Source organism: Crinia signifera, chromosome 5, assembly GCF_055691185.1.
Source record: "Crinia signifera chromosome 5, ASM5569118v1, whole genome shotgun sequence".
NCBI classification, from domain to species: domain Eukaryota; kingdom Metazoa; phylum Chordata; class Amphibia; order Anura; family Myobatrachidae; genus Crinia; species Crinia signifera.
In genome coordinates this window covers 199,942,554-200,014,642 of record NC_139221.1, presented here as the reverse complement: position 1 = coordinate 200,014,642, position 72,089 = coordinate 199,942,554, and the positions used below count along the sequence as shown (strand labels likewise).

Below are 72,089 nucleotides of genomic sequence, written 5' to 3'. Positions count from 1 at the left end.
TCGACATACAGGAAGGTCGACATGAGTCTAGGTTGACATGGGTTAGTTCTACAGGGTCATTAGGTCGACAGTTAGACGGTCGACATTGGGTTTTTCCAATGTTTTTTGAGCCGACATGTGCCGACAGGCGGTATTTCATGCCCTACCATCCACTAGGGTGTGGTGGGAGAATAAAATAGTGTGTCGAGCATAGCAAGCGCAGCGAGCCATGCGAGGGGACACGTTGCACTTTAACCTGTGTCCATGTCGACATTCGGGTAAAAAAAATGAGTGAAAAACGCCATGTTGACCTTTTGACTGTTGACCTAGACTCATGTCGACCTAGACTCATGTCGACCTAATGGTGTCAACCTAATGACTGTCTAACAACTTGCCACGTGACCGTGACCAACTGATCCACACCCTTTTCTCCAACAGTGAAATCCTGATTTTGACTAAGCAACATCTATGCTTACAGTGCACCAATGACTACCAAAATGTGTTTCTCTTCATTTTTATTTGTTTGGTCAGTTATGAAGTAGAATCTGGCTTCCATTATATAGCGCAGCATTTTGCTCCTGCTTTGTGGGCCTTATTCAGACCTGCTCGCTAGGCTGCATATATTCGCTGCTAGCGAGCAGGTAAATGGCACCTCACCGAATGCACAGCCACCCCGTCATACAAATCCCACACTACGCTGTGAGCAGATGTGCACGCTTACACATTTGCTCGCATAGATGAAAGATCATTTGATGGTTACTCACCATCGAATGATTTTTCCTGTGTTCATTATGAAAAGTAAGCCAGGACTTACTTTTCATTTGAACACTTCTTGACGAATCAGGGGCAGACGCTGATGTCATGTGACGTCAGCTGCCCATCAGAGCAGGCAGGGGCCCACGCATCGTTTCCATGGGTGCACCCACCATTTCTGTGGGCACGCCTATGAAATGCCATGTGCCTACCCCGGAATGCCCCCTGCCTGTCAATCAGGCATTACGTGCTGGACATTCCCATGTAAATGGTGGCATGATGTGGTGTGCTGGTGTCATGTCAGCCGCACACCTTGTCTTCGGCTGGAAGTCCGCAAATACTGTATAAATCAGTCTCTACTGGCTTATATTTGCGAGCCCCAGAGAAATCATTCGATGGTCGCCGACCATCAAATTTCTGGCTGTGTGCAAATGTGAAGGGATGACTCTTGACACATCCCCTTGCATGGTTGTAAGGGGATACGGTGGCAGGGGGAGCAGGGATTTGGCAAGGCGGGCACTCGGGGACTTGGTAAGCAGCGAGCTTTGCAGCTTACCGAGTCAACCAGAATCAGGGCCATAATGTAGAAGGAGGGATGGAGGATTTGGAGAGTGGGGCCAGGAGATGGCGCTGCAGCACTGCACTGTCCTTAATGTCCCATATTCCAGCTAACTCTAGGAACATTACCACTTGTCAATGCAGATGAGCAAGGTTTGAGTTTACAAAGAGCGGTAACACACAGACATCGCTCATTGTTAATACCAAGCCCCCACAGTTTGTTTAGTCATGAGATAAGAGATGAGTCACTAAAATATGACAAACTGCTGTATCTGCAGTAACCCCTTCAGTGGTGGGGGTTTTTTTTAGTTAGCACTCTCCACTGTACTAGTTTTTAGTTGGATCGCTCCCTAAAAACCCCACCACTCTCCCATGGGATGGGCAGCACCGCTGAGCACTATGTCAGCCACTGCCCGGCCCTGCCCCCGGCAATCTGGAGTGATGTTACAGTCATGTCGCAGACTGTCACACAGCCGGGGGGGCGGGGGGAGAAGGTGCAGCCGAGCAGCGATGAAGCCGAGTTCAGCGGTCAGCTCAGCGGCGCTGCCTTGTGCTAAACAGCAGCAATCCCGAGAATTTTCTGGGTTTGCTAGTCTGGGCACTGAAGCATAACCCGGAAAATTCTTGGGATTACCCAAAGGTTTGGTGCCATCGTAGTGCCAAATTAATGGCTGATTATTCTAGAGCAGTGGTGGCCAAACTGGTGCACAGCTGTAGTCATTACTAACTGTCACATTTTCTAACACATTTTTACAAGAAAAGTAAGTATATTGTAGGTGCACTGAAAGTCCCAATGTTTATTTTTAAGATTTAACTTTTATTTTTATTCATTAAAAGGTGAAATATTTAAAATATGAAAAAAGATAAAGAAAGAAATATAGTTTAAAATATCAATGACCCCTGCTCCCCAAACAAAATTATTGTAGGGTTCTCTTATCCCTGTATGCTTCCTATATGCTTTGTCTTAGCACTTTTCTCCCTGTTCAGTTTAAGGAAGAGATATTTTGTGCTTAAATGTTGCGAATTTCTATATTGCAATAGATCTTTATGTATCAGATCTTGTCTTTTCTGATTCTCTCAGATTAATGTGTGTGTTCAGAGTTTAATTTCGTTATATTTAATTAGTACAGCATACTGACATCTCATATTTTCTGCAGACAAATTTTGTCAAATATTTTGCAGAGAGAAGTGCAGTTTTTTTTTATATTTTTATATATCTCTCATACAGCTGTACTATAGTTTATTAATCGTAATAGATTATACCTTGCGGGCCGACAGGGGCTGTGGGTTGGCTGTCAGAAATTGTATTGATGCTGCTATGATATTATTATTAGTATTAGGTAGTGGGTAACCTCTTTTGTTTCTGTTATTGCATCAGATAAGCGCAGATTTCATTATTGCAGATGGCCACTGCGTGTTGTTTAACACCATACACCGTTTGTTAGTATAAACGTTTTGGTTTTAAAGTATATAGATACTGAGCTATATCCGGTTTTAATGCCACATAGCAAGTAGTCATGTAACCCAGCTCGTAGATCAAAAGGATGTCTGTAAGGTGTTCTGCTTGATGCACTGCGGTTCTATACAATATCTTGCCACTGACAGTATTTTACATATCCGCAAATTATGCCCACTGTATTATATATTACAGTACTTGGGGCTTAAGTTTTAATATTACTAATTGCACAGAGGTAATGGATAATTAGTAACCTCTTTATTCCATGCTCATGTATTAGATAGGCACTGATTGCATTATGATTAGCTGTCGCTGTATATTTCTCCAAAGCCAAACATAGTCTATTTAATATACAGATTTTAGTTTTAAGGTGTACAGACACTGAGCTATATCTGGTATTAGTGCTATTCAGTAAGCAATTATGTAACCCAGCTCATAAATCAGAAGGTGTCTGATAGACGTTCTGCTTTACACAATGTGGCTATCTGGAGTATTTTGTAGCTGACAGTAATTTGAATACACGTTGTTTATGCCTACTGCACTAAGTGTTGTGATACTTAGTGCTTAGGTTCCCTTTTCACGGATTGTGCAAGTGTAATATACAATAAATAACCACTTTATTCCATGCTTCTGTATTGAACAAATACAGTTTTTTATTGTGACTAGCAGTTGTTATATATTCTCCAAATTTCAGCACTGTTTATTAATGTGCGGATATTGATTTTCGAGTGTATAGTCACTGAGCTATATCTGGTATAGATGCTATATAAATAATAGTCATATAACCCAGCTCATGAGGTGGAGATGGATGGTTATTATTAAGTTTGATATGCTGCGGTTATGCAAAAATATTGCCGCTGTCAGTTCTTTCATAAATGTTATTATTGCCCACTGCGTTTAATATCGCCGTATTGCGGGCTTATTTAGCAGTTCCCCGGCGGCTATGAGTCGGCTGTAACAAGCCAGAGAGTATGTTCATACCGCCGCTGTCTGTTATGAATGTCCGGGCAGCTCCGTGTCTCACGGGCTGCACGGAGACTGTGAGCCGACTTCTGTCAGCCGGACACGCACCCACGCCGCTTCTGTCACTATATCCCAGCTACTTGTACAAGCTGCTTAACTCTGTATCACATCACATACATATCATTTAGTTTCTACAACATTAAGTGCATTTTTAAAGAAGCATAGGATAGGGAGCTGAGGTCATTGCTAGCCAACGACCGTTTCACCAAGCTTCCTCAGGGCATCAACCCGTCTGCCCTCTGGAAGGAGTTTAAATCCCCCGCCCTGGCTCATGATTGGTTGTTCTTAATTGTCATGTTCGGTATGGGAATAGTGATATTATGTCATTATTTTGTATTATTTCATTACCAGTTGATCTTTTTCAGAATATAACTACAAATATGTTTATCCCAATTGTTGATCTGTGTAATTTATCTATTCTTACTATAATTGCCCACTGACCTGATTTATGGTCATGTAGTTTTTTAAATAAAGATATAGATTTTATTACTTTTTATTTTTCATTCTTTTTTCTTTATTTTAAAATGCCAGTCATATTCCGTTGATACTGCACTACTCTTTTGGCATTTTCTTTGTAATTAACAAATCACAGTGTTTTATGGATTTATGTTTTTCATTAAATTGTAATCTATGACACATATTTCAGAATATTTTATTTCCCTTATATTTGATATATTGTTCATCCGATTCTCATCCTCATGGTGATATTTTGTATCGTCAAATAGGTGTATATCGTGAATAAATTTTTAGAGAAAGAAAGGGGGGGGGGGGGAGTGAAAGAAAGAAAAAGACAAATACTTTTTATTTATTATTATTGTTATATGTGCAGTGTTTATAAATAAATTCTAGTGTATTCCAACCGTGATATTGCAAAATAAATACAAACAGGTGAAAAAAATGTGAACGACTGCTGTGATGATAATATGTCTCATTATCTATTTGTCATATTTTCTGCTATCAGTGTATAGCTGTGTAAAGTGTGCTTATTATTTATTAAATTAACGTGTTTAGTAGTCTGGAGCCTGAGCTCTGTGAAAATTGTGATAATATAGTTTGTGATTTGACTTAAATGTAAGTTCATCATTTTTAGAATAATTCTGTGTTTATTCCTTCTTGTTTAAATATTTTTAAATATTCTTATATATATATATATGTATACTTTTTAATATTCTTAAAAAAAATTTAAAATTTTTTACTTTTTTAAAATGTATGTGGACATGAGATATAATAATATACAGTGATATTTTATAGTATTGTTATTCCTTATATTCTCTTGTCAGAGATCTTTTGATGTCATTATCTATTATGTTCCATCATCCTTTTGTTTTGGATGATTTATGAGGTGCAGTACTACTGACTTATGTATTCATTTCAAAACGTCAAGGTTTCACAATAGGGTAATATGTGTAGGTGTTCCTTGTTCTTATATGAATTATAACTGGTGAGTTTCATTCTTAATGCTATATTGACTAACCTGGATGTCATACAGAGATTACTTATTAGAGCATTTTTTTATTATTATATTTATTTATTTAAAAGGAGAGGATTTCACACCAGAAAGAGATATTCATTTAGGTGTTTTGTGGATACTATCGTAGTATCAGAACTTAATAGAGAGCTAGAACAGCCACATTTAAATACGGAAAGAGAAAAAAGAATCGTAAAAAGAGAGGAGTGTGAAGAAGAGGAGGAGGGAGGAGCCCACTGAGAACAGGAATGATAAGACCTTATGAAGAGATATCGTAGTCATGATCCATAGGGTTAGTGGGATAGATGTTATTTGTACTGATAATTGAGTTATTATTTTGAGGATTCATTTCCTTAAGAAGAGTCTTCACTTTAAGATGTTCAAAGAAATGAGGAAAATTGATTGTACTCATTCATCCCTTGTGGTTCAATACTGTCCATTAAAAAAATCCATCTTGATTCTTTTTTCAAGAGTTCATTTTTCATATCTCCCCCTCTTATGCCCAGACGTACTCTTTCTAAACCATAGATCATCAAATCTGATGGATCCCCACCATGTTTTTTCAAAAAATGTCTGGCTACACTTGTCAGGGTCTTGAAATTTTTACGATCTTTTTCTGCATTCTTTATGCCTCTAATGTGCTCCATAAGTCTTATTCGCATCTGTCTGCTCGTGAGTCCCACGTATTTCATTCCGCAAGGACAGTCTAAGCAATATATGACTCCCTGTGTTTTACAGTTGATGAAGTCATATACCTTGTGTTTTTGGCCAAATCTGTCTTCAACTTCTTTAGTTTGTCTGATGTATTTGCAGGTGCTACAGTCTCCACATTTGTAGCATCCCTGGAACTTATTTTCTCCTGGTTTGTTCTTTACATAATGACTGTGTACTAGGATATCTCGTAGATTTGGGGATTTCCTCCAACTGGTATGTACCCTATTTCCCAGTATCTCAGTAAGGTCTTGGTCTGTTGTAAGGACATTCCAGTGTTTCTGGAGAATGTTTTGTATTTCCTTCCATTCTGCACAGAAAGTGCCCACAAAGCGAATTTTTTCATCTGTTTTTTTATCATTTTTATTCTGAGTTTTGGGGGATATTAAGGATTCTCTTTCTCGATGTTTAGCAGCTCTTTGTCCTTTCTTGATATTTTTATTACTATACCCCCTTGCTTTGAGTCTCTCTGTGAGTTCATTCGCTCTGGTTTCAAATTTGACATTGTTAGAGCAGTTCCTCTTAGTCCGGAGAAATTCTCCTTTCGGTACTCCCCTTATAGTTGATGGGAGATGAGAACTTGTGGCATGTAGGATACTGTTACTGGCTGTTGCCTTCCTATACATATCTGATGTTACATTGCCTGCCTCATCTATCTCTAGGGTGAGGTCTAGGAAGGTTATGGATTTCTTACTCATTTCCATGGTCAATTTCAGATTGAGGGAGTTCTTATTAACCCCTTCCCGACGGGACGTTTTTTGTTAACTTTTTTTTTTTTTTCCTCCTCGCGTTCAAATAAGCGTAACTTTTTTAATTTTCCGGCTATATAGACACATGAGGGCTTTTTTTTTGCGGGACAAGTTGTACTTTTTAATGGTACCATTTACTATACCATATAATATTCTGGGGAATCAGGAAATAATTCAATGTGGGGTAAAAAGGAAAAAAAACGCAATTCCACAATTTTGCGCTGGTTACGTTTTTTTTGGAGTTCATAGTTCGTTTAAAATGATGGGTTATCTTTATTCTATGGGTCGTTACGATTCCGGTGATACCAAACTTATATAGTTTTCGTTACGTTTTACCACTAAAAAAAAAATAGAAAATTTTACGGTTTTTCTAATTTGCGTCGCGTCGCCATGTTCTGCGGCTTATAACTTTTTTATTTTTCCACCTACGGACCTGGGTGAGGGCTCATTTTTTGCGGGCTGAAGTGTACTTTTTAATTAATACCATTATGGGATATGTGCGACTTTCTGATCTCTTTTATTTACATTTTTTTGGGTAGGCGATGCGACCAAAAAACGTAGTATTGGCGTTGGGAATTTTTTTCCGTTTACGCCTTTAACCGTGCGGGATAAATAATGTTATATTTTAATAGATCAGACTTTTAGGAACGCGGCGATACCAAATATGTTTATTTTTTTATTTTTTATTTATTTTTATTTGTGAAATGGGGAAAGGGGGGTGATTTGAACTTTTAATATTTATTTTTTTTTTTTTTTACTTTATTTTTTTATTTTTTTACTTTTACTACAAGGCCCCCTAGTGTACTTGACCACTAGGGGGCGCGATCGCCTGTACTAGGTTCAGCCATAGAGCTCTATGGCTGAACATAGTGATTTTCAGCACTTCCTATTACATCCTGCCTCAGGCAGGATGTAATAGGAATGCTGACATGGCCAGCACAGGGGTCTACATTAGACCCCTGGCTGCCATGGCAACCGATCGGCACCCTCCGATCTCGCCGCAGGGGGCCCCGATCGGCGCCGGAGGGGGGCGCCCCCCCTCCGATCAGCTATTAAAGCACTGCGGGCGCTTTGCCCGCGGTGCTTAAAGGGTTAAACGGCCACGATTGGCGAACTCGCCGCTCGTGGCCGTGAGAGCAGGTACCTGGCTGTAATATACAGCCATTACCTGCTCTCTTTCAAGCCAGCTCACTCCGTGAGCTGGCTTGATTCCCCCGCAACCGTCATATGACGTACATGTACGTCATATGTCGGGAAGGGGTTAAGTTCCTCCACAAATTCTCTTAGAAGTTCTCCTTCGCCCTCCCAGATGATCAGGATATCATCTATGTATCTATACCAGCCATTAATATGGCTGGTATAGTGATCATTTTCGGACGCAAAGACAAGTTCTTTTTCCCACCAGCCGAGGTACAGATTGGCATACGTCGGAGCACACGTACTGCCCATAGCTGTACCCCGGGTCTGTAGGTAGAATCTCTCGTTGAAGACAAAATAGTTATTTGTTAAGACAAACCGTAAAAGAAGGATAATCAGGTCATCAAACTCATTGGTTTCCCTCTGATTGAGGAAATACTTGGCCGCCTCTATGCCATTTTCATGGTCTATGCTTGTGTAGAGAGATTCTACATCACATGTGCATAGCCATGTTTCAGATGTTACTGTTAGGTTTTCAATCTTTTTGAGAATATCCATAGTGTCCCTTGTATATGATGGAAGTTCTATTACAAAGTTTCTCAGTTGTTTATCTACAAACGTGCTGGCCTTCTCCATTAGGCCTCCTATACCTGACACTATGGGTCTTCCCGGGGGTTTGTTCAGATTTTTGTGTATTTTTGGGAGGACATAGATTGTTAGTATTTTGGGGTTTTCCACCCACAGATATTCTTTTTCCTGCTTAGTAATTACTCCTCTTGTTGAGTAGTCAGTTATCATGTCTTGATATTTTTTCAAGAAGTTCTCTGTGGGGTCACATGTTAGTTTTTTATAACATGCCCTGTCATTAAGTTGTCGCATAATTTCCCCTTGGTATGCCTCCTTACTCCATAACACAATATTTCCCCCTTTATCAGATGGTTTTATCTCAAGATCGTCCCATTTTTTTATTTCTTGTAATGCCTGTAATTCTTCTTTGGTCAAGTTGTGTGTCTTTATCCTTCTATCATTTGTATAGAGGTTGTTGAGGTCACGGGATACCAAGTCCAAGTATGTTTTTGCTTGTGGGCATGTTTGGAAACTGGGAAAGAATGTAGATTTTCTCCTTAGTAAGGTATCTCTCGTCCTGTGCTCATTTATTTCATTGCTCCCATTCATTCCTTCATTTTCATTGAGTAGTTCTTGAAGAGCTAGAAGGGCCTCCTCTTCTTGGGGATCTGTTGGTATTATCTGTATTTCTGATCCTATGTCACTATGAGTTTGTTTGTTTGCATAAAACTTCTTCAAGAGAATCTTCCTAACAAATAGGTTTAAGTCCTTCTCAACTGTAAATCTATCCATAGGTTTAATAGGAGAAATGAAAGACCCTTGGATAGGACTTTTATATGATGTTGGTTCAATTCTCTATTTGTTAGGTTTACTACTCGTAGTGAATCTTGTGATTCTACCTCATATTCGGGTTGAATCTCTTGTGAGGGTTGTAGCCCCAATCTCCCCTTTCCCTTTTCTTTCTTCTTCTTGTTATTGCGTCCTCTTCGTGTTCTCTTGTGCGGCCTATTTTGCCTTGTCCAATCCCTAAAAAAGGGGGGCGTTGTTTGTTACTTGGGGTGGCACTACCCACTGATGACTGTTCAGAGGAATCTCCCTCAGATGTCTCTTGCTCCGAGGTAGAGTCATTTTGGTATCTGTCTCTCTCATTTCTTGTTTTGTACTTCTTGGTGTTCCATTTGAAGATGGTATTATTTCTGTAGTCCATTAAATCCCTTTGGAATTTATTTTGTTTCCTTTCAATTAGATTTTTTTCAAAGTTCTCAACTTCTGTTTTATACTTCAGGTAAGTTTTCTGAAAGGCTTCCAGGTTTTCAAATTCTTTAAGTTTGTCGCCTGTTTTGTTTATTTCTTCTGTATAGAATTTCATTCTCATTTCATCATGTTTAGTTAATATTTTGATCAACTCAGTCGAACAGTTCAAAAGTGTCTTTTCCCATTCTTGTTTCAATTTTTCTTCCAATTCAAAGGCTGGAAAGATTTTTGGCCTTAATCCTCTAGGGGTAAGGTTATTTGTTAAATAAGTGTCAAACATCACCTTATTCCAATGGACTTTTGTTTGTTGTAGCAGGAGAGCTCTAAGAGTTAGAAGGTCAGTTGCCCGTGAGACACGGAGCTGCCCGGACATTCATAACAGACAGCGGCGGTATGAGCATACTCTCTGGCTTGTTACAGCCGACTCATAGCCGCCGGGGAACTGCTAAATAAGCCCGCAATACGGCGATATTAAACGCAGTGGGCAATAGTAACATTTATGAAAGAACTGACAGCGGCAATATTTTTGCATAACCGCAGCATATCAAACTTAATAATAACCATCCATCTCCACCTCATGAGCTGGGTTATATGACTATTATTTATATAGCATCTATACCAGATATAGCTAAGTGACTATACACTCGAAAATCAATATCCGCACATTAATAAACAGTGCTGAAATTTGGAGAATATATAACAACTGCTAGTCACAATAAAAAACTGTATTTGTTCAATACAGAAGCATGGAATAAAGTGGTTATTTATTGTATATTACACTTGCACAATCCGTGAAAAGGGAACCTAAGCACTAAGTATCACAACACTTAGTGCAGTAGGCATAAACAACGTGTATTCAAATTACTGTCAGCTACAAAATACTCCAGATAGCCACATTGTGTAAAGCAGAACGTCTATCAGACACCTTCTGATTTATGAGCTGGGTTACATAATTGCTTACTGAATAGCACTAATACCAGATATAGCTCAGTGTCTGTACATCTTAAAACTAAAATCTGTATATTAAATAGACTATGTTTGGCTTTGGAGAAATATACAGCGACAGCTAATCATAATGCAATCAGTGCCTATCTAATACCTGAGCATGGAATAAAGAGGTTACTAATTATCCATTACCTCTGTGCAATTAGTAATATTAAAACTTAAGCCCCAAGTACTGTAATATATAATACAGTGGGCATAATTTGCGGATATGTAAAATACTGTCAGTGGCAAGATATTGTATAGAACCGCAGTGCATCAAGCAGAACACCTAACAGACATCCTTTTGATCTACGAGCTGGGTTACATGACTACTTGCTATGTGGCATTAAAACCGGATATAGCTCAGTATCTATATACTTTAAAACCAAAACGTTTATACTAACAAACGGTGTATGGTGTTAAACAACACGCAGTGGCCATCTGCAATAATGAAATCTGCGCTTATCTGATGCAATAACAGAAACAAAAGAGGTTACCCACTACCTAATACTAATAATAATATCATAGCAGCATCAATACAATTTCTGACAGCCAACCCACAGCCCCTGTCGGCCCGCAAGGTATAATCTATTACGATTAATAAACTATAGTACAGCTGCATGAGAGATATATATAAAAATATAAAAAAACTGCACTTCTCTCTGCAAAATATTTGACAAAATTTGTCTGCAGAAAATATGAGATGTCAGTATGCTGTACTAATTAAATATAACGAAATTAAACTCTGAACACACACATTAATCTGAGAGAATCAGAAAAGACAAGATCTGATACATAAAGATCTATTGCAATATAGAAATTCGCAACATTTAAGCACAAAATATCTCTTCCTTAAACTGAACAGGGAGAAAAGTGCTAAGACAAAGCATATAGGAAGCATACAGGGATAAGAGAACCCTACAATAATTTTATTTGGGGAGCAGGGGTCATTGATATTTTAAACTGTATTTCTTTCTTTATCTTTTTTCATATTTTAAATATTTCACCTTTTAATGAATAAAAATAAAAGTTAAATCTTAAAAATAAACATTGTGACTTTCAGTGCACCTACAATATACTTACTTTTCTTGTAAAAATGTGTGTCTTTGCTTAAGTAGTAGGTGGCACCTCCTTTTTGAAAAAATATAGGGGAATTTCCCCAGAAAATACTCATATTGGAGGAGATAGGACAGTCTCACGAATATAAAAGACTGGTGCGGGAATCATTCTTTGTTTTTGCACATTTTCTAACATACTGCACTCATTCCTACTATATATCCACAGGTTACCTGAGAAACGAGAACTGTTGGTATATCTTCAGGACAGGTTTGGCCACCCGTGTTCTAGAGTGATACCACTGTGCTCCTGACACCCTCAAAATGATATTCACTCAATAAATTCTACATACCAATTTATAATTATTCACTAGGAATTCTCTTTTGTGCGTTGACCAGCATATGCTTCCACCACAGTGTAAAACATCTAGTAGGTTTATGCGACGTGCACAGTATACAGTGCAGGCAAGGCAGGCTGAGAACAAATGATAATGCAGCCACAGTGGACTGGTGTAATAACATAGTTCTGAAAACATCCAGCGGTTGACAGGTTAAAGCAAATGCAGTTGCAGTTTAAAGCAGGTATCAGATGCAGAGTATGAATCAGGATAAATATGGGAGCTACTTGAACACAGTCAGCAGAAATGCAGATTGGACCAGAAGGCAGGTATTCATACAGCAGAGGTTAATTGCAAATGTCCAAATTAGAAATACACTGCACAAATGGTTACTAAACCTTGTAAACTGATGAGGTAAGGCAGATATATAAGTCCTGAATGCAGTGATTTAAGTTCGAGAAAACTTGTGACTGTAGATTAAGGTCACGGTCTCAGACTTGGGATGGTGAATACCCGCCCGGGCATTGGCTTGGCCTGATTCAGGGGTGTGGAGTCTAACCGTACCGGTGGGATTTAGGCTTCGCTGCACGCGGTACGCTGGTCGTGGTCCCCTGGTCAGGTTTCTTACATGGTGCTGGTAAACACTGGGAGTAAGGCAGGGTAAGCTCTGGAATACAAAAACAGGAAGATGGATAACTGCGCTAGATGTACGACAGTGGGTTCAATGATAAAATGGCTAATTTAATAGTACATAAGTAATGACATTTATCTAAAGAACAATGCACATAAAAAATCAATGGTAAAAAGGAATGAATAAAATGTCAATGGTGAGATATAATGGTACAATGACCTGAATGCTTGGATATTCACCCGTTTATCCACCAGTACTGGGGAAGTCCGTCCTAGTTTATGGCTGCTGAGTTGTTGAATTGCCAGTAACCTGCGGAATGGAATTCCTCTCACTTCTTTAGAAATGAAACTGGGTCCTTAGGAGGTGGCGTGCCTCCAGAGAAACTTTGAGCCACGGCGAGTGGAGGAAAGATGGTGCCTCTGGTGTAATGTTGCCGAGGGTAATATCTACTGGGTTGGAGTAGTTGGCAAATAGTTCAGTGCTGTGGGTGCTGTATCCAAGTTGGTTAAAAATGGGGTGCAAGTGTCTACGCGTTTCACCGCTAAATGCGGCTTTTTCAATCCTTGATTGAAGTACGAAAGGATAAGTCAGGAGAATAGCCGGGATCATACACAGTAACTAGGATTCAGTACAAAGTATTTTTGAGGCAGGTTTTGAGCCAATACTGTGGCAGGGATTGACTGCCAGAGACTACTTTATATAGGGAGCTAATTGCTGAAGTTTCACAGGTGCCTCAATCAGTGAGAGCTGAGCATGTCTCACTCAGGTGCTGTAATCAATCAGGAAAGCTCAGGCCACACAGAAATGCCTTGCAGCATGGAGCAGAGCTGAACTGACACATACCTCCCAACATGACCCCCTCCAGGAGGACTATATTAGTATACTATACTTCTGGACTTTCCTTAAAATGTATAATTGCCATCACCTGTGTTGAACAGGTTTACCAATAAGAAAAGTGTTTCACCACAGGTGATGGTAATTATACATTAGGAGGAAAGTCCAGGAACAGAGCATTGTGTCCCTCATGGAGAGGGTCATGTTGGGAGGTATGCTGACAGGAGAAATCACAAACCAGGTAAGAACCAAACAAACTGGAATGTTGTGACAATTAATACTGGATATATAGTAATACTGTCCCAGATAACTTAAGGGCCCCATACATCAGCAATTAAAAGCTCCCCCTTTTGGCAATCCCAATCAAAATCGCCAATCGATTGCTTAATCAGGTTTTTAAACATGCTTAATAATCTGGTATTATCTGCAGATCTTTTTTATATGTGTGGGCATTCCCAATTTGTCTTCTTCATCTATTTACATTATGAACAGCAATCAATTGGGCAATTTCCAGATATGAAGATGCAATCTTTAGATGGAAAAATCTGCCGATCACTGAAATAAAACTGTAATGTGTGGGCAAAGTCAGATAGAATGTAAAATACATTTATCTGGCCAAAAAATCCCTGGATCTGGAAATCCATTAATTGTGATTGCTGATGTATGGGGCCCATTACACAAGAAAACCTGATTGCAGAATATGAGGATTCACATGTAGCAAACAGTCAAAGGATAAACCAGAAGGCTGGAATCTGCAGCACAGTCACAGAGGAACTTCATACAGGAACACACTGGTGAAGTCACAGGGCGGGATTCTCTAACATCCTCCGCCACTCATCGCCGGCATTCGCATTGTTATAATTTCATATGCACTAACATATGCTATTATTAACGCAAAGGACGTTAAGAGCTGTCCTTTGCGTTGTGGCTGGTGATGTGCAGCGGGTCCCGCCTCCATCCCTGGACCCTTACCACAAAGCAGTGCAGGGAGGAGAAGGTTACTGGTCTAGGCAGCACAGCAGGAGGCTGCCCGGACACAGGTGAGGGGGGCAGCGCAGGGGACGCAAAAGGAAGCCCATAGGCTTCTATGGGGTTACGCCATATACAACTGGCTTAACTCCCTTAAAGCCCCAGTGGTGGGGCTTTGCTGCATATGGAAATGCGGTAAAAACCCAAAAACTTTTTTTCTGCCACTTTTTGTTTGGTGCATCTTACCCACAGGGAGAGCAGGATACATGGACCAAAGTATATACAGGGAAACAGTCACAGATTAGACTGTTTTCTGCCATAGCACTACAATTATATCTGATATATATAACTCTGGGACGGTACCAAGGGACTGGTGTATAGCTAACGTAGTACCAATACGGAAGAACATCGCTAGATCGCCCATACACACATCACTATTTGTGGATTGGCGATCTAGACACTGGGAAGCACAAGGGAGATTGGACCTTATTCTTGTTCACATTTCACCTTGTTCCCCACATGGCTGTGAATAAATGTTTTGCATAAACATCCATTCGCAGCCTTGGGTGCCGGGACCAAATCATTTGATGGTCGCCGACCATTGAATAATTTGGTGCGTACACGCCCTCAGGTGCCTTAGCTTTCTGTGCATCCTGGGAACAGGGTGGGCAGCTGACATCTGGTGATGTCAGCTGCCCATCCCCGGCAGCTACTGTACGTCACTGCTGAATTTCCATGGGAACGACCAGCGTTCCATTGGAACACCCACAAAATGGACGGCGTTCCCGTGGACGTGTCCACTCACCGCCGCCCCCCGCCCGCACTTGTGGGTGCAAACGTGACAGCAAGCTTGAAGTTCGCCATGCCTGTTCGGACCCAGCGCAGGGGATCGAGCAAATTATAATCATACTTGCCTACCTGACCCTCTCCATGCGGGAGAAAATGCTCTGTTCCTGGAATTCCCTGGAAATGTATGATTGCCATCACATGTGGGGAGCTAGGTAAAGGTGTTTCACCACAGGTGATAGCAATCATACATTACCAGGGAAGCATAGGAACAGAGCATTTTCTCCCGCATGGAGAGGGTCAGGTAGGCATCACTCAGCATGCAGGTTAGCAGAAACAGCCCCATGTGTACAGGTCTTATTTCTGTCTAGATTGCTTAAAAATTAAGCACATATCACTTAAATCTGTAGTACATACAGTCAAAATCAGATTGCTTAGCATAATTTTTTTTATTTTTACTTAGCACAAAAGGCTTAGCACACATCGTTATGGGGCCGATTGAGCCTTGATGATTTTTGGAGGGCCGCGCAGTCTGCGTGCTGCTTTAAGTTACAAGCCGGATTGCGAAACATTTCGTACAAGAGAAACATAATTTGGCTCATCTTAAATATATCTTGATTGATCACGTCCCCGATGACATCTGTGGTGGAGATAGAAAAAAGAAACTGCTTCGACTTGAAACTGCATGGATCCATAAATCCATAAATGGATTAAATAAGCAGATCTCTTATAACATCTTTCTATAAGTTAGACTCTCTAATACATCTGTATAATATCCCCTTTTGCCCTGCTTGCTTTTACACCTCTGTGCTACAGTATGTAAGTCACCGGATGCTCTTCTTCTTTATTGTTCTTTTCTTTCTTCTATTCCAGCTGTCCCCACTACGTGGATTCCTCCTGTGAGGGAATCCGGATGTGAGACAGTGACGTTTCCATCACGTGACCGGCCTGTTAGCGGAGGCAGAAATGGATGTATAGATATAGAAAGAGCTTGCTCAGTAATAGCCACCACCACAATTTCATAGTGGACAGATATTTAAAAGTATATTAAAACATAAATGGGCAGATGTACTATGCCACCCCTAACGTTTTTAAAATAACGGGTCCCGCTTCTCCTGAATAACGCGGAGAAGAGGGCACCCATAGCGGCCAAATGTATTAAACCTTCCCCCCCCCCAGCCGATAAGGAGAGCCGTTATGCCCAGCGACAATTGGGGACAGGGGCCCCTTTCAATATTTTGCTATGGGGCCCACAAGGATCTAGTTTTTACACCCCTGCCAGGGACCCACTGCAATGCTGCCCGATGTTGATATATCAACCTCATAGGGCGAGATGCAGCAATCATTGCAAAAAATTTGGAATGCTTGCCACCAGCCTCTGCATGCAAACCAGCGTGTACTAACGCCATATGCAGTAAAAATTCTGCTAAGGACGGATCTTGCGGTAAGAGCTGTTCTTTGTGATTATAGGACTTCTGGGTTCTGCGCCCAGAGTCCTATCTGCGCATGTGTCAAGTGACCCACAAGCCACCAGGGATGCTGGGAGGGATCTGGTTGGATCCCTCATAGCAGGGGGAGTGCAAAAGAATCCCATAGGCTTCTATGGGTAGTGCTGATTGCCCATCACATCCATGCCACAGATTGTACCGCATTTCGGGCAAGGAGCATATGGGGGCTGCGGTCAAACCTCCGAAAACAGCATTTTCAGAGGTGTGGCTGCATTTCCAAGTTTGCTGAACTAAACATATACAGTAAAGCCCAACCACCAGGGCGTAACCCCATAGAAGCCTATGGGCTTCCCTCCCACACCGATGTGGATAGTGGGGGTATGAAAAGGTCGGGGGGGGGGGGGACGTGTAGTGCATCTGCTCGCCACACTTAGGGCTGGTGTGGATAATGGGGGTCTGAAATGAAGGCATTTGCCAGTATGTCTCACATGCGCTAAAAGTCCAACAAATGAACAGTATTCCTCCACGTTACTCAAGACTTCAATTCTCTCTCTCTCTCTCCCACGTTTGTGTATATGGAGTGAAAAGAAAAAACACAGAAGGAATCAATAAACAACTGTATGATATTCTCCCTTTAGGTGAGAGGACAAAAGGAAAAAGGTGTTTTCCAAAGTTTCCAAACGGTTTTCTTATAGGGTCACCTCACTCATGCACATATGCAGAAAGTGCTCACATGTATGCTTACATTGGATAGGTGTTTTGTACTCCCATAAAGGTACAGTATCTTTTAGATAGCATTCCAAATTCCGAATGAAAAACAAAACTTCTTTATTCCATTTAAAAGCCACAGTGGGGCAGAAACGGATATCAAACAGTCCTTATACCAATATCAGATGTGACCCAGGTATATATATGGTACTAGACACTGTAGACAAATGTAGACTGTCAAAGCCGGGAAGCACGCGAGAAGGGTTCTGTTCACCAGACGCATATGCTGGGTTGCATTCGGACATATGAGACACATTTCTTGAAAAAGGCACCGCAGTGTGCTGAAACGCGTAGAATTGAATCGAATACAGTGTCTTATCATTGTTACCCAGCGGAACGTGGAGAACTTGTCTACAGTGTCTAGTACCGTATATATATACCCGGGTATATGCTATCTAAAAGATACCTTTATGGGAGTACAAAACACCTATCCTATGTAAGCATACATGTGAGCACTTTCTGCATATGTGCACGAGTGAGGTGACCCTATAAGAAAACCTTGGAACGTTTGGAAACTTTGGAAAACACCTTTTTCCTTTTGTCCTCTCACCTAAAGGGAGAATATCATACAGTTGTTTATTGATTCCTTCTGTGTTTTTTTCTTTTCCCTCCATATACACAAACGTGGGAGAGAGAGAGAATTGAAGTCTTGAGTAACGCGGAGGAATAATGTTCATTTGTTGGACTTTTAGCGCATGTGAGACTATTCCATTTTGTTTTTTGTCTATTACCACAGTGGTCCGGTGACCTCTATTTTAGTTTTATATGCAGCTTTAAGTTGTTTGCAGCGCCTAAGGTGAAATATATTTTTCTGTCCACATTTGCCAGTATGTAACACGGAGCACTGGCAAATGTGTCCTTTATTGCGCATGGGACGCACTTGCACACCGCACCCCCCCCCCCCCCCTTTGTGCAGAAGACACACGCGATACTGAACCCCTAACCCAGTCCGTCTCCCTGAAGCAGACACAGGCAGGGTTGCTGTACCCTGCCACAATAATTACTGAGACCCACACCCCCTCTGTCCATCAGTGTCCAGTCCCAGTCCCTCCTCTGGTCACGTCCGTCCGCCCCCCCACCACGCCCCGCTGAAGCACTTCCCCTTCCCCAATTGTACATACTGCTCAACGGCCCTTATTCAGATTTGATCGCAGTACAATTTTTTTCTCAAAATGGGCAAAACCATGCTGCACTGCAGGTGGGGCAGATGTAACATGTATAGAAAGAGTTAGATTTGCGTGAGGTACAGTATTTTGTTTCTGTGCAGAGTAAATACTGGCTGCTTTATTTTTACACTGCAATTTAGATTTCAGTTTCCACACACTCCACCCAAATGTAACTCTCTCTGCACATGTTACATCTGCCCCACCTGCAGTCCACATGGTTTTGCCCATTTTGCGAACAAATTTGTACTGTGATCAAATCTGAATAAGGGCCTATGTGTATTGCAGAATAACGTGACACAACTTGCTGGGAAGCTTCAGCTTTCAGTGCAGTGGCAGCCACTGCTGAGGAAGGCTGATCCTGGCTGGGCTACACAGTACTGTACAACTACAGTTCGCCCGGTGGCTCAGGTGGGTGTGCGCATGCGCAGAAGAAATTTAAACTAGATTGCGATCTAGGTAAAGTCTCTACTGCACATACGCACACCTCCCGGCTGGGCAGCCATCCCCATTTTTCTGCACATGCGTGGCCAGTGGCGCTGGAACGTTTTTAGGTTGGGGGGGGCAAGATATAATCTCATTTTGGCGCCCCCTAAATTGCTATATGTTACCCCCTGATAGTTAATGAAATATGTTTTCATCAATAGTAATAGAGTAACAGAAAAACACTATAGTTTTATTAGTAACAAAATAACATTTGTCCAGCACATGTCCCCACATCCCTCATATGTCCAGCACATGCCCCCACATCCCTCATATGTCCAGCACATGTCCCTATAACCCTCATATGTCCAGCACATGCCCCCACATCCCTCATATGTCCAGCACATGTCCCTACATCCCTCATATGTCCAGCACATGTCCCCACATCCCTCATATGTTCAGCACATGTCCCTATAACCCTCATTTGCCCAGAACATGTCCCCACACCACTCATATGCCCAGAACATCAATTGTTCACACACTCCCCATAACTTAATACATCCCCAATGTACATTAACTCAAATTGTGAGCAAGTTTAGAGATCTCCTCAACTTCCTTTTTTTGTTTTGCTGCCTGGATCCCTCCCATACACAGCAGGGCAGACATGCTGGCCGCAGCAGGATGGGCTTGGAGCGCGCTGGGGACCTGGATGCTTGATGCCATGCCCATGCGACGCTCGTCGCTGAAGCAGCAGGGGGCGGGCGGCCGCGGCGTCGGACACTGTAAGTGTCAATCAAACACCGCTGGGCAGGGCGACCGGCAGGGAGGGGACTGAGTCTGACAGGGAGGACGGATGGAGAGACCCGGCGCAGCGGCGCCAGCGCGCATAGCACTGCAGGATATGTGAGTGTAGAAAAGACCTCACACATACATCAAGACACAGACGGGCCCCGGCCGGGCTCTGGGGCCCTTCAGATCGCCGGGGCCCGTCACACATGTCCCCCTTGACCCCCCCTGTCGCCGGCCCTGACAGCGCCCCCAGACAACGGTACTTTAGCGCCTCAGTAATTTTGGGGGGGGCAAGCTGCCCCCTCGCCCCCCCCGTTCCGGCGCCCATGTGCGTGGCTGAGTGATGGCGGGAACCATTGATGGCTGGTGATAGAATGTTTTATAGCCATTGATCCATTGATGGTTCCTGCCTTAAATGCCATCAATGGCAACCATCGATGGGGTAGGTGTCGATGGCCATCCCTAGTCGGAATTAGCGGGTCCCATGTTATCCTATGGGGAAAACGTTCCAGATTTGTCCAACGGTATCTTCGGTTCCCGGGGGGCTAGAGATGCAGGGCCAGGCTCGTTGGAAAGCCCCAGCCCTCAGCTACAGAATTGGAGAGGGGGCCAGGAGCTATAGCTCCATCAGGTCAATTGTTAATCCGGCCCTGTTTGCGGCTAACTCCCGGGAAATATTATATGATAAATGGGCCCCAAACGCAGCAGCAAGTCACTGTTAACCAGGGACGGGCTGGGCCGGGGGGCAGGGTGCCAAATGCCCCCCGGGCCGGTATCTACCTGCTGGGGCTGGGCCGGCTGCCGCTGTGCCCAATGCATCTTGTCGTCGCCGCCGCCTCCGGGTCCACCCGCATTCAGCCTTCTGTAAGGCGACCCTCCAAAAATGGCCGCCGACTTGGAGGAGACAGACACTAGAGGTCTTACCATACCTCTAGTGTCTGTCAGTGCTGCCAGCGCTACTCGGAGGTGCGGTTTCGGGTAGCGCTGGCGCGCTGATTAAGGAGGAACCCCTAGCCACAGAGGCGGCTATCATTTCTGTGTGCTTTTTTTTTTTTTTTACTATTAAAGTTCAGTGGCGCGGCTCGGCGCCACCCCCCCTAAAACCGACAGCTGCCCCCAACCCCTCCCGCCTGCCTGCCCGCTCTCCCAGCCCAGTTACAGCCGTCACAACCGCCGTCGCAGTGCGGGCTGTGACGGCTGACTTCTGACCTGTCTGTAATGGTACAGCCTGCGCAGGGCCTGCACAGGCTGCAGGATGGTGAACAAATCCAGCTGACAGCCGCCCGCCGCAGCTAACCTCCTCCTGCCCAGCTCCCACAATGTGGCTACCAGAAGGGACCACGACCAGCAAATATAAAGAAGGTAATGTGTTATATGAAGAAAGGGGGCAAGGAGGGTGTTATGGGATGTGTATAGGAATGTTAGGGACTGCCAGTGGCTATCAGAATGTGTCTGTGGCCAGGGTAGAGTGTTATTATGGGGTGTATATTGGGGGACAGGAACTGAAGTGCAGGATGTGTTGGTATATAGAGTGTTGGTAGGAGATGGGGGGAGTAGGGTATGTTGGGGCTAGAGGGGTATGGGGTGCATGTGGGAAGACATGGGCAGTAGTAGTGTGTGGGTGGTCAGGGGGAGTAATGTAAGGTTATAGGAGTATGGTGATAGCTGTTAGGGGGTGTATGTGTGCTGTGCAGCAATGACAAATGGGGCGAAGTGCAGGGGTAACGTGCATAGAGGTGCAGTGGGATGGAGAGGTTCAGTGGTGACAGAGGCAGGGCCGGCGCAAGGGTTATAGACACCCTAGGCAAAGCTGCAGAATACCGCCCCTGCTCCCCCAAATACCCTCTTCCCAGCACCCCACATATTAATTTATTTAAAGAAACTGCTAATAAATAAATAAAAAATATACAGAGAGGGTCTGTTACGCTGTTGGAAGATGAAATATACTATGCAACAGGCCTGCCCCCCTTTGTATGTGCCCCAGCCTGACCCACTTCATTGTGCCTCCCCAAGTCTGACACCCCCCTTTTACTGTATGTCCCCACATCCATTCACTGCATCTCATACAGTATATACACATTCATACATACATCCACTGCCTCCATACAGTATATACACATTCATACACTACCTTTCTCATATATACATATACTGCATCTGTCATATGTACATAAACTGCCTGGCAATTAGCATGTAACCCATGTCAACGAGCAATATACCTATAAATTATGTTTAATGGGTGTTTGCTTTATGTGTGATGGGCATTACGGTGTGCGGCAATATGTGTAATGGGCATTACGGTGTTGGCATCATGTGTAATGAGCATTACGGTGTGACATTATGTTTGATGGGCATTACGGTGTGTGGCATTATGTGTAATCGGCATTAATTCGGCACGCACTGTCCCCGTTTCTGGTGTATGTGTGTGTGTGTGTGTGTGTGGGGGGGGGGGGGGGGGGGGAATGATTGTTTAATCTTTGCTGCATACTAGAGGGGAGAAGGGAGAGGTTAGGGTGGTGAAACGATGGCGATGGTGGTGGGCCGCTTGCTTGTGTTGCCCCCCAGGCTGAAAGTTGCCAGCCAGCCCCTGCTGTTAACAGCACAGCTGCTTTCATGATGGGACCGTATTACTAGTAAAGGAGGATAACCGGAGGGTTGCAGTGCACGCAGCCTGCAGGAGTGATCAATGATGACGGCCCGGGTCACACAGCAGCACCTGCCCGCTGCCGGCGGCGGCTACATAGTGTCAGTGATAGTACATAATAGACGAATCACAGTATCACACACAGCGCAGCAGCACGCGATGAGGGAGGGAGGGAGGCAGAAGCGTGAACGTAGCTCCGCCCCTATCCGGTGACAGCAGGCCGGGCCCAGCCTGTGTCACTGTGTCTAGGGGGCGTGGCACCGGCTGCCACCACCCGGGATGAGGATGAGGAGGAGAGGGGACTACTGCTGCTGCTGCTGCACGCTTGGCAGGATGCGGCCACTGCTAGCTTTTCTCGTGACCGTCGTTCTCTGGCACCCGAGCACCGGTACCGAGGACGCCATTACCGTCACGCTGCCGCCGCAGGGGGGTGAGGGCTTTAGTCCGAGCAATGGCCAAGTGTCCGCCTTCAGCCCGCTGCCGCCTGCCATAGACCCGGTCCTGGCGGCGCAGACGCAGCGCCACAACCTGCTGCTCCTCTTCCAGCGCTACGGGGAGAATAACCAGAGCCTGACCGTATCCGGCTTCCGGCAGCTACTTCGCAGCCTCGGGGTAGAGAGGCTGAGGAGTATCGCGTCCCGGCACACTCATAGCGGCGGCCACCACCAGCATCACCACCCCCATCATCCTCATCACCATCACCCCGCGCATCACCCCAGCGGCGGCAGCAGCAGCACACCGCACCCCGGCCACAGCGGCGGCGCCTGCGAGGAGAGCAGGAGGAGAAGGCGGCATGTGACGTCTCCAGAGAAGCCAGCAGGTCCCGGGCCCGAGGGAAGCCCTGCCACTGGGACCACAGCGGGCAGCAGCATCCCTCCAGGGGCACAGGTGGAGGTGAGGGTGACATGTGGCAGTGTTACACTATTACTACTAACACACACACACACACACACACACACACACACACACACACACACACACACACACACACGTGTAACTGGGGACAAAGGAAGGCGGCGGCATGTGGGTGAGGAGGAGACCTGGCCAGTGGAAGGTGTGCGTGTCCCACACAGAAGTTTGGGTAACATGTATCTGCTCCCCTAGCTGTGTGCTACACTCTGCATGTCACCTAATAAGATTCTAATGCTAGTTAGGACATACAAATGGCTGAGGAATTAAAATCCAGTGTCTCAAGAAGGCTGCAATGCATGTGATTGGGGCAGTTCTGGTTAATGCAGGGCCGATCTGATTTTGGCAGCCCTTGCCATGTGGGTGGAGCGACCTTTCCTTACTCATAGAGCCAGATCCACAGCAGTGATAGGTGAGATAGAATGTGGGGGATAAAGGGCCCAACTCAGAGAAGGTCACAGAAGTGCAGAAAGACCTGAAACTGTGATCATAGGAGATCACCATTTAAGAGTTGGCTGGGGGTGGTAACACAGGGTTGCGACACACACTGCATTTTGTGGGAGCGTTCCATAAAAAGAGGGATGTCAACACCACTCTGGGGAGGGCCCTGGCAGCTGCATGACATTATGTGCAGCCACTGCGACCCAGAACATGGACAGCCTGTGCCTGGCTTTGTAGCTAGGCTGCGTAAGCAGCCAGTCAGGTGCGTGTGCTTTGCTGTGTAGCAAAGCACTTGCACTTCAGTGATGTGTCCGCACATCGCAGGGAGGGTCCCAGCATGCAGGGCGGCCTTGCCCTGTGCTTGGTGGGCCCTATTGCAGCTTAAGGCTGGCCTTCCTTACTGTTGTGCATAACTCAACCTTCTGGGTTTCTAAATTCCTGCCATTGAAATCTTCCACTGCAATGAAATCAGTGGCGTATCTACAGGGTGATTCAAAAGTTGCAATACACCCATTTTATTTCAAAAACTGTATATTTCAGTCAGGTGAGTTGGGCTATCTTCTCTTTTAGGATATGTACCGAACATACCTAATACCATGTTCTCCTTGCCGCCCCTGCAAAATCCTGGGTTTTTGGCAGGGCACAGATCATCTCCGCTCACCGGGAAAATCCCAGGTCTGCCCCGTTCACATTGGTTCCCGGGTTTACCCTGCCAACAAGTGTGAAGAATCTAAGAACAGCTTTTATTGGCTGTTGAAAGAGCTGCTTTGATTGGCCATTGAAAGAGCATCTATTTGTCCATTCGGTCACCACCACTCTTCCTCCGGTTGAGATCATGCACCTTGGAGTACTGCTTACTAAGTGCTTTAAGTCTGTTCACAACCTGTTTCTGGGTTTTATGGATGCCACGGGCAGACAGTATTTTTGATATGTTGCAGTACACTGAAGAATCCTTGAAAATGCCAGTCACTTGCTTCTTTATTTCCTCCTCCCCTCTCACAGCCAGCAGCTCCAGCACCTCCTTATCCCTCCAGTGCACCATATCTCATCTCCTCTGCAGCATTAAATGGATGTCACCTGATCTCATTCCCCAATCAGCTTGCTTTTTCACGCCTGTGTGAAAAACCCGGGTCACGCCTGTTCACAGTGGCATACACCTGTGTAATTCCCAGGATAACTCTGCAAAAAACCTGGTGTACTACAACTTTTGAGTCACCTTATATGATGGGTGCTGTGCACTTTTGTAATTCTTATCCCCTGGAGACCGGCAGGAGCGCTGCTGAAATCGTCAAAAAAATGGCACAGTGAGCTTTTTTTCCAGTGATCTGCACATGTGCAGTCTGAGCTCTCTACTGCTCAGACTCCACAACACTACACTGCTGCCGGAAGCAGCTGCGCTGGAAAAATGGCCAGCATGCCATTTTTCTGGGGATTCACGCATTCACAGTGGTGTCGGAGAGTTCTATTGCTCAGACTGTTACTGCTCCTGGCAGAGAGGAGGGGGCCCTGAGAATGCTGCACCAGGGCTATCTTAACGCATGGGCTTACTGGCCATCTGCCCTAGCGCCTCACAATTCCAGGTGCCTTCGAGCAGCAGTTTTCTGGTGCTTTTGGAGTTTCTTGTGAGGCTAGTAGAGATTGCTGCATGGCTGCTTTGGTTGTGAGGGGCAGATTTATTAAGCTTGGTAAAGTGATAGTGTCTGGTTATTATCACCGGCCAATCAGCTCCTAATGGTGAAGTTACAGGCTTGGTTTGAAAAAATGACAGGTAGGAGCTGATTCGCCAGTGATTAAAACCAGACACTTTATCGCTTCACCAAGCTTAATAAATCTACCATTGAATTACATAAAATTAGAGCTACCGGGAAACATTCTCTACCGGCCTGCAGCCAATCAGTTACTGGCTGTAAGCATGCTACAGATGGAGCCGACCTCTACCTTGCAGGGGCTGGCAATTCTATCTCGCCAGGGGTGCGGAGCTTTCTCGGCCGCCTCCCCTGGTGCCCCTCGCCGTCCCACCTATCCCTGCCCGTCTCCCTGAAGTGGAAACTGGGCCGCGTTTGAGATGCACGCGCGTCCCAGTCAGATGGAGCGCCTCTGCGCTGCCGATCGCCAGCAGAGACATGCTGGCGATCCACGGCCAAACGCTCCATCTGTAATTGCTGGATAGTTGAAAGCAGGTGGAGACATTGCTGAAAGTTAAGATAATTTTTTTTTTACTCAAGTAGGGGCCCGGTGAATTGCTTTGCCTAGGGCCCACAATGCTGTTAAAAGGACCCTGGGCTGCACACAGGCCTCTTCCTCTGCTAAGATGCCTTTTGAATTAAATATAAACTCCCTCTTTATGATTTGTTAAAATAGCGCCACCACCAGAGGTCTGGCTCACCTTCCCCGGGAGTTTACAGTCTAAAACTGCTGTAACACTCACACACTAGTGTAGATTTTACCTAGCAGCTGATTAATTACTAGTTTGTGTTGTATATGTACTAGCTGGTTGTCATAGTACACTTCTCCACTCTTATCACTGCTTAATACAACTACCCCTATGTTCTATATTGTGGGAGGTAATAGAGCCATCTAGATAAATGTACAAACTCAGCACATATGGGGCCCTGGTCCGGAATTAACCTCTGCCCCAATGCTACCATCAGCTACCTCGAAATTAACTTATAGTTTCCACACTTGGCTTGCATAATTTGCTTTTCATGTCACCGATCCAGACTGAATGCCTATACAAACTCTAAGATTAATAACCAGCAGCATTTAAATAGGGGGTGAGGATTGCTACTGCATACCTTATGCTGCGTTGTGGGTGTCCCTTTTAACTCCTTGAGTAGTGAGTTTTGCTGGGGCAGGACAAACCTACCAGGGCAGGTTTGTCCTGCCCCAGCAAAACCCACCTCATAGTTGTGGGCCACCCCTCCGCGTCTCTTCCACCCCTCTTCTCTTCTCCGGTGCCGTACGCCGGAGCTCCTGTGCCCTGCCGCTGCTCCAGCCGCCGATCATAAGGCATGGGGATGTTCGGGGCGGCTCGGGAGGACTCGGGCGCCTGAAATCCGGAGCCACTCCAAACATCCCCGTGCCTGCCGCCTGCTATTACTAGAACTAATGGCGGCGGAGGCAGGGGAGCTCCGGCGTATAATCGCCAGAGCTGAGGTGAGCGGGATTGATGGGAGGGGAGAGCGGAACGGCCACTGTTAGGTGCCTGGATATGTGATGTGCCAGTGGTGCACACCTGGACACCACTGGCGCACACCTTCATTCCGTAGCTGAGCACGGAATACCACTTAAATCCTGCAATAGAAAAAAATGTGAGATCAAAACCTGTAATAATACTCTCCAGTAACCTGTGTCTGCATCATCATTTGTTTACATTAAAATGAACTGTTTTGTATTTTTCTTTTTATACATACAACAATCTGCAATAACATTAACACCACCTGCCTAATATTGTGTAAGTACCCCTTGTGCTGTTGAGGTCAGGGCATTGACTACACAAGACCTCTGCAGGTGTAATAGCTGGCAGTAGACTCATTGGCATATATTCAATGCCGTGGGCGAGCGGTGACTGCGAGCAGGACTTTTTGCTCGCAGTCACCGCTCACCCTGTCAGTATTCAACTGACCCCCCTCATACGCAAATTCCCCCCCGCTCCGTTTTTTGAGCGAGGGGGAATTTGCGTATGTGCCTCCAAAAGCTGCGAGAATCGAGGCTAATTACAGCGAGTTTGCTGCACTAGCCGCGGCTCTCGCAGTTTAGGGGAATACTCGCAGTTCTGTGACTGCGAGGATTCCCCCGGAACGTTGCATAGTGCGAGCGGCCGGCGCGGGGGATAAACTGCGAGGATCACTGGTTTTCTGCGATCCTCGCAGTTTAACCCCCTCGCCGGCCGCTCGCACCGGCATTGAATACATGCCTTTAAGTCCTGTAAGTTGGGGGGGGGGGGGGGTAGTTTCCATGGCTCAGGCTTGGTTTTGCAGAACCTCCTAATAGATGCTTTATGAGATAAGGGAAATTTGTAGGCAAAAGTCACCTTTAACTACTTGTCATGTTCTTTAAACCATTTCTGTACTAATTTAGTAGGGTGTATTATCCTGCTGTGAGCGGCCACACCATCATGGGAATACTTCTGCCAAAAAAGGGGTGTACTTGGTCTGCAACAGTATTTAGCTGGGTGGTATGTGTCAAATTAACAGCCACATGAATGAATGGCAGAACCTAAGATTTCAGTACTGAGACTGTTGGCCTGGTTTGGAGTATTAAGTAAACCTAATAGTTTGTGTAGAATTCTGATTGGTTGACTGTACATGTGAAGAATGGTTCCTGGGTTATCGGAAGTTTTCCCTGAGCTGCAGTCTGCCAGCTGCATCTGTCTGTTGGAGGGGAGGGGTAGTACCAAGCAACCCCTCTGTTTTCTGGGACTAGTGATGCAGATTTAGTGCCCTTTGCAGTGCAGATTAGGTGGCTAATTGTAGTAGCATTATGCTTATTCAGAAGGCCCAACATGCTTCGTCTTTGGATGTAGCACTCGGATTTGTGATGCTGGCATTAGCTAATAAATGCAACCAGCGCCGTTGTCTGAATCGGCCCCCTTTATTGGGTTTATATTATGTGTTATTTTCTCTCGCAATATCCAAAAGCCAATATCCAAAAGCTATAAATATAGTTGATGATTTTAATTTCCATGTCTACATACTTCCCTGTTTGTAATGTAAATATCATTTGTTATACAATTGCAGTGTTTAAATGCCTCAAGACTGCTGATGTGGCATGGCATGAGCATGCAGATGCATCTAGCTGCAGATGAGTTTGGCTATATATGTCCTGCAATAATTAATCAGATTGACAGGAAGTCATGTGTGATTAATGTTCATGAAGAATCGATGGCAGGAAGTAGCCAGGGTGTATATTCAAAGAAAATCGGTACGTACATATCTTTTTTTTAAGGTCTGTATGCTCGAAAACTTATTTTCTCATTCTGTACATTGACAATGGTGTTCTAACAATTATCTAGACCATTTTTCACATAAAGCAGGGTGTTTATCAAAACATGGAGATTAAGAGGAATAGTCAAATGTCAAAAGAAACCCATAAAATGAGAGCTAGAAGTTGATTGGTTAGTACTAGTGTTCATTCTAGCACCCACAATCTTTGAAAACCCATGCAGTTCCTCTTCCCTGCCTGGGGTGTCGCTGTCTGCTGTAGTGCTTCCAGCAAGTGTGGTCTGTATATCAGCACCGATATGCAAACCAGACCTGTGCTAGAAATACCACAGCAGACAGCGACACCCCAGGCAGGGAAGAGGATTACTTCACTTGTGATTCTGTGAGGAGATCTGGAAAACATTAACTGTTGGTAGCTCTCGAGGACTGGAGTTGGCTACCCCAGCACTAGAGGATATTTCAGAAATTATTGCGCGGGTGCTTTCTGAGTGATATCTGTTAAAATACCATTTGTGTACACTGAAAATTGTTAACGGTGCATGCTTTAGCGCATCGTTAATGACACTTCCTGCCTACTGATCATGTGGGTCTAATTTTGTCTATAAAGCCAACGGCTCGCATGTTCAACAGGTCCCATTGATGTCACTGAAAATCGTTTACCAATATTGTTCAGTGTGTACACGCATTTAAGACACCCGTGGCCAGGATATTCTATCTATATTCTATAGCTTAACTGTTGCTAGTGTGGAAGTGAATGAAATATGGCTTTTTTCAAGATACAACTATCCTCAAATCTGTGGCTCACCAAACAGGGCTATTTGAGGTGCCATAGACTGCAGCTAAACTGGTCCGTGGAAGTTAAAATTGAACATACTCCTTGATGTATTCATATATTCATAATCTGTTACTTTATATTAATATCTTTTGCAATTAAAAAACCCTCCAAACTAATCCTTAGTACTTGGTATGTACACTTTTAGCGCACTAGGGTGCACATTTCAGAATAAAGCATGTGATCTATGTAAAGAAAAATAGAGGTGATTTGTGACATGCATCATTGTGCTTAAGCTTCTATTTTATGCCCCCCCCCCCCCCCCCCTATTGCTGCAGGCTTACCTGTCTGCGCATCCCGGCTCCCCTCCTGGCTTCAACTAATTCTATGCAGACGGACCACGATAAAATGGCCGCCCCCATACCGCTGACAGTTTCAGAGAACTGTCGGCCATTTTATTGTGGTCCATCTCCATAGAATTGATTAAAGCCAGGAGGGGAGCCGGGATGCGCAGACAGGTAAGCCTGCGGGGGATGGGGGGCGGAGGCATTACTATAGCACCGGCGCCCCCACATGCACAGCTTTAATTGGCAGAGACTTATTGCGATCTATGGTATGCACCTCCTGCATTTGCATATCTAAGGAGTGCATGTGATAAACTGCTGTGAGGAGCTTAGCATATATGTTTCATACTGAATGAGGCCTTTATTACACTATTAGCTACTTAGAACACTGAGCAAATGACGAAGCAGAATTTGGTAAAACATACTCAAGCACAGGAATTGCTGCCTGTGGCAGAGCGTCTGTGGCATACTGTATCTCACTCATATGGTTCTAATAGGATAGGTGTATAAGGATGCATCATTGCTGGAATAGTTTTCTTACTGTGGGGCAGATTTATTAAGCCTTAAAAAGAGATAAACACAAGGATGATAAATGTACAGCAAGATTGGCTAGATGCTTATCACTTTGTTATCTTCACGTTTTATCTCTAAGGCTTATTACATCTGCCGCTATGTGATCCACCAATGTGGAGGTATATTTGGCAGAGATGAACTGTTTCTTAAAAAAACTACAGTTACTAATAAAATTATATAATTATATACGCCTACCCTCAGCATCCACTGTCCTGCCAAAGGAGAATTTAGAACCCTTACTCTTTTGACAACCTTTGTGTCAAGTCTGCTGATTCACAGCTGCAGTACCATGCAGTCTGTTTTTGCCGCACGTAAAGATGTCAAATGCTCTTCTATTTAAAAATCCAACCCCAAGTACGCACACATACACGCATACATGCAAACACACACACTTTTATACATTTATTTATGCCATCAAGTTTCTATAACTAATGTGAATATATATTTGCAAAGGGTCTTTTTTTTTTTGTTAATCCAAATATATCAATGATTATCATCCTTTTCTTTACAGCGTGGATTGGTGGATTTATAGCCATCACTATCATAAGTGTGCTCTCGTTGCTTGGTATCGTCTTAGTTCCTCTGATGAACAGAGTTTTCTTCAAATTTTTGTTAAGTTTCCTGGTGGCACTCGCAGTTGGAACTTTAAGTGGTGATGCATTTTTACATCTTCTTCCACATGTGAGTAATTCTTAATTCCTTTATGAAATGTTTGTGCGCTTCCTGATCCAATGAATGCAACAACTGTATTACATCTATAGGTGTATTAGTAACTGCATGAAATGTACTATTGCCTCTCTTTACACCGCAACCTTTCTATCCACTCAAAGAAGTTTATATAACCTGCCCTAGATTTACCTGGTGTCAGTTTGTTTGCAAACTGTAGATCCTGTTGGGTCAGATACCTTTCACAATTCTATATCCTTTTAAACAATTGGAAAATATTATTAGACACTAACAGGTCTATTGAATTGGTAAACCCTGCAGCTAATTGGCAGGAAAAATTCCTGGCGCAGGACAAGGCTGTTCAATTAAATAGTCTTTTTCAGCTCTGATAAATTGTGATATGTGTGTGACATATAACCTGCAGAATTGTTTTATCACTGTTCCTGATCTGATTTTCTGTGTCTTCTCGTGGACTTTACCTGCGAGGTTCAGCCTGTGTGTGGCTACACCCCCCCCCCCACCTTTCCCCAGCACATTTTATCACTGACAGAGCTCTCTTCCCAGCACATATCACATCCGGTGGGGGGGCCGGGGATGGTCACATGCACGTGGAGCTACCACCCCTCCCCCGATGACACATCGGGCCAAGCAGAATCCCCGGCCACGTCACAAGACTGTACTACCCGGCTGAGACAACAAAGGATTTATGCCCCCCCCCCACCCGATGAGGTGGGAGCAGGTACTGCTACTCTGTCGGCCCAGAGAGGGCCCAACTCCGGCCCCACTTAATCTCCCTCAGCCTCACTGATTCCTTTTGTATGCAATATCGCCCTACTGTATGGGCACCATATATGTTTCAACTAAGAATGTTTTACCGACAGTGTATCTTTTATAGCAAATAATAAAGTAACTTTGTATACATTTTTGTACCACGAGCCCCTCCCATGTATATTACAGGTTGTGTATCCTGTACCCGGAGATCCATTATCTGCATTATTCCAAAAACCGTGTTTTTTTTGGAATAATTCAAATGTATTTATTTTTTTTCCCCCTCTGACCCTTTTTTTATACTTACTAAGTCCACAGCAGGCCATCAGCATCATCTCAGGCGTCTCCAGCAGTCCCAGGAGTGCATTGCGCGCCCGCACCGTGGACGTCACAGGGCGCCTGGGAACTCGCGCAGTGTACTCCTGGGACCGCTGGAGACCATGCTGAAGGCCTGCTGGGGGACCATCGAGGCAGCACCAGAGGACAGGTAAGTATGTTTTAAAAATAATTATTCCAAAAACCGGAAAAATCCCTTATCCGGAATGCTCGTGGTCCCAAGCATTTCGAATAAGGGATACTCAACCTGTACTGTATAATATATATGCATGTTATAAAAAAGAAAAAATTGTAGTAATCGCATCCATACAGTAATTTCATGGGAAACTTGTAAAAATGTTACGTAAAAGTAAAACATATAAAATAAGCAAGTGAAGTACATTACTTTAAAAAAACAAAACAAACAAAAATAAACCCTTCCTAAAATGTCTGCCTTTTTTAGTTGTGGGTTTGACCATGTTTTGAATCGGTAAAGTTCACTGCAATGTTAGAAAAACCAGAACACACTGATGAGCTATGTAAATGGACTATATAAAAAAAGTATCAAACTACTGCCATTGGTGCCATAAAACAAGTGATAGGGATAGAATGTTCCCCAGCCGCAACAGTTTCATTTGCATCATTTTGTGGCAGTGGATATACAATATAATCTGGTGTTTGGCTCTATTACTGTGAAAGGCCAATATCTTGAGTGCATTGGGCAACCCATGGTTCATGCTGCCCCCATACTTGATCCTACTACTGATTTGAGTTGTCTCTATACCATAGCACTGCTTGCTGTCATGAAGCTGTGTAGAATTTACTCTCCATTGCCAGGGAAGAAATAGTCTGCTGTAAAATTAAGTGTAGATATAGTTTAATGTATAGAAGTATTTGTAGTAAATTATTGCATTTTCTTTTCATATATTAGGCCATTATATGGAAGACTGCACATTCTGCTTAATTGCCTTCTCCTTTCCTATTTACTGGACAGGCTGCTTAGTTGCTTCAGAAACTTCCAAGTCCAAATGTACTTCTGCAATTACAATATGAATGCACAGAAACGCATTTGAGGAAGGATAACTTTATTACTAAAAGAAAAAAAATCTTTGGCAGAGTGGAATTAAAGTTCACAGCAGTGGGAAAAATGTAAAGAATGCAGTTCTGAAAGCAACAGGCTCTCATGTTAGGCAGGTTATGAAAAACCATAAGGATTAAGTAAAGCTCTAAAGTAAGCCCAAAGGATTCTGAAAGAAAAAATATATTTTCGGATACAAGGCTTTAGTGCTAAGATCTCTTGGAGAGATGTGCAAAATGTCTGCTAAAAATGCCAGCGTTGCTCACATTTGTTATATAAATTCAAATAAAAAAAGTTGTGTAAAGAAAGATTATATTTCCTATATTACATAAGCATTACAGGTCATTATGATGACTAAAAATGGTTATAAACAAACAGACCTACAAAAACTGCAGTGGAGAATAAACTTAATACAATTAGTATGTATTATACATTATAGGTTATAGGCCAGAGAAATTAAAAAGCAACAATAAACATAGATACTTTAGATAACAAACATATTGTCAAGCTACCTTGATTGTTAGTTTGGTTAGCAGCTTTAATGCTTTTATAATGCCTGAAGGAATTAGGAATTTTTAGAGAGAATTTATATTCCAGTCCGGTGGCAAAGCAGGCATCGTTGTTAATATTCTGTTTGTTTAAAAAAAATAATCAAGAATCTATAAAAAAAAAAAAAAGAATGGCAGCCAGTCTCTTACTTTTTGTCTTGTCTGGCCAGACAGATTGCCTCACTGGGACCTATTAGGATGGCGCTCCCCGCATTTTCGATTTTAGTGCAGATATCCCGGACAATGTCCTGCAGGTTGGTGGGATTTTTAGCCACCCTTTGTGCAGATGGAGGTACCAGTGAGAGTCCTTCTGTTCAAAAAAAAAAAAGGATAGAATGGTTGTGATGATGCGTTTTGCGTTTCCCTGCCTCCTCGCCGGTATCGGCGGCTTTTTTACACCTATTTTGACTAATTCCCTAAGGGTAAAGGATACTATTGAATGATGCAACACACATGTAATGTTTTGTTTTTCTTTGTTTGTATGTTTATTACATATGTGATATATATATATGTATCTTTGAAAATTCAATAAAAAATACATGATTTAAAAAAAAAAAAAAAAGGGTAAAGGATACTAAAGAAAAATCATGGTTCCCAGAATAGACCTGCCACAAGCAGATACAGTACAAACTTTATACCTATCAAGTGTTAATCATATTGGAACTCTCATTGGCGATCCAAGGTCCCATAACAAAACAACTAAAAGTAGAACCCAAATTAGCAGATGAGATTACAGTACATTAATAGCCGGGAGGTAAAAGTTTTTGAATATCTCTGGGTTAAAACTTTGCTACTTAAGAGACTTAAGGCCCCCATACATTAGGCCGACTTGTCCTTAGGACAAGTCGGACCCAATTCTCCTGTGAGCCGCCCGGCAGCTCCCTGGGAGGCTCGCATACAATTTGGCACTTGATGAGCCAGTTTTTACATGTGATAAATCGCTTGCGATTTATCACATGTAAAACAAATGGAGAGCTGCAGGGCGGTGAGGAGTAGTGGGGCGGGCGGCGGCAGTAGTGGGGGCGGGCGGCGGCTCACAAATGAGTTCCCGGCGGGTGCCGGGTGCGGCGAGTGATGCTGACCTGGCCGGCATGCTGTGATAACAAATAGCAGCGCTGCCGCTGCGGGACGGGACGCACAGTGGCGGCTATTACATTTTCAAAATACCTGTCAAATGACCGGCCGTTCTGTGATTGGCTGAGAGAGCTCTCAGCCAATCACAGAACGGCCGGTCATTTGACAGGTATTTTAAAAATCTAATAGCCGCCACTGTGCGTCCCGTCCCACAGCGCTGCTATTTGTTATTACAGCATGCCGGCCAGGTCAGTGTGTCTGCCCGCTGTGCTCCCCCGCCCCCCGGTGTCTGCATGCATATGCCTGACAGGTGGGCAGGCATATGCATAGCATACAGGGAGGTCGGATGATCTTATGTGCTGACCGTCCGACCTCCCTGATCCGGTCCGATGCGCACGGGACCGCGCATCGGATCGGATCATATATCACACACCTGCGATTTTGGGGCGATTGCATCCGGTTATCGGCCCAAAGTGCCGAAATCGGATGAAATCGTCCCAAAATCGTATAGTGTATGGGGGCCTTTATGATATTTTGAACTGCATTCAGGACTGGGAAATTTATATTGCTGCTATGCTACAATGCAATCCAGTTCCATGAAACCTATTCTAACAATGCTTCTTAAGGTGCCCATACACATACCAATTATCCGGTACTTTTTGTGCTAACATAGCATCAAATCGCATGCAAAACGATGCTATTTTAGCACAAAAAGTACCAGGTAATTGGTACGTGTATGGGCACCTTTAGCTTGATTAATACGTTTTTAAAGAAAATAAGAATTTTAAAAGCAATGTATGTAGGTTTGTGGGCACTCTATTAATGTAACATGGAGATTCATTCTATTAACGTTTCATGATCTATAACGGGTGGGGAACCGTTTTTGTGGCAAGGGCCATTTCTATGGGGAAAAAATCCTTTGGGGGCCATATGTAAAAATTTATTGTACAAATTTGTCCTGCAGCCGTCCCACGCTCCGGCCGTCCCAAGCTAGGACTGACAGTCTCTGGCTGCTGTTGATTGAGAGGAATCTTGCAAGAACTACCGACCTCTCGCGAGAATTCCCCTGTACTTGACTCCCAGCAAAGCGGGTGGGCGGGCCCCTCAGACCAGCCACAGGGGCCGCATATGGCCCCCGGTCCTGAGTTTCCCCACCCCTGATCTATAAGGATAAACCTGATAACTGTATCTTTGTTTAATCATTCATATATGGTGGCATAAAGGTTTTGATTAGTTTAAAATATTTCTAAGTAATTTGGATAAAAAAACTTTTTTTGTGTTTTTGGTTAATGCTAGGTGGTGGTTTGTAATTTATTGCTATATGTAACTATTTTAGTGTGTGCTTATTGGGAATGGGACACAGAAATGGTGGTCTCCGCCAAAGTCATTACTTTACTTAAATCCAAGACATTAAAGCACTATATAGGGGGCCATCCAGGTCTGCTCAGTGGTTCTTTTCAGACAATATGACAGTAGTAGTCCACCAGGGTGGCACCAACAGGATTCTTATGAATGACTTAAAGAATACCATAACATGGGCGGAAAAGTATACTTTGGCCTTTCAGCAATTCATGGACCAGGAGTAGAAAATGTGGCAGATGATTTTCTTCACCGAACAAGAATTCTACCAAATACTCAAAATGTTCCAAGCAATAATAAAAAGATTTGGTTGTCCACAAATAGATCTGATGGCAACAAATTATTTCCCAAGTACCGGGTTCCAAGAACTCAAGTTATGTACACTGTTAATGAGATAATAACTCACATATTGAAGAAAATCTGGAGAACAAGTGGAAGTAGTAGAAATATTTCCCTATTGGCCAAGGAGAGCTTGGTTTTCAACTGTACGAACTGTGGTTTAATACCACTCAGGGCAGATCTTCTAAATAAAGTGCCATGGTACTTATGTATTATCTGGGCTCCCATGTTAAATGCACCCCATTTTTTCATACCCCTACTATCCAACTACGCATGGAGTTGATTTTACATAGTGTGGCGAGCCACCGTGCCCGAAGCGTGGCGAGCGCAGCGGTCTCATAAGAAAAACGGGAGCCCAGATATTACAGAAGTACCAGTACCATTACTTCATCCAGGTAGAACAAGTCTTAATTTGATGGTATTGCTTTGAAGCCGCCATTATTCAGGCAGAAATAAATTTCTTATCCAGTAACTCAGATTTTACTACATGTCAGAAAGAAAGTTGCTTTAGAGGTACGGGTTAAGTATCCGTATCCGTTATCCGAATTATTACAAAAACCATACATTCCAGAAGTGGAATTTTTTTTTTTTTTTTTATAAAAACTTACTGGGGACAACTGTAACCGCACTACTGGGGACATGATATGTAACTGCCACTATATATGTGCAAGAAAATGATTGCTTGGCATTCAAATTCAGTGTCTGAGAGAGTACACAAATGTTGTTTCATGTTTTGAAACCTTGTTTTTTGAACAAATAAAATATATTTGTGTGCATTTCATGTGGTTGATGTATTTATACAGCATAAATACAAGATACTTCAAAATACATCATTGAAATATTAAAATATTCCGAAATACGGAATAATCAGTTATCCAAAATTCTGCTGGTCCTGAGCATTTTGGATAAGGGATACTCAACCTGAATATTACAATATTTGGAAGACTTTTATGATTTGTACAAAACTTACACAAGTTAAGTTTCTATATGAAGGTTTTATAACGGTATTGTCAGTTGCAATTATTAAGGTGCAGATATCTGCTTTGAGTATATTCTTGGCAAGAAAGTTGATGAGTCACTTCTTCTCTTCCCAATACATGCCCCGACATGCCGACACTAAATGCTATTTTCAACAACTGATTACCTCTGCAAACAATTATATGCTGCCATCTTCAATGTGAATTCTACAACAATTTAAAAAACAAAACAAGACTGCCAGTGAGATGGGTCTCGCCTCCAAAATGAACATCAAATTTAGATTCATATCTATCAATTTTAAGGGTCTACTGTGGCTGACAAAAACTCCTGATCTGGGACCGCATTACCTGACATGTGATCCCCTCTGGTTCCATTACTGGCTCCACAGCACAAGCTTCTGCACATTGCCTGGGCTTGTGAACATTGCCTGTGGATGCAAGATGACTGTAAATGTGCATTCTTGTCCAACAAGTAGAGGTTTCAGCTGTTTTGGGGCAGATAAAAATTGTGTTGGCACAAATCTCACAAGGCATGGAATCCAACCTGGGGACAGTCTAGTGCAGCTGTGGCTCCGTTCATCGTGGAGTTTTTTTTTTCCTAGCCTCTGCATATTCGGACCCCTGATACATCTACAGTCATCACCTTAACCATCCTTGTGGATCATTTGCACATGTTTGTCAGGTATCTATACAAAGGAGAGGGCTCATCCACCTCTGCACAGGTTCATGGTCACCAGATTATGGTTGGAAGAGCATCCTCTCTGGCTCCTCGGTTTGCAGAATTTGAACCCAATAGAACATATGGGATGCAGTTCTACCTGCCATTCATTGCAACTTTTCATCACATGTGAATACTGGGCAATTGTGTGCCATTATTCAGGAAGTATTGTTTCTACTTTTATTCACCATTGTATTCTGCTGTAAGAATTCTCTGTTCTGTTACATGAGTGCATAGCATCACTGTCTATGAGGTTGTGTAGCCATTCAGTCTGAGTGTGCTATTCAGTCGCTTTGGCCCTTTAGTTGCTTCCAGCTACCAAGTCGCTACTGGCTAACCAGGCACTATCAGCTATCAAGCTGCTATTTGCTAATTAGCTGCTACCAGCTAAATGATCTGCTTTCGGCTGGCCAGTCTCCCCCAGCATCGAACTCCAGTATCAGTTGCAATCTGCCGCTCTCTGACAGTAGAGGCTACTCCATTCAGCCATCCTCCTGTAGCCAGTGACTGGAACCATCCAGTTACTCTCCAGTATCCAGTAGCAATTACTATCAGAGTTCCTGTGTCCTGCCATTGCCTAGACTCGCTTTTGTGGTACACAAAAACAAAGATGGTACCAGTCGCACTGAAGAGTGATGTATTTAATAATTATAGCGACCCCTCTTTTTTTGATAGTTATTTTCACCTTATTATGAAAATCTGTTTTTTGTTGGGTTATTTTCTAGCGAGGGGGTGCTACCATGGGACACAAAATAGGGACAATTCATGTGGGAAAGAGAGCGTATCACTGTGTGGTGCACTTGAAAGAAATTTTAAGAAAATATAACTTTTATTTAGAGTAAATAATAATAACAATAAATTGCGATATATTGACATAAAAAATACACTGTACTTGTGTAGTTTCACGGCGCCATCGCGCGCACAGTGAAACTGAAACTTGGCAGTCTGCCAGACTCTGTGTTTACTGTACACGTGCCGCTCTAGCTGTTCTCAGCGCAGAGCGTGGCTGCTTTCCTTATGTAAGCGAGCCACCGAGCCCAAAGCGTGGCGAGGGGACGTGGATACCTGTGAAGCCCGCGAGGGGACGCGTATACCTGTGAAGGTATCCGCGTGCGCTCGCCACACTTCGGGCTCGCTGCGCTTGCCACGCTTTATAAAATCAACTCCACGCCGCCGTGGATAGTGGGGGTATGAAAAGGTCGTAGGATGCGTACCGCTGCGCTCGCCACGCTTCGGGTTGGCGTTGATAGTGGAATTAACAAGGTCGACAGCTGTTACGTCGACTAGTGTCATTGTGAACAGGTTTAATAGTGTACCCCTAGACCCTACTAAATTTAGACGCTTTAGCGGTTTGCAGGGAGTCTGGATTTAGATGTCTAAATCTAAACGTCTAAATTGCTGGGGTGTCCAGTTCAGGGAGTCTGGATTTAGACGCTTTAGCGTCTAAATTGACGGGTTGTCAGCGGTGCGCAGGACTGCCTTTTTCACTGTGGAACTACAAGTACCACAGTGACCTGTCAGTGCTGGGCAGCGTGCGCTGCTGCTGCTTAGCGCTACACTGATAACGTAGCTTACATAAAGGAAAGCAGCCACGCGCTGCGCTGAGAACAGCTAGAGCGGCACGCGCACAGTAAACACAGAGTCTGGCAGACTGCTAAGTTTCAAAGTTTTACTGTGCGCGCGGTGGCGCCGTGAATCTACACAAGTACCAAATACACATAATGACACGGTCAGTTTTAAAAAAAAAAGGATACTGAATCCTCATCTGTACACTAGTATGATGGGCAATGGCCATGTAGTGCCTCGCCCCTATCAAATACTTACCTCAATACCTCATTATTACCATTGTTCATATTTTCTTCATAAGTGTACCAGAAACACGCTCTGTTATTCAACAAACCTATAGGTTTCACACAGTAGGTTCCTTCACTGTCATTTTTCGCCGTTGTACTTTAGGCCAGTGGGTCTCTGTCTAACATATGATATCTATATCTATTTCAACTCCTTATATTATATATAAAAACATTTTTTTCTAATATAAGATCAGTATATCTATCTTCATTTATCTCATATTTGCCATCCTTTTTCTTATAACCAGTGTCTACAATAATATCAAGAATGAACACAGGACTCACTAATGGTTCATCACTAATGGTTATAATAGTGTTTGTTTATACTAAAGCAATTTATTTTTCGATTTTCTTTTAAAACATAAATAAAGGGTCAGCTTCTAAAAATAGAATTTCTCTCGTTCTCCCCAATTATAATTGTGTGCGAAAATGAATATGATCACGTATAAACCTTTTTTTTCCAAACAAAGCCATCTACATGTAAAGATCCTTCTATGAGGCCTGCACATATACATTTCTTTTGTCTCTCCTATCTTTTCTCACTGGCACAATGTTATACATATTCAAATAGGTATCTATAACGATGTTGAATCTGCTTAGCAACATGAAATGTGGTGAATAACCAACCAGTATCTGTTTCTCTGACCCGTGTGACAACCCATCTCAGGTGTGTTAATACACACGCCCACTGAACACCCCCTCCATGAATATGGATGACTTACACAGGTATAAAACGGACTTTCTTTTGTGTGTCAGGTTGGTCCTAACGAAGCTTACCTGCGAAGCGTACGCAGACCTACTGCACCCGCAGTCTGTGCGCCCCCCGTTCCCCATCCCCACTTGAATGCATTTTGTGTTAGCTTAAACTGCAGTGTTCCCGACGGGCACCAGTCGTCACTGGGTCCGTGGAGCCATAGAAGCGGTGCAAGTGGCGCCTTTCACCACAGGTCAGTGACTCCAGGGCGGATGGTAGATCGGAGGTGTAGTACTCACACACCCCGGTCTTCCCCTGTCACGTAGCGGTTACCGCGGCTGACGGCTGTGTCCCCCCCCCGAGCGGCTAAGAGACCTAGTGTTGGTACTTCAGTCCCCACGTGGTGCTCAAGCCGGCTTGGTGGGTTCAGTCAGTCACAGCGGGCACGCCTCCGTTGCCTCAACACTGAGGCTCCGGAGCGATGCATGCCGCCCAGCACTGTACTCATAGATTGAAACCATTATCTGCCCTCTATCAGATACACTGTTTATTTATAAATAGTAGCGCATTCCTTCCCATGTGTCAATTTTTCATAAAGCAGCTTTAGGGGTTATCTTTCCCCTCATTATAGCTCATGCTAAAAGTGATTGGGACACATAGGGATTTGTATAATTAAGTGCCACTTTTGTGAATTGCACTAACAGTAACGCCTGTCATAAGGAATTAACAAAAGTATACCGGGGTAAGGTATTACAGTGGGGCCCCACTGCGTGAGGATTCAGTATCCTTTTTTAAAAAACCCTGTCCGTGTCATTATGTGTATTTTTTATGTCAATATTTCACAATTTATTTTGAGCTACTCGAAAGAAATTTTAATAAAATATAACTTATTTTAAGTGCACCACACAGTGATACTCTTTCTCTTTCTCACATGAATTGTCGCTTTTGTGGTAACTTTTCCAGCATCCCCGGATCCAGTTATTGCTCATTGGGCAATTTTTTTCCGGCATTCAGGGATTCAGTTATCACCAAGTAGGCACTATCTATACATGTTACATCTGCCCCACCTGCAGTGCACATGGTTTTGCCCATTTTGAGACCAAATTTGTAGTGCGATCAGATCTGAATAAGGGCCATAATGTAAAGTGTGTATGTGGGCACGTTCACTGTCAGCTTATTGGCTGGATGAATTGCTATCACCTTCCACATTATCACTTTACCAGACTTAATACATCTGCCCCATTGTTGAATTTATTTTTTCTTTCGCTGTGTATTTTGTATTTTTGTTTATAAAATAAGATTATGTAATAAATAAAAAATGGAGTTAAATTTAAATAAAAAAAGATTGAAGTTACTTTTCTGGTCTCTGAACAATTGTCTAAGGGGTTAACCAATTTGTTATTACTGCATGGAGCACTGCAAGGAGAGGAAATAGACTGCAATAAGTTGACTATTCATTTATTTAGCTGTGTTTTCATTAAACTGAATGCTGCACCACCGCAAGTCAGCAGAATCACTTCAATGAGGCTTTCACATACTGGTTGCTGAAACTGCTTTTGGGAGGGGGGGGGGAGCTTTGCCCTTTTACGTAGATATTTATGTCCACATCACTTCACTCACTGATCACTAAACATTCACTGGATTTACTGTAACTCTTGCCAAAGGTGTCCCCTTAGTTATGCATTTGGCAAAATATCAGCCTTACTTGGCCAACACATTGGGCATGTTTAGTAGCTCACTAAAGCTGTGTGACTGTGCTAGCTCTCACTTTGTATTGCATCTAGAACTTCCCCTTAGGATTAATTGAAAATCAGAGTAATCTTAGTTGATTTCTTAATTTCAATGGAGCATACTATTTTAAATGCTTATTTGATTCTCTTTTGTGAAGTGGTTTTTTTATGTCAACTTTGAACAATGATATTTGATCTGATTGGGCATCTATGAAATATAAGTGCATATCCTGCAAGTTTGAAACCGATTAGTGTCCCTGCAAACAGTTCTTTCACTTTAGGTTATGACATTTTTTGCCCCAAAAAATATAACTCATTTGGTCCAAGTGGCTTCTAGTGGTCAGTGGCGGTACTTCACCTCATAGAGGTGAGAAGATATCACAGCTTTATTACAAATGTTGGTTACTTTAAAGCATACTGTAGTCATTTAATATATAATTGAATTTGTGTTTTAGTTTGATAACATAAAAATCTATTTTTCCCTTTCAGTCTCATTCCAAACATTACCATAGCCATGGTGGATTTGTGGATGAAAGTCATGCAGATGAAAAGGCTGAAGAGAGTGCTCATTTAGATGCAACTTGGAAGGGCCTGACAGCGCTGGGGGGCTTGTATTTCATGTTTTTAGTTGAGCATTTGATTACTTTGATCAAACAATATAAAGACAAGAAGCAAAAGGTACAATTTTATAATTCTATTTCAGATTTCACAAGTTCAGCTTTTTTTTTTTTTTTTTTTTTTTATATATGTCTGATAAACTATTTTTAAAAGAAAGACCTGTTACTGGAATGATCCAGTGGATTCAAAGTTTCCCAGAATTAACTGTCCGAGACTTGTTGTGAGCTTATAACGTCTCCTGTGGGGATACGGTCATTGGGTCTACAGCAACTAGGTCAAAAAGCATTTGGTTGAAATGGGCAAGGTCGACAGTCAAAAGGTCAACATGGGGTTTTTCATTGTTTTATGTGCCGACAGGCGGTATTTCATGCCCTACCATCCACTAGGGTGTGGTGGGAGAATAAAATAGTGTGCCGAGCGCAGCGAGGCACTGCGCCCGAAGCATTGCGAGTGAAGGGAAATGTTCCTTAATATTTACATAGAATTTATCTATCCCCACATAGAAGATTTTTTGATGGGAGATCTACATCACATACATGTTATAGGTGTGGTACTGAATTTGCAGACTTATTTCACTGCTTATGGTCCTGCCCAAAAGTCAGAAATTTTTAGCGTTAAATTTAACGCTATGCTGAAACTCACTTGGTTAATTATGTACTCTACCGTACCTTTTCAATGCTGCATGGGCATGGCAGCTAAAAAAAAAACTATTTTCCATGAATGGATCTCCACAACAACACCATCCTTCTCCCTGTTTAAAACAAACTTATTAATTTATTTTGCATGGGTTGGGTGGAGGTCTCTTTGGAAAAGGAAACAAAGGGGGACATTTTTTTTTTCATGTGGGAAACCTATGTTGCCACATTGTCATTAGACATGAAAATTCAGATCCACTCTGGTCTTAAACCTACTTCCTGGTACTTATGGTAATGATCCATCTGTAACAATTGAAAATACTAATATATAGATGTATATTATACTCATTATTATAGGGGTGGTGGGAGGGGGGAAGCCACAACTTTTTTTATCTTATTTTCTTTATCATTTATTTTCTTTATCTTTTATTTGATTACCACCCATCTTTGATTGTAGCTCTTAATAGTTAATCTCGAAAAATTATATTTGAATTTTTATGTAAACATTTGCACAATGAATAATTACTTATTACTATATCTAGATCAGTGGTCTCCAACCTTATGCTGGGTACACACCAGGACGACTAGGGCCCCTCAATCTAGATCCAATTCCGACCTGCTGCAGGTAGGATCTCAATGACGACCATACAGCCGGGTGCGGGTCGCCATCGGATTGGACCCGCTCACGGTGCACATCGTGAGCGGGTCGTGCCCCCCCCCGCGTCACCGTGAGGGGGTCGGACGAGACACTGACGACCCGCTCACGGTGTGCATCGTGAGCGGGTCGCCCTGGTGTGTACCCTACATTAAATGAGTATGAGCTACTCGAGACACAAAATAAAAAACACTCCCGGAGAGCTACTAAAATTTGTCCAATGCCCCTGATACTATGCTGCACACTGTAATGCCCCTGCACAATATGCCACACATTGCAATGCACCTCACAACTAATGCATACCTCCCAACTTTGCTAGCGGATAAAGTAATACATTCGCATGCTGGAAGCATGCGCCACAATTTTGTAGGCACCGTTTTTGTCGCTGTGAGGGCAGGACCTGTGCTGTGTGAACAGCTGGCCATGCTCCCAGCCCGCCTGCCTGCCTGATTAGAAGCATGCACAGTGTCTAATCCCTGCAGGACATCCCCAAAAAATAGGATGTCCCACAAAAATCTATACAGTTGGGAGGGGTGTGGTATAATTACCCGACAGTCGGGATTCCGACAGTCACTAGTCAGATGTCGGAATCCCGACTGCACAGCGTGGGGAGCACAATGAAGCCCCTTGCGGGCTCGCTGCGCTCGCCACGCTGCGGGCACGGTGGCGAGCTGTGGCTGTGCTCGCCACCTATTTTATTCTCCCTCTATGGGGGTCGTGGACCCCCACGAGGGAGCAGTTGGGATTCCGACGTCGGAGGAATGACTATCGGAATCCCAACTGTCGGGGAGCCGTCCGGCACCCGTTGGGAGGAATGCATTATGCCACACTACAATGCCCCCCACAATAAGGCTTCTAATAAATTGTAAATTACTTGCTTATTGCCAGGGGTTAATGTCCGTTGCCAGAGGTTAATGCTCATTGTCAAGGAATTAATATACATTGCCAGGGGGGTTAATATCCGTTGCCAGGGGGGTTAATGCTCGTTGCCAGGGAGGGGGGGGGGGGTTGCCACTTGTTGCCAAGGGGGGTTAATAATGCACATTGCCGAGGGGTTACTATCCGTTGCCAGGGGTTGTTAATGCTCATTGGCAAGGGTGGCCAGGGGTTAATAATGCATAATGCTCATTGCCAAGGGTGGCCAGGGGTTAATAATGCTCGTTGCTGAGGGGTCACTGCCTGCCCACCTCCACCGCCTTCCCCCTCGAAGGAGACAGGCGCTAGAAGTCATATTTGACTTCTAGCATCTCACAGGGAGCACAGCAGGGACATGAATATGAATATATATATATATATATATATATATATATATATATATATATTTTGTATTTGCTGGTGTATAAGACTACTTTTTTCCCCAGGAAAAACATGCCTTCAGTTGGTATAGACATAGCTGCCCATAAATGTTGGGGGGTCGTCTTATACGCCGGCAAATATATCTCTTACAAATTTGGCTACATCTGTCAATCATCTGCGGCTGTAACGCTGGGCGGGGTCACACACCACCCAGCCTGCAAGATCGTAGCCAAATATATAACAGAAGAAGAGAACCAGGGGGTTAAAGTGGGCCGGAACAGGGCGGAAGTTCTTATTGAAGCTGGAACTCAGTTCCGCCTCCTTCCACCCATCATGTCTGGCCACAATTGCAGTTCCCCAAAAGCAGGCAGGCTGGCTTAGGCTGCATTAAGCACTGCAGCCAGCTTTTACGTCTTGCGCACGGGCACCTTAATGTCTGGCCTGCGCAGCCTCAGGAGTCAGGACACTCAGCTCAGCCTAACAAGCGTCCTGCCGCCGCCAAAGCCACCTGCCCCGATAACAACACCCCCCCCCCCCCACTGCAGTGTAGTGGTAAATGCGTTAATTACCTCCAGGCTCCGGCTGTCAGCAAGGGGGTTTCAAGCTGCAGTGGACCGGAGCTTTGCGCTATACCATCCCCCTGCCGAGTGAGACAACCCCGAGGGTGTGACTCCTCTCACCCTCAGGATTGTCTCACTCGGCAGGGGGATGGAATAGCGTCGTGCTGCTTGAATCCCCCTTGCTGACAAGACGGAGCCTGGAGGCATTTAAAGCATTTGATGCAGGGTGCACTAGATCTTAAGAATACAACTTAACAGGCAGCGTGCGCTGGCGGCTGCCCTGCCCTCCGCCTGCCTCTTGCCCTGCTCACCCGGTCCAAACGTCACGGACCGGACGGTGAGGCCGGGCGGTTAATTCACTGCTCCCTGTTGCTGCTGCTGCTCGGGCCGGCTTCCGGGCAGCGCAGCATAACTCCTCTTACAGTCACCCACCTGCCCATGCTACCCTCCTCCCTGGCTACAACAGCGTTATCAGCCATCCCAATCGCTGGCTGTAGCCTGGAGGAGAAGGTGTTCTGCTGCTGCCCGTGCTGCCCTGGACCTGCTGCAATCATTGTTCCTTATCTACAAGGTGAAGGCGGATTTTTTTTTATATAGCTATTAAATGATGTTATAAACTTGGTTTGGGGGATTGGTGTGGCGGGGATGCTGTATTTATTTACAGCATCATATATAGCGCAGCAGATTCTGTTACAGCGTCTTATATAGCGCATCAGATTCCGTTACAGCGTCTTATATAGCGTAGCAGATTCTGTTACAGCGTCTTATATAGCGCAGCAGATTCCGTTACACTGTCTTATATAGCGCAGCAGATTCCGTTAGTGTTCTTATATAGCGCAGCAGATTCAGTTACAGCGTCTTATATAGCGCAGCAGATTCAGTTACAGCGTCTTATATAGCGCAGCAGATTCCGTTACAGCGTCTTATATAGCGCAGCAGATTCCGTTACAGCGTCTTATATAGCGCAGCAGATTCCGTTACAGCGTCTTATATAGCGCAGCAGATTCCGTTACAGCGTCTTATATAGCGCAGCAGATTCCGTTACAGCGTCTTATATAGCGCAGCAGATTCCGTTACAGCGTCTTTTATATAGCGCAGCAGATTCCGTTACAGTGTCTTATATAGTGCACTAGATTCCGTTAGTGTCTTATATAGCGCAGCAGATTCCGTTACAGTGTCTTATATAGTGCACCAGATTCCGTTAGTGTCTTATATAGCGCAGCAGATTCCATTACAGCGTCTTATATAGCGCAGCAGATTCCGTTACAGCGTCTTATATAGCGCAGCAGATTCCGTTAGTGTCTTATATAGCTCAGCAGATTCCGTTACAGTGTCTTATATAGCGCACCAGATTCTGTTAGTGTCTTATATAGCGCAGCAGATTCCGTTACAGTGTCTTATATAGCGCAGCAGATTCTGTTAGTGTCTTATATAGCGCAGCAGATTCCGTTACAGTGTCTTATATAGCGCAGCAGATTCCGTTACAGTGTCTTATATAGCGCAGCAGATTCCGTGACAGTGTCTTATATAGCGCAGCAGATTACGTGACAGTGTCTTATATAGCGCAGCAGATTACGTCAGTGTCATTTTAATGGGGCGCAGCCCCCTACGACGGTGTGAAGAGCGCCCGTAGGGCGCGATGATTCACCTAGTGTGTGTGTGTGTATGTATATGTGTATATATATATATATATATATATATATATATATATATATATATATATATATATATATATATATATATATATATATATATATATATATATATATATATATATATATATGTGTATATATATATATATATATATATATATATATATATATATATGTATATATATATATATATGTGTGTGTATATATGTATATATATATTATGACATGCTTCAGTGTAGATATACATAAAGGAAAGCAATGCACATTGTTTTGAAATAAGCATATTTTTAATCTGTTCTAATCGGCTTAGGTTTTCTGAAATAAAATAATTATTTTTCTCATTTACAAAGAATCCTAAAAAAACTGAAAATGAAGAGGAATTTGAAATTAAAAAGAAGCTATCAAACCATTCACATATAGAAGAGAAAGAGGCATCAGAATGTGGTTCCAGTAAGTTTTATATTTTTACCACTTTAAACACTGTAGATGGCCAAAAGATATTTCACAAGTATAGAGGTTACACAAATAGGCATGTCCTCATTATTGCAGGTGTTCCAAACAGCCTCTCTTGCTGCACAAGGTCCCACAAAAATCTTTGAGTCTGGCATCTATGTTTCTTTTATTTGCCAAAAATGCAGCTAGGATGCATGATGAGACACTGCTGAATCATTCAACGTGGTACAACTATATCTCTGTACAATGGAGTCTCTGCATCTGTAAAACAAAAAATGCTACAATGTAGTAGTCACCTCTTCTTCTTCTTTTTTTTTTTTTTTTTTTGACAAAAGCTTAAAAATCTCTACTATTTCTGGGTGAACTCAAGCTGCAGTAACATATTTTTCTGGAAGTGGACCAGATTACCATGTGTACACAGTATGCAGGCTTCACATGGGTGGCCTTGTACTTTTCATAATGTACAGTGTATTTATTGTAACATATTGCATTATCTCACTCCATGGGGTGTATTCATTGCTGCTGGCGAGCTGTGACAGCGAGCAGCACTGCCTGATCGCTGTCGCAGCTCGCAGGGTCAGTATTCAACTGACCCCCTGCATACGCTGATTCCCCTCGCTCTGTTTTTGGAGCGAGGGGGAATTGGCGTATGCGGGCACTAAAACCGCGAGACTTGGGGCTAAATGCAGCGGGCTCCCAGCATTAGCCGCGAGTCTCGCTTTTTTGGGGAATTCCCACCGTCCTCTGACAACAAAGATTCCCATGAAACGTTGGATAGGGTGTGTGTCTGGCGCAGGGGTTAAACAGGGAGGTTCGCTTGTATTCTGCGATCCCCACCGTTTAACCCCCTTCGCCAGCCGCATTGAATACAAGCCCATGACTTGGGTAATGATATCCTTTTTTTATTTTATTTTTTTATAATCTTAGGATCTCCTCATGACTTTTTATTCAAACACAATGTAGAGGGAAATATAAATGACATCATTGATGTGATCTTTCTCTAGTTTTTTTAGCTTAGAGAAATAAAAAGAAAACATACTATGTTTACCTGTACAACTGAAAGTTTAGCAGATCATTTTTATCCTCTGCGTAACCAATATGGGATCTAAAATCTACATGTGCATGGTTATTAGGATGCATGTGGAAAGCATTCAGTTCTGGTATTCCTTTTTTGCATATTAATAATCCGTTTACAAAATGCCCATAACATATTGCTATGTACATCATAAATGGGTTTGTTAGTGTACGGATATAGTTCGTTGCTGTTTTTAGAATGGCAGTTCTGGAGCTCATAAGTTTTTATTCACAGCTTAGTCACCCTCGTGCTGGTACTATGCTCCTTGAAAACCTGAGTAATCACAAGCCTAGCACAGACCAACTGGAATGTGACACATGACCCTCGACTCTTATATCTGCCTAATCCATTGTGCACATCGAGTGATCTGTTGTCATTACAGCTATTTCAGCTATGTCCAGTAATCTTTTTTTCAAAATAATATTATTGAAAGAAAGCCATTGACTTATATAAGCTGATGAAGTGTCCGTTGCATACAACTAGGAATCCTGGGGAAATACACTGGTTAACTTCTACTGGGTATGTACAAAATATGCTACCTTAGAAATAAGGGCCAGCTGTATCAAGCTTCAAACAGTGATAGAGTGGAAAGTGATAAACAACCAGCCAATCAGCTCAAAACTGCCCTGTCACATGCTGGGTTTGGAAAATGCCATTTAGGAGTTGTTTATCACTCTCCATTGTATCACATTTGAAGCTTGATACCCCAAGCTCAATGACACTGAAATCATGCAAGCCTACCCTAACCTGCAGAAATACTAATGCTATTAATTTTCCACAACTTTCCACCTCCCTGCAACAACCGCTTTCACTAATTTCTACATTTACCTCTCCTGACTCTGCTGTTTCCCACCTCTACAAGATTCTTGAAACAGCCCTTGATGAAGTGGCTACAGCTACCCATTACACCCCACGTAGGCTTAGATGCCAACATGGCACTCCAAAACAACTATAAAATCAGTCAAGTAAAGTTGAATGCCAATGGCGTAAATCTCATAGTATGACTGATTTCCTCACATATAAGATTAGCTACCACTCCTACTGCAATGCTTTGGACACTGCCAAACGAACATACTACCAATCTCTCATCTCTTCTCATGCCACCAACCCTAAGCAACTTTTTAACACATTTAAGTCTCTTCTGTACCCTCCCCCACCGGCTACCATCAGTGCACAAGAACTTGCCTCCTTCTTTAAGGACAAGATTGATAACATCCGAGATGAAATGGTATGCTCCACAACCTCTAACCCTCTTTCTTCCCCACCTGAAATTTCTGGCACTTTCTCTTCATTTGAGCCCACAAATGAAAAGGAAGTATCCACACTCTTCTTATCCTCCTACTCTACTACCTCGCCTCCTTGATCCTATACCTGCACAAGTCATTAAAAATATACCTCCTGTAATTTATTCCAGACTAAAATCTGCAATCTCTCTCTTGCTACTGGTACTTTTCCTTCTCTGCTCAAACATGCAGTGATTACTCCCATTCTGAAAAAACATAATTCTGACCCTAACTATCGTCCTATCTCTCAGCTCCCATGCCTCTCCAAGCTACTGGAGAGACTTGTCTACTCTCGCCTCACAAACTTTCTTAACTCTAACACTCTATTAGACCCGCTTCAGTCAGGCTTTCCCTCTCAACACTCCACTAAGACAGCACTGACTAAAGTGGTGAATGATCTGGTAACTGCTTATTCTTCTAGATCTTTCTGCTGTGTTTGACACTGTGGATCACACTCTTCTCTTCCAAACCCTACACTCCCTAGGTCTTAATGATACAGCCCTTTCCTGGTTCACATCTTACCTATCTGATCGCTCTTTCAGTGTTCGCTTCTCTGACTCTACTTCCTCTTCACTACCTCTGTCAGTCGGAGATCCGCAAGGCTCAGTCTTAGGTCCTCTGCTTTTCTCAATCTATACTTCCTCTCTTGGCAAACTAATCAGCTATTTCGGATTTCAGTATCACTTATATGCGGATGATACTCAAATCTATCTATCAACCCCAGAGTTGTCACCAGGGGTTTTGGAGCTAGTCTTTGAATGTCTCTATGCCATCTCATCTTGGATGTCTTCTCGCCAACTCAAACTCAATATTTCCAAAACGGAATTACTTACCGCCAACTAAGAACAGTTACCATCCTGATATCTCCATCACTGTTGACAACTCGACAATCTACCCTACCCCACAAGCTCGTTGCTTAGGGGTCATCCTCGACTCTGAACTGTCCTTTCTTCACCACATTCAATCTGTCTCCAAATCATGTTACATGCATCTAAAAAACATATCCAAAATACGACCCTATCTCACAAAAGACACTACCAAATCTCTTATCCATGCACTCATTCTATACCGCATTGATTATTGCAATAGTCTCCTAACTGGTCTTCCCAAGAACAACTGCAATCCATTTTAAATGCTGCTGCTAGGCTGATCTTCCTTCCAAGATGCTCATAGTCTGCTGATCCGCTCTTCCAGTCCCTTCATTGGTTGCCTGTATCTTACCGTATTCAATATTAAACACTTCTACTTTCATATAAAGCTATTAACCATACTGCACCAGCATATATCTCTTTACTTATCACAAAATCTCCCATCTCGACCACTCCGCTCTGCACAAGATCTGTGTCTCTCTTCTGCATGGATCACTAGCTTTCATTCACTATTACAGGACTTTCATCGGGCTGCTCCCATTCTATGGAATGCCCTTCCACACACAATAAGAGACTCCACTAGCCTCCAAACTTTCAAATGTTACCTGAAAACTTACCTCTTCAGGCAAGCCTATCATATTTAAGTTCTATAACCCTCTGAGGCACTTATGTATTATATAGCTTCCCTTCTGGACTTGGTGGGACTGCTATGCTATTACTGATGCCTTTCCTTGTGTTTCCCTCCTATATCCCTATAGATTGTAAGCTTGCAGCAGGGCCCTCTAACCACCAAGGGGTGCCGGACGCGTTCCCGACACCCGCTATTTTCCCTCGTGGGGGTCCACAACCCCCATAGAGGGAGAATAGAATAGGTGGCTCACGTAGCCCGCAGCATGGCGAGCGCAGCGAGCCCGCAAGGGGCTTTTTTGCGCTCGCCATGCTGTCTGAGTCCGGGCAGTTGGGATCCCGACGTCGGGCTAATGACTGTTATACTGACTGTTATACTTTTATACTGACTGTCGGAAACCCCATACCACACACCCTCCAAGTCTGTCTGTTACCCAGTTTGTTTTATCACTGTCTACTATTGTAAAGCGCAACGGAATCTGCTGCGCTATATAAGAAACTGTACATAAATAAATAAATCTTGTCCTAAGTGCAGTGACTCGTTTTAACAGACCGAAATGGAACGTTTAAGTAACTTTTGCTTCCTAGATACAAGTATAGATGCACAATACAATGGCCATTTATATTTAGCTATTTTTGCATATATTGCACTTGCAATAGTGTGTAACAAGAATTATTCTTGGGTGCTTAGTACTAGAATTACACTTGGGTGGTTAGGTTGCCCTCACTATACAAATTCATGCTAACATAAACCACACATTTGCCAGTTCTAACGCATGGCAAAACAGCTTGATTAGCTCATTCTAGTGTTAGAGGGCAGTATTAGGGAACCCCAGCAATTTGAATACAACATTGTTACTGGAAGCTCTGGTTCTGGTTTTCCTACCTACACACTTTGGGAAGAGGCATAGTAATTGTGTGTGTATATACTTACAGGTGTAGCATGCATCACACGAACATGTATCCTGACAAAAAAGTGTACAGTTGAAATTCCCAACATATGATCGATACACCAGATGATAGAATTGTACTGAATATCAGATGTATGCATATTGAAACAATTGTATTATATATTCTGAATCCATTTATTATTTTAATTTCCCTAATTAATATCATCACTGTATCTGGTTTGAGCGAAACTTAACGGTCACTTACAGAAATAACTTTTTGGTGGAATAGCGAGAACTGCAAGTGAATGAGTTATAGTTGACATAGTCAAAATATCAACATAAAAACGGTAGACACGTGATCAGGTGGACCTGTGTTTTTCTTGATTATTTTTTTAAATTTTTTTAAGCCGTTTGTTCATTGTTCATCCATTTCCGCATAAAGGGATCATATAGTAGTGGGCCGAGCATAGCCAGGCACTGAGCCCAAAGCATGTTAAGCATATGCTATTTTGGGTCAATAGTGACCTTGCAAAAAATGCATGTAGACCTTTCCCACGTCTTCACCACCTTTGGGGGTCAACCTATTGACTGTCTATCTAATAAAACACATCTGGTTACATAGTGAATCTTTGGTATCAACTTTTAAAAAAATCAGTTTTTCTCTTTCCCACTATGTAGACCATGAAAGCTACACAGAGGGTGAAACACAAATTGGGACACACTTCCAGTCTCAACAGCCAGTTGCCCCAGAAGAAGAGGAAGAAGAGATAATGATTGCTCAGTCTCATGATGAAACCAGTTACCGGGAATATGTGTCTAGAGGATGTGAAAATAAATGTCATTCCCACTTCCATGACACACTTGGACAGTCCGATGACCTGATACATCATCACCATGAGTACCACCACATTCTTCACCATCATCATCACCAAAATCACCATCCACACAGTCACACGCAGCGCTACTCTCGGGAGGAGCTGAAAGATGCTGGCGTGGCCACTTTAGCTTGGATGGTAATCATGGGTGATGGTCTGCACAACTTCAGTGATGGATTGGCAATTGGTAAGTTCATTGACACAGACCAAAGTAAAAGATGCATAATATACAATATTTTTGTTGGAAGGGAGAAAAAAATGCTGCTGATATGGGTTCGTTTAAATGTAAAAAAAAATTGGCAGGACTAACTCTGGTTTTATTTTATTAGGTTCTATATTGCAATTGATGGTTCAGGTTGTTCGTGTACAATTTTCATTGTCTACTGACGGTTTAATGTGTGGTCTCCCCCCTGCTCGCTGGGACAGGTGGGACACTAAAATGTGTTTTTGCCTTGCTGGTGCTCTCCCTGCCTAGGGTATTGGATGAGTACCCAACTGCACACTAGAGCTTCACAGCGCATTCTATGAAAACTAATCTTGCCTTAGTTCCTGGAAAGTGGAAAGGGCCTCAACACCCCTCTCAAAAGGAAAAAGGTTCCGTCTCTCTTACGCAATTTTCATCCAGACATTACCTTTCTCCAAGAGACTCACTGGAAAGCCTCTGACCCAAATACCGTCAGAGACAAGTGGGTTGGGGAATGTAAGTTGGCCTCTTTTCTCACTAAGTTTAGGGGAGTTCTGATACTTTTTAGGAAAACCCTCAATTACTCCATATTGTCGGAATGGTCTGACCCAGATGGGAGGTTCCTTTTCCTGAAAGCCTCTATTGAGGGCAAACTATATATGTTAGCTTGTATTTATGTCCCTCCAGGTCACAATACTGGCTAGTTCTCAGACCTTTACATCAATTTGCAGGGGTGGGCGGAGGGCACTTTACTAATAGGTGGCGACTTTAATGCAACCCTGGACCCTCAGCTAGATATTACGACCCAACCAGATAGACCCACTGAAAATAGACCTATCCCCCCTCACCCTTTCTCTATTGATTGATGCCCTTGGTGCTTTTTAAACCCCGTGGCTAGAGAATACAACTTTTTCTCCCATCCCCACTGCTCCTTCTCTAGGCTAGATTATTGGCTTCTAGATGACTCCTTACTTCAAAAAGTTGAAGACTCTGCCATTTCCATTTCCGACATCCTAATATCTGACCATGCCCCTATTATTTAACCCCAAAACTTTAATTCCTCACTGGAGGAGCCCTCTATGCTAATTGCTACAAGTGCAGTAGCCCTGACGCAGACCTGGTACACTGTATGTGGTTCTGTACCATTGTACTGTCTATTTGGTCTGAATTTCAGGAATATGTTAAATCAAACCTTAATATAAATTTCACCATTTCCAACTCTTGGGTGTTTTGGGGACGATATTCCTCCTCAGATCGTAAATTTTTTTTTCCCCAACTCCCTCCTCCATGTCTTTGGCTTTCCCTAGAATAAATCTGTTCATGATGGACTGGACGGAAACCTTCATCCAAAAAGAAAAATTGACGGCTAAGGTGTGGTATGGCGTTCTGACAGTTGGGATCCCGATAGTCATTAGCCCGACGTCGGGATCCCGACTGCCCGGACTCAGACAGCATGGCGAGCGCAAAAAAGCCCCTTGCGGGCTCGCTGTGCTTGCCACGCTGCGGGCACGGTGGCTCGATACGCGAGCCACCTATTCTATTCTCCCTCTATGGGGGTCGTGGACCCCCACGAGGGAAAATAGCGGGTGGCCATCGGGCACCCGGCTGTCGGCGTTTTGACAGTCAGGACCCCTTGGTACCTCACAGAATCTTTAAGTAACGACCCTCCATTCTGAAATGTTTGCTGAAGATTGTTATATGGATGCACTGTTGTGCTCGAATTTGTTATGCTGATCACATACTGTACATATTATTGTTGGATCTCGATCCACTAGTTTTATTATTTGTCACAATTGCAATGTAATGTATTTCATAGATCTTTCCTGTCAATAAAAAAAATAAAAAAAATAAAATTATATATATATATATATATATATATATATATATATATATATATATATATATATATATATATATATATATATATATATATATATATATATATATATATATATATATATATATATATATATATATATATTCTAAATTTGTGCTTTATTCCCTGAAAAACGTGAATTACGATTTTTACATTGTAACATGTATATTCCTAAAGTAGTAATGTGTGTTTGAGGCCTTTCAGTATGCATCTTTTTAATGCATGTTCATTTTGAAATTGTAACTTTCTTGTAATTACAGGAGCAGCGTTTACAGAGGGTTTATCAAGTGGATTAAGTACTTCTGTGGCTGTCTTTTGCCATGAATTGCCACATGAGTTAGGTACGATTTATTTAAGATGTGACCATATTTCAGTGTTTTTCAATATTAAATAAAGTGCATAAACATGATCTTTCTTTTTCACATTGCCTGATGTATTGTTTTTTTTTATTTATTATGTTTACTATATATAGGAAATATAATCGTATTTTACATATTTTTTATTTGAATTTATATAACACCTGTGAGTGACGCTGTCGTTTTTAGCATATGTTTTGAACATCCCAGATGTTGGCACTCTAAGGGTTAAACTGCATGACTGATTTATAGGTTTGGGTTTTAAATAATGTCCTTGTATTTTTAGGTGACTTTGCCATCTTGCTGAAAGCTGGTATGACTGTAAAGCAAGCTGTACTATACAACGTGCTGTCTGCAATGCTGGCATACCTTGGCATGATAACTGGCATTCTCATCGGCCACTATGCAGAGAATATTTCAGTGTGGATCTTTGCACTTACAGCAGGGTTATTCATGTATGTGGCTTTTGTTGATATGGTAAGTGCATACTGTCAATAACTTCTCAATCATTCCTGTATTAAAATACGGTTTCAATTAGAGACTTTTTAGACGACTAGCTCTGGTTAGATCTAAATTTTAAAATTTATCTTTTGGGCAAATAAAACACAAGCCCACCAGCACATAATTGCCATTACATTAAAACTGATGGAAAGCTTTTGGTTACATAAAATCCTTTGCTCTCCTACATTCCTTTTTCTTTTTTGTTTGTTTCCCTGAAACCACATGCTAGCCGATCCTAGTAAAGAGAATTCTTGTTAATTTGACCAAAAGTATAGGTAGTTACATTGTGTAAGGTTAGGTCCCTGTAACCAAGTGGCTAGCAATTAGAGATGTGCAGATCCGGAAACATGTGACAGCCGGATAGCCAATAAGATCCACTTTTGAGATCCGAGTACATCTGAATCTGCACATCTCTACTAGTAATATTATGGCCAGCTAATATGATGACCACACATGCAGCCTTTATGAAGCTACTTGTGGTCAGTTGCGGTCTTTTCTGAACATGCTCCAATAATAATTTATAATATCAGATTAGTCCTCCAGTAGCTCACTGTGCATGGAGTATGTTACACCATAAAACCTGGAGTATGTTACACCATAAAACCGATCACACTACATCTGTGCTAACAGTATAAGCATCAGTCAATGCAAAAACAAGCTTCCTATGGCAGTGTATAAAGCAATTTCACTTCCAGCTGTGTTAACATTTATGGGACCCTATTACTTTTACAGAATACATGTGGGGTAGATTTATGAAGCAGTGATAAGGGAGGAGAAGTGATACAGTGCCTGGTAATTTATCACCGGCCAATCAGCTCCTATTTAATGCAAAATATGTTTATTGAATTTAAGGGGGGGGGGGGGGGGGTACAATAAATGGGGTTACAGAATGCAAAATAGTCTTAACAATAGTCCAAAAGTATACAAAATTGTACGTATGTATGAGCGTAGGAAAGCTCAAGAAAGTCGGGGGTGGGGGGAAATGAGGTCATAGGGAGGGGGGCCAGGGTGGGGTGGGGATTGGGGGGTGGGGGGGGACCCGATATAAAGCGTAAAGGTCTGTTAGGAGATAGTAGGTTTATATTCCTCTAGAGTAATTAAGGGGTGTGGGTGGAGTATGTGTGAGGTATATACGAGGCGGGGTCTGGGGCGTCGTCTGCGGACTGGGATGTCACTAGGGCAGCTGTGGTGGGAGGGGATGAAGTGCTGTTCTATATGAGGGAGATTCTTTGAAGTTTATCCAAGCTGACCAAGTATCCCTAAAGGCGGTTGAGTCGTCTTCGGCCGAGCATACTATATCCTCCATATCCATGTAGGAGTCCAACCGGTTAAACCAGTCTAAAGTTGTTGGGGGAAGTGGCGAGCGCCACCGGACAGGAATAACCGCCTTTGCCGCATTGTTTAGGCGGCATAGAATAGATTTCTTATATCTTAAAATTGAGCCTGTTGAGTAGTGGAATAACCAGAACAAAGGGTCTGATGGGGCCGGTTCACCCAGTATTTTCCCAGAGATGGCAATAACATTACGCCAGTAGGGTTTTATGAGTGGGCAGCTCCACCAGATGTGTAGGAGGTCTCCTGGGCTCGCGGAGCATCGCCAACATTTGTTGGGGAGACCGAGGCCCATTTTAGAAAGTGTGTCGGGGCATCTGTACCAACGTGACAACAACTTATATTGCGTCTCGACTACTAGTGTGCTAGGGGAGCAATGATGTGCTAATTTGAAAATTTTTCCCCAATCATCGTCGTTTAGATCTATCTTCAGGTCTGTATTCCATCTCTTAGTGAAAGAAGGAGGGCTATTGCTCCTGTCTCCCAATAGGAGACTGTATATCTGGGACACCGGGCGCGATGGGTGGTCTTTCGCCTCGCATAGCTGTTCAAAGGGGGTAAGGGTGGAGGTAACTGAGGTCGAGGGGTTTAGGGAGGTAAGGTAGTGGCATGTTTGAAGGTATTTCCAAAGGTCGTTCGCAGGTAGGTTCCATTTATTTTGTAGATCCGTGAAAGGAACTACCGATCCCTCGGATAGTAGCTGACCTACCCGGTATATACCCCGGTCATACCAAGATCGGAAGGCAGTGCCCTCGTGTCCGGGGGGGAAACTTTTGTCGAAAAGAAAGGACCTGTAGGGGGAAGTGGGTGCGGAGATGGACGGTGATTTGCGGACAGTCTTCCAACAGGCTAAGGTTGGGCTTATAGTGGGGTGGGTAGAGCTGGGTAGGTGTGGGAGCCAGGGTGTAATGTTGATAGGGGAGGAGAGTGAATGGTTCTCTATCTGGACCCATTGTTTGTTGGTGTTCGATCTGGACCACTCTATTATTCTGCTCAATAGGCAGGCTTGGTAGTACCCTTGGATGTCCGGCAACCCAATACCCCCTGCATTTTTTTGTCTCTGAAGTATGGTAAGGCCCACTCGTGGTCTCTTATTTCCCCAGACAAAATCCCGGAAAAGGGATTGAGTCTCTTTAAACCATCGAGGCGGGATTTTAATAGGGAGGGTCTGTAGGAGGTACAGTATCTTCGGAAGGGAGTTCATTTTAAGAATCCCTACTCTGCCAAACCAGGAAAAGGGTCGGGATTTCCAAGATTGGTGGTCCGCGCGAAGTTTGTGTAGGAGTGGGGTGAAATTAAGATCGAACAGTCTAGTGGGATCACCGGAGATGTTAACTCCCAGGTATTTGAGGTGGGATGTGTGCCATGCAAAGGGAAATGAGTTTTTGAGGTTTGTCACAGTAATCGGAGAAGCGGAGACGTTCATAGCCGCCGACTTAGTAAAATTTATTTTAAAATTAGAGAGGGTGCTGAAACTCTGAAACTCGGACATTAGGTTGGGGAGGGAGGTCATGGGTTTAGTAATTGTGGCGAGTAGATCGACCGCAAAGAGCGCTAGCTTATATTCTTGTCCAGCTATTGTAATCCCACTAATGTTTTGGTTTCCCCTGATAGCTCTGGCCAGGGCTTCGATGCACAGAATGAAAATTAGGGGGGAGAGTGGGCACCCCTGTCGGGTCCCATTGCTGATAGCAAATGAGTTAGACAGTGTGCCATTGATCCGTATTCTAGCGGAAGGGGAGGTAAATAGGGCTAAGATACGTTGTAGACATATCGGTCCCAGCCCTAGGTGGTCTAACACCCCCTTCATGAAGCCCCAGTCAATTCTATCAAATGCCTTCTCGGCGTCAGTTGATAGAAGGATTCCAGGGGTTTTGGTGGTTGTAAGGTGGTGTATAAGGGCGATTTATTTTGGAGGTATTGTCCTTGGCTTCACGGCCTGGGACGAAGCCTACCTGATCGTTGTGGATAATGGTTGGCAGGAGATGTTTTAGTCGGTTTGCAAGTAATTTGGCATATAGTTTCACATCTATATTAAGGAGCGAGATGGGGCGGTAGCTGGGGCTTAGGGATGGGTCTTTGCCCTCTTTGGGGATTACAGTAATGTGGGCTTCTAATGATTGGAGGGGGAAGGGATGAGTCGCACTTACTGTGTTGCAAGCCCGCAATAACAAAGGTAGAAGTTTATCCTTAAAGGCTTTATAATAGGAGATGGTAAACCCATCCGGGCCAGGGCTTTTACCTGAGGGAGTTGTTTTAATCGCCTCGGTCAGCTCTAGTTCTGTAAAGGGTCTCTCAAGGTCGTTTTTAAGCTCATCGGTTAAGGTAGGGAAGCCGATCTTCATAAGGTAGGATCTAATATGTTGTTGTTGTTCCTCGAGTTGGTCGGGGGTCTTTGGAGGGTTTAAGTTATATAGGGATGAGTAGTATGAGCAGAAGGTAGCTGCAATGGAGTCCGTGTCATGTAGTGTTTGGGCTCGAGTGTTTTTAATAGAGGGGATGAAAGAGAGGGACCTTTGGGTGCGAAGTGCCTTAGCGAGCATTTTGCCCGGTTTGTTCCCCCATCGGTAATATCGATTACGACATTTCCGAAATACCATTTTCACTTTGTCCAACAATAGTTTATTAAGGGCTGACCTAGCGGAGGCAAGTTCTACAAACGTGGTGGAGGAGAGGGATGCTTTATGGGTAGTTTCTAGTACTTGGATTTTCTGAAGGAGGTCATCAATTTTTTTCTGTTTCTGTTTTTTAATAAGTGACCCCAACTGAATACATTTTCCCCTCATAACACATTTGTGTGCTTCCCAGATCACCATGTCAGAGACATCAGGGGTGACATTATGTTCCACATAGGTATCCAGAGTTTCTTCTAATTGGGATTTGTAGGTCGGGTCTGAAAGTAAGGATTCGTTAAAGCGCCAGGATCGTTGTCTAGGGGCTATGTCTAAGGAGATGTCTAAATAAACAGGGGCATGATCAGACCAGGTTATGGAGCCAATAGAAGAGTCTCGGACCAAGTGGAGGCAGTTGTGGTTCAGGAGGAAATAATCAAGTCTGGAATAGGATTTGTGGGGTGGTGAGTAGTAGGTAAAGTCCCGTTCGGTAGGGTGATGGATTCGCCAAACGTCTGATAGTTGATGGGTGTGGAAAAGTCGCTTAACCTTCCTGGTTTGTGAACTCGGAGGGGAGTTAGGGGAAGGCGTTACATCTTGGAGAGGGTCTAGAGCCCAGTTGAAGTCGCCCCCTATCACCAGGGTCCCTTGCTTAAGTGAGTCAACCCTATCTAAAACCTTTCTGAGGAAGGTCATTTGTCCCTGATTGGGCGCGTAGATGTTAACAATTGTGTGCTTTGTATTATATATGGTGCCTGTTAAAAGTAGACAGCGACCCTCCTCTAGTATGTGTGTTTGCACATCAGAGATTGGTACGTGTCGGGCAAATAGGATGGCAACTCCTTTAGATTTTGAATGCGGGTAGTTGCAGTAGTATGTGGTAGGGAAGTAGTGGTTACTTAGTCGAGGGGTTGGGTAGTTCTGGGAAAAGTGCGTTTCCTGAACTAGGACGATATCTGCCCTTTCTTTATGAAAGAAATGTAGTGCCTGTGTCCTTTTTTCTGGGATGTTTAAACCCCTAGCGTTGATGGAAATAATACGTAGGGATGAGGTCATTTTTTGGTTATAAAATGAGTAGACAGTGGGTAAGAATCAGGTCGGGTAGGAGGGACGAGGAGGGAGAGTGGTGAGGTTGAGCAGGGAGTTGGTGGTGAGGGAGGAAGAAGGGTCATAGTGATAGGGCAAAAAACAGAGAATAATATATAACACAATGCGTAGTAAAACTGTGAACATCTGGTATGAGCATCAAAAACATAGCCGCATCCGGACATTGAAGAGGCCATAATGGCGACCATGTCACGGAGGATTGTACAAATAGCGGTGGGGGGAACTAGGGGGCCGTGCCCCAACAATACTAACTGAAGTGTTTTAGATTACTAAGTGTAAAAGTGTAGATGGATTTTGGTTCTCTGAGTAACTAGTAGAGAAACAGACCTAATATATGACCATAGGGTCACTGGAAATACTAAACAAAAGATATTAATAAGGTATTAAGTAGCGGTACGGTAATTCTAAAGTGACGACAGTGGATACAAAAACAAGATTAGTGATCAGTGTCTAATGTTACCACTCGTCGTCTCATCAGGTATGCTCTTGGGAGCGAGTGGCAGGAGGTCCTCTGGATCTGTTCGAGGTGTTGGCTTGTTGCCATCTCTCCCTTTTGGAGTTATGGGGAGGAAGGGCGTTTGGCAAGTAGAAGGCCTGCCAATCAGGTAGGGAGAGTTCGTCTAGGCCCAAGTTGGAGCAGAAGTCGTGGGGATCTGCTGGAGAGCGAAGAGTGAATTGACGTCCCCCTGAAGACACCTGTAGGGAGAAGGGGAAGCCCCATTTGTACTTATAGTTTGACTTGCGAAGGGCATCTGTGAGTGGTTTTATCAGTCTTCTTTGCTGGAGTGTGCGCCATGAAAGATCTTGGAAGATCTGGACACGGGTCCCCTCGAATTCGATGGCCTCTAGGTCACGAACTTTCCGTAGCAATTCCTCTTTCTGGGAGTAATAGTGGAGGCGGCAGATTATGTCCCTAGGCTGCTCAGAAGCTTGCCCTTTAGGTTTGAGGGCTCTATGGGCACGGTCAAATTCAATGGGGGTTTCGGGATCGGTGCCCAAGATTTCACCAAACATTTTGTTGAGGGCATCAATTATACCGGAAGGAGGCACAGATTCTGGGAGGCCCCTCACTCGCACATTATTTCTGCGGCCCCTGTTGTCCAGATCCTCCAGCTTCTCCTGTAGGATTCTCATGTCGGATGCCTGTTGGGAGAGGGTCTCCTTGATTGAGGTTAGTTGGTCGGAATCGTTTTCACGTTCCTCCTCTAGAGCTTCAACTCTCGTCCCTAGGAGGGTGACATCGGCCTGTACCGCTGAGATCTGGGTTTGGAATGAGTCCTGGAGGCTTGTTTCAAGTGCCTGTAGGTCTTGCTTGGAGGGGAGTGTTCGGACATGTGAGAGGACTTCTCCGATTTCACCCCGCAGTTGTGCCAATTGAGATTGAAGATCCATCGTGCGTGGAGACGAGGGTATCTCGTTGGTATTGGTGTCCGTGTTCTCGGATGGGGGGGGGGAGGAGCGGTCTGTGGTTTGAGAGGCGGAGAGATAGGACCGGAGTGATGTTTGTGAAGTGGTATTCTTGGAGCCGGTGTCTTGCGTCTTCGTGCTCCTCCTGGTTTTGCCCATTAGATGTTGGCGTGGTTTCCAGATCAGGTCATCTAAGCAGTTAGAACCAAAAGTCAGTCAGCAAGTGGGGGTCACATTCCCCTAAATCGTGGGCCTGGGTTAGTATTCCATCTCTGGGGGAGGTGGCTCACATGTTAATGTAGTCGTGTGGGGTAGAGAGTATGCGTCTTAGGGTAGAAGACTGTGGTATTTGTCCCGTTGTGACTCTCTAGATTTGTCAATTGGTTGTCTGGCACTGTATGGGGATTGTAGCAGTGTAGTTATTTATTTGAGCCACCGGGTGGAGCTCTAGGTTCATTTATCTCCAATCTGAGCAGTATAGAGAGTGTTTCCCCACCTCTGGGTGGAATAAGGCAGTAAGTTTGTGGTCAAGGTAATAGACAGTAATGGGCAGATAGCATAGGTTGGGGATAAAGATGTACAGCTGGCCCTTGGTTACTGACACAGAACAACTGTATAACCGGATGGGGGGCCTAATCAGAGAGCTGGTAAACTTTGAAAGTTCTTCAGATAGTATAGAGTTGGTAGGGTCTTAAGAGCTTCTGTATCTATAGGCAAGAGGGTGTTGTAGCAGGGTTGATGCCACCCAAGTCCCCTGGGCAGGGGTCCTGAAAGTAGGCAGTGTTTGACTTAGTGCCTCTACCAAGATGGCCGCCGTCTCCTCACTGAGGTAATTATGCCCGGTATAGGGTGGTGTGTGGGCTATATGTGGTTGCCTCCTGGTCTCAGCACATCAAGGGCGATCAGGGGGGGGCATGAGGGGTGAGCGTCAACCCCACCGGGTGCTGTTGCGGGGTATCTTCCTGCCGCCTGGGTCCTCCAAGATGGACGCCACGTGCGGGAGTCAGTGTGGGGGAGAGAGATGTCCCCGCGCCCTCCCGAGCCTCCAAGCCCTAGCCGCCGGGGATGGACAGCTGCGGGTGAGGCGGAGGATAAGCGGGCAGTGTCTCCGGGTGTCCGGCAGTGTGAGCGCGCCGCTCGGGGTCGCGGCAGGGGGCGTGGAGCTCGGCCGCCGGATCGCCCTGTACTTTAGGCCGCGGTGGGGAGTGGGGAGAAGGCCGCAACCCGCAGAGAGGGATTTCTCCCCCCCCCCGGCTCTGCAGCGCGACTCACCAAGGGACGGGGGCTCAGATCTGGTAGCGGGTGTTAGCGGGGCTCCACAGGTCGGCTTGTGAGCATCTGGGAATCCCTCTATATGTGATGTGGGTGCCAGAGCTCATGCAGCGTGCGTCTTCCTCCATGAACGGCCAGGCCACGCCCCCCCAGCTCCTATTTAAACCCAGCCTGTAACTTAACAGTCAGGAGCTGATTGGCCGGTGATAAAGTACCAGGCACTTCTCCTCCCTTATCACTGCTTCATAAATCTACCCCTGTACACTTCCTCTTTCAAAGTCTTGTATTCTCTAACCATATATTTGTATCCGTACAAGTGGTTGCTTTTATTACCCGAGAATACAACACAAAGCTGCATAGCAAATACATTTTTAATTAACACAGCAGAGCTGTATTCTATCTAGATTTCTAAACCTGCTTTTCACACGTTCTGACTTTTGTTACTGTGTAATGTCTATGTAAATTGATTAGCATATTGGATGTTAAATTAAAAAAATAAAAAGTTGAACTTTTTTTTTCTGATTGTCATTTCCAGATCCCAGAAATGTTGCACAATGATGCAAGTGACCATGGGTGCAGTCGCTGGGGATATTTTCTGTTACAGAATGCAGGAATCCTTTTAGGATTTTTCATCATGTTGGTCATTTCTATATTTGAACACAAAATTGTCTTTTCTATTAACCTATAACACTAGGTTGCCTAGCCTGATTTTGGCTCCATGCAGTAAGTTTAATTATATATTTTTTAGTTTTTTTCTTTTTTTTTTTTTTCTGAATATATTTTTTTATGCAGCTGATAAATATATATTTTATATTAATTGTAAAAAAAATTGCAATTGTTAAATGCAGAAAATATTCGGACTGTAAGAGAGCTGCATTAACAAATAAGACATTTGTGCCAAACACAATTTTTTTTTATTTGTAATGTATTTAAATTTAGTTTTTTGTTCATGAAAACAAACTTATTAACCTCTGAGTCATATACAGTATACTAGAGTTTTGTCACTATTTCTCACTCTCACACACACTCACTCACTTGCATGCTCATTTCAAAGAGGCAGTGTACGGGTTAGAATGGCTTTGCTGGTGGCTCATAACTGCATAATAAATTGATACTTCATAAATTGATGAATTTGAGCCCATAGTCCTAAATATTGTTGCTTATGAAATACAGACCAATTGAATGTGTAATTTCTCAGAAGGAAAACATCCCGTGTTTTAATAAACAGAACAGATACAGAATACAGTAACATATCTTTTATTTGTTTTAGATATACACCGTACTCCTCCTGAGGACACATTAGGCATAAGTATTTATCAATGTGATGCCCTTTTTTTTTGTATTGAGAAAAGAAAACTTAGTTTGTGATTCATATAATTGTGCCTTATGTATTGCTTACTACATTATAGGTTTTCTTTAGAAGCGCCACAATTCTTGGCACTTCTGTTGTGTACCAAAGTACACACTGATGGTCGGTACCATAGCACTGTACTGTAACATAGTATGGTTGCAACAAGTAGGTTTTAAACTAGAATATCATGTTGTAGCCTTATTTATCCATTAGTTCATCAGTTGACTGTTATGTCATAAGCAAACAATAATGGAAGCTAATAAAAGGAAAACTGTAAACATAATTGGAAAACTTAAAGTTGATAGCCCACAATGGAGATTGTCAATCATTGCAACCAAAATAATAATAATAAGGGTTAAGTGTGCCACTTCTGTTTATAGCCTTTTTGAATTTCCCTGTACATGGTTTCACTCTAGACCAGGCATGTCCAACGTTGGCTCTCCAGATGTTGTGAAACTACACATCCCAGCATGCTTTGCCACAGTTTTGCTATTAGAGAATGCTAAAACTTTTGCAAGGGATGTGTAGTTTCACAACATCTGGAGGGCCAACGTTGGAAATGCCTGTTATAGACTGTATGTCATTATTATTATGAGTATGTTGCATTTTATTAATTGTCTAGGTTTGGAACTATCCTGTACCACAAATCGGTACAGATAAATATTTAATAAATACCTTGTTAAGAGCACTTGCAGAGAGCCTTATGCCAAAGGCTAGTATTGATACGGTTACCTGTTAGCATGTCTATAGGTCAGCAAATAAGCTGGGTTTCATATGTGATCAGATATCTAAATGTTTTCAGGTATTGTAATCTTATTTCATGGATCCGATGTTACATATTTATTTGATATTTTATTACATTTAAATGTAATCAGATGCACTTAGTTTGGATTCTTTTTTAATGTCTTGATAAATATGGCAAATAATACTGTTTACATGGTTTGTCATTTCTCTCATTGGTTTCCAAGAAATACTGCAGTTGTGAAGAATTGCCATTGTTGGGGTTTTTATTTACTTTTTTTATATATTCAAAATTATTTTCATAGAAAGGAGTGTTTTAAAAAGCAAAGACTCTGTATAGTACATATCATTTGGTTTTAATTGTTTAAGGGTACTTTTTAATATGACTTCTAAAGGTGTTCTGTGTCACATCTAAAACATGACCCAAAACAATATTGTGTATTAACTGTGGAGTAGTGCAAACATCTGTTGTGTTTTAATCTGATTTTTCTGCCTTTTGAAGGTGCCCATACACTTATGAGATCGGATGTGATGATTGCATCTTACGGTGCCTCAAGTGCCCTCTTCCAGCACCTGATGTTGCATGCCATCTGCGATGCCCCCTCAGATGCCGGAAGAGGGCAGAGGCCTCCCATTCAGGTGGCTGCTGATTGCATGAGAGACCTCTCTCTCAGCCAATTAGAGCGCCACTCAGTGTTTTTTAAACAGTTGGTTTTTTTTTCCAAATTTTGCCGCTGACCCTCATGCACTCCTTCACAATGCTGCGCTATGCTGCTGGACACCGCCATTCCTCCGCCTGGCCCCCTCTCCCCAAGCCCATCTATTTTTGCATTCGAGCAATCGCATGTGGTTAAAAAACGATTGGTCCTACAATTCTATATGTATTACGTACTGCACATAACATCTATCGATGCTACATTATTGAACAGATGTGGTCAAAATCGAATGATTGTATGCAATATCTCATAAGTGTATGGGCTACAAAAGTGTTTTTTTTTTTTTTTTTTTTTTTTTTGAAGCAAAGTGTAATACAAATACATCAGATGATCAAGAGATCCAATGTGATTACAAGTGTACATTGTCAATACAAATAAATCGGATACTGTAATCAAGAGTTCCAAGATAATTACAAGTAAAAGTTTTGTTATCAAAAACATTAGTTCAAATACATCAGATAATCAAGAGATTCAAGATCATTACAAGCATGTATTGATACATTAATGTATAAAAACTTTGTTTCATTAGTCATTGTTAAACAACTTAAGACTCAAGAAAGTGACTTCAGAAAATAAGAATAGAGAATAAAATAGTGTCTCTGCGTTTCTTCTACTATTGGGTAGATGCAATTTTTTTTTGTTTTTTACCTTCCACCCGCTGCTCCTTACATTTTTTTGTAGCAAAGGTTGCTTTATTTTTGTGTGAATATTTATTAGCATATTTGTTTTTAAGCCTCTTCTTTCCAGCATAGAAATGAAATTTGCCATGTGCAGTTTTTTTTTTTTTCCTGTCAATATGCCTTGTTGGCCTTGGGAAGAATGGGAAGAATGCACTCTCAATATATATATATATATATATATATTGATTTGTAATTTATTGTGTGTCACTGTTGCCCTTCTGTATCACCCAATGAAAAACCCAATGCAAGTCTTGATTGTTTACAATAGCTGCTGCTGTTCAGTGTACATGGTTTGCATGTCTAAAATATGTAACATACCATTTTGTATTTTTGTTTTTGTACAAGTATGCATACTGTACTGTAGATTAAATAAAACAAATTGAAGCATTAGTCTGATATTTAATGGTGTTTTGTCTTTGAAAAATATTGCTAAGTAATAATGCTTATAGTTCTCTGTGTGTGTGTGTGTGTGTGTGTGTGTGTGTATGTATGTATATGTATGTATATGTGTGTATATATATATATATGTGTATATATATATGTATATATATATATATATATAGAACGTGGAGACGAACCGGCACTCTAGTATCCAAAAAGTAAATTGCCCCGGGTGCCGACGAAAAGGAATGGAATATGGTGAAGGATAGACGCGTCACTCCAGGGGTCTTTTTCAGGATTTTTATAGCAAATGAATAAAGCAGTTACATGTCAACGTTTCGATACTCAGGGGTATCGTTGTCAAGACAGCATGTAACAGGTAATAGACATCAAGGTAAATGCCCGCACGGCGGCGGGACCAGGCATATATACCATAAAAAACATACTCACTGACTCCATGTGATGCGGACCGGCCACCGGGTGCAGCGCGCACACCTCCTGTCACTGAGGCAGGAGCGCGCACCACTGACGTCACCCCGCCTGCTGCATAGCAACGCAGCCAGGACGGGTGAGCGTCCCCAGCAACCAATCAGCATCCCCATAGCCAGGACTAACACATGAATGAACACAGCGTGTAAATATACAATGACCAGCGCGGGGGATCAGATGCGATGCGATGCGTGGGGATAGCACGGGGGCCGGCTCGCAGTCTATTGGCAAACGAGATTTGGAAGTAAAGTCAGAGCAGGCTGTAGAAATAAAGTCAACTCAGGCTGATGATGCCCAGGTGTTAGACGTCCATATAGAGGATCCAGTTCATGTCGGCGATGGAGTCAATGTCGACCAATCAGTGGTCTTCCAGGTGCTGGGAGCAGTGGTACACACACTAGACGATCCACAAGGGGCAATTTACTTTTTGGATACTAGAGTGCCGGTTCGTCTCCACGTTCTGTACACCGGTCTTTTGACCACCCGGAACAAGGCACCTGTCAGAATTATTCCTGACTTCTACCCGCTGGACACCATGAATACCAGCTCTACTGAAGGCTGTCGCACTATGCCCTCCACCAAGGGTGTGCTACACAGCATCAACGACACCGAGGCGCAACGGATCCTATTCGATGAATCTGAGGATACCCTCACGGTCGACACTTCTCCTGACGACATCGCTCATCAATTACTACAATTGAAAAAGCGTGAGATTGATTATTTTCTGCACGGATCTTCATTGTCCAAATACTTTCGACAACAACTAATCCCTAGAGGCTTTAGGGTGAGAAATACCCCTACTATCGGACGTTTCAACCCAGACTTTTGTGTGAAATGGATTGGGGTTCTTAATAAATGTAGCAATGATCTCATGCTCCTCGTTATCGAGGAATCATCAAGAGAACTAGAATTGGTACGCCAGAAAATAAGCTCCCTGGAAACGACTTATGACATCCCTCTCATGAGAACCTCCAACCCCGAATGGGCACAACAACTTACCACCAAAATCGACAACTACAAAAAAGACCTCTTGAAGTTCAAAGCAAACAAATTTGAAATTGTTACCCGTGACTATGAGGACAACCGGGTCTACCGTTGGCTCATGGGCGGAGATAACCGGGCTCCCAACTACACCAGAGGCGGCCAACAACAATACCGCCGCCGCCGCGAACGCCAAACCAGAGAAGTGCACACATCTAACTCCGACAGTGACTTTCATATTAGAGACTCAGACGACCCCTCAGCAGCCAGTGATGTCCCTTTAGACGTACCAAATACCCAAACCAGACGAGGCAGAGGACTACCACCCGTCGCTCCGGCCAAAACCAAAGGATCCAGAGAGCTGAGGGCTCTCATGAGGAGCTGATTTATAACCTTTCTAATCACCACCTTTCCCCTGCTGAAATATCAGTACTTAATAAAGGTTTATCGTTCATCCCCACAAATCCACACAATGATTTACAATGGGAGATAGACAAGCACCGCTTCGCCCGCAACCTACGCCTTAAAGAACACTTCCAGCACCATGCCGACACCAACCTTGAACCTAACTCAGTTCAGAAATTTATTCGATCCCGTACCAAGTCAACATTTGACCCCATGTCGACCAACAAGTCGGTACCCACGTTCACCCGCCTGGTTGACGAATCTGTTATCAAATATAATGCCGCTGCACCCAAAGCCCATTATAATCTTTCCAAAGCCGAACATCTGGCACTTAAACAACTGGCCGCTTATCGCCATATCACCATTCGACCTGCTGACAAAGGGGGTGCAATTGTGGTACAGAACCTGTCTGACTACAAGTCAGAGGTGTACTCGCAGCTGGCTGACACCCACACCTATGTCAAATTGACAGGAGACCCGACGGCATCTTATAAACTCGAGCTGGACACCATCTTGCATGAAGCGGCTTTGAACAAATCCATCGACTCCAAACTCAGTATATCCCTCCAACAACATCACCCTGTCATCCCTCTCATCTACACGGTACCGAAAATACATAAGAACCTCACCAATCCCCCCGGACGCCCCATCATCTCTGCCAACAACTCACTGTATCAACCTATCTCCAAACTTCTCGATGTCATTCTTCAACCTCATATCCAATCACAACCGACATTCATTAAGGACACCACAGCGTTCCTACTAAGGCTTCAACAATTTGATACAGTACCAGCTAATACTGTATTAGTCACATTGGACGTCAGCAGCCTTTACACGTCCATCCCACAGCAACTAGGGGTGGCAGCGGTAGCTTCGTTTTTAAGGACAAACAATATCGATGACATTGATCAAGCACTATTCACCCAACTACTCACTCTGACTTTGGAAAGAAACTACTTTTTCTTCGATGGCTGCTTTTATCAGCAGAAGAGCGGGTGTGCCATGGGCAGCCCGGTGGCACCGAGCCTGGCAAATATTTTTATGTTTTCTGAGGAAAAGGACAAATTCTTGAACAACCAACACATCAGCCAGCACATCTTGATGTATGTCAGATTTATAGACGATCTGTTCCTCATGTGGACAGGCCCCACAGATGTCCTCACTCAACACATCTCCACCATCAATTCGAGTCCGTCCCCCATCAAATACACCATAAATGTACAGCCCCAATCCATCAGCTTCCTGGACGTCAAAGTCAGCCTATGTGCAAATAAAATTGTCACTGAGGTTTACAGCAAAGCTACAGATCGCAATACACTGTTACTGGCATCCAGCCATCACCCCCGAGGCCTTAAACGTGGACTTCCGAAATCACAGCTTATGCGGGCGGCCCGCATATCAAGCACCCCAGAAGCGGCACTACAAAGCACCAATATGATTGTCTCCCGATTTGTTCAGCGAGGGTATAACCTTAAAACCCTCAAAGATACCCAAATGGAAGTATTAAATATACCACGCGCAAATTTATTACAACCCACTCCGCGTACTCAAAAGGATGTTCTGCCTTGGAAGCAGCGCTACACCACTGCAAGCCCAGTGGTTCAACGTGCCACCACAGCCCTGTG

General features: G+C 43.5%; 1 protein-coding gene across 1 annotated transcript; it reads left to right on the top strand.

The window, feature by feature from the left end:
- The first annotated feature begins 22,710 nt into the window (after positions 1-22,710).
- SLC39A6 (solute carrier family 39 member 6) lies at positions 22,711-68,598 on the top strand. The gene is made up of 9 exons (XM_083188422.1): positions 22,711-23,381; positions 28,577-28,760; positions 30,981-31,150; positions 43,075-43,263; positions 48,352-48,451; positions 53,877-54,260; positions 56,394-56,474; positions 56,776-56,966; positions 65,256-68,598. The coding sequence occupies exons 1-9, from the start codon at positions 22,767-22,769 to the stop codon at positions 65,406-65,408; spliced, it is 2,067 nt and encodes a 688-aa protein (XP_083044548.1). The 5' UTR covers positions 22,711-22,766; the 3' UTR covers positions 65,409-68,598.
- The last annotated feature ends 3,491 nt before the right edge of the window (positions 68,599-72,089 follow it).

Bases quoted from the DNA above. Each gene is read 5' to 3' on its own strand.
- SLC39A6 (XM_083188422.1), top strand. From the start codon at position 22,767: ATGAGGATGAGGAGGAGAGGGGACTACTGCTGCTGCTGCTGCACGCTT. The intron at 31,151-43,074 runs GTGAGTAATTCT...TTTCCCTTTCAG, and splicing joins TTTTACATCTTCTTCCACAT to TCTCATTCCAAACATTACCA. The intron at 43,264-48,351 runs GTACAATTTTAT...TCATTTACAAAG, and splicing joins ATAAAGACAAGAAGCAAAAG to AATCCTAAAAAAACTGAAAA.